Genomic DNA, 70718 nt, shown 5'->3' with positions numbered 1-70718 from the left:
TTCATGGTAGTGATGGTTGGTGGGTATCAGAAGGGAAGGGGTCAGCAGGGATTGAGTTCTGGGACTTCCTGAATGAGGCAGACCCAGGCCCATGATCTTGGGCCATAGGCCCCCTAACCCCTGCCCACACTTTGCTGGCCTTGGAGCTGAATGAAGGTCCTCTACATCATCAGACCAGCCTCTCTTTTTGGGGGAACAAGGCACCCTTATTGCAGGGCTCTCTCTTCTCCTCTCCTCATTTCCAGTCTGGTGAGCTTTCCTCTGTGTTGCTCAACAAAGCTACCTGTCACTTTCAACCGGGTGACACTCTAAGGATGATAACTAGAGTTGAGAGTGAAACACGGGTCTCCAGACCCCTGTCCTACTGTTTCTTTCATTGATTCCCAAGAACCCTCAACCTTGGTCTCCAGACCATTTTAACAGGATGAGAGACCTAGGAAGTGAATGATTCCATCTACTGGTCCAGTCTTTCTTCTCCTCTGGGGCATCTCAAAATCACTCAGATACCCCAGAAGCACTCAGCTGTTCCACCTGCCCTAGTCCTCCCTGTCTTCTTCCAGAGAGCCAGCCCCCAGGGACACAGGTGCAGGGCCGGGACTAGGAGAGGCACGCAAGGGGCCTAGAGCTCAGAATTTAAAGGGGCACCCATTCTTAAAGTTGTGGAGCGCCTCCTTGAACTCTGTGCTCTGGGTGTGTCATGGCCTCATCTAGTCCTGGCTTTGTGCAGGCAGGTGTCTCCGTAAAGGGATGGGAGGAGAACAAGAGATTACGAGGAGAGTAAAAAGAGAGTACTAAGAGGACAAGGTGGGACATCCAAAGTCAATGGCACTACTCAGGATGGCTTGAGCCCAGGAGTTGGAGGCTGTAGTGAGGTATGGTGGCCTGTGAATAGCCACTGCGCTCCAGCCTGGGAAACATAGTGAGACACTGTCTCTAAGAATAACAACAACAACAAACAAACAAACAAAGCCAATAGCAAAGTGAAGAACAATGACTGAAGACAGGTTTGGAACAAGCATCCCCACACATGCTCTCTCTGTCACACACCCTGGACCTGCCAGACAGACACCATCCAGAGAACAGTGAACAAAGGAAAGATCAAATACACTCACCACATTCTCATTAGGAGGACCTATGAGAATTAGATCCTCCTAATTAGGAGGACTCCTGGGGAGGGGGTGTAGAGATCCTAGCACTTTGGAAGACCAAGGCAGGAGGATGGCATGAACCCAGGAGTTTGAGACCAGCATGTGCAACACAGCAAGACCTTGTCTCTATAAATAATAAAAAGAATTACTTGGGAGGCTGAGGCTGGAAGATTGCTTGAGCCTGGGAGGTAAAGGCTTATAGTGAACCATGATGGTACCACTGCACTCCAGCGTGGGTGACAAAGTGAGAGTGTCTCAAACAAGATAAAAACAAACAAAAAAATTAGCCAGGTGTGGTAATGCACACATGTGGTCCTAGGTACTTGGGAGGCTGAGGTGGAAGGATAGCTTGAATCCGGGTGATTGAGGCTGCATTGAGCCGATGGTGCCATTGTACTCCAGCCTGGGTGACAGTGAGACCTAGTCTAAAAAAAAAAAAAAAAAGAAAAAATCCCACAAAAAAATAAAAAATGTGGCTTATGTTTGTGGCTTGAATTATAGTTCTATTGTACAACGGTAGTCTAGTTCAACTTCCTCCTTGAACAGATGAGAACGCTGGGGTCCAGACAGAAGCCCTGACTTAGTGGAGGGCACACGCTATAAAACACTGTCATCTGCAGTCCCACCAATCTCTCAGTGCCCACCCCAACTCTGCCAGACACACCCCTGGGAGCCCTGGGTGTGAAATGGGTGGACTCGCAGACCCCTGGGCTGCGCACCTCAAAGGAGGTGTTCCAACACTCAAGGCACTGCCTGTGTTTTTTGGGGAGTGAAATAAAAACCTAACAACGGTGGGGTCACAGTCTCCAGTAGGTCACATTTTAAAAGCACTTTAGGCTCTGGAGACTTGGGGTGTGGGGAGAAATGGGGAGAAAGCTGGGGGGTCCTGGGTCTTCCCCCGTTTATTCATATGCAGAATAATCCAGATTAGTTTGCCAAGCCCGCTGATAACCACCTTAAAAGCAGAGTCCCTCCTACCTCCCGCGAGGCATGGGGTAGAACCTGGCCTGAGCCCTGACACAGGCGGGCAGCCACTCCAGGATTGTTTGACACGTAAACAAAGCCAAGTTTCGGTTCGATTGGCTTGATCCTGAAAGAGGAGTGGGCAGTGGAGGGAGGGGAAACCGGGCGCCAAAGCAAATTTCTTCATTTCATAATTTCATCTGGCGCCGCGTTCCATCAGCCTGCAGTGTGGAGGCTTTAGGAGAGGCAGTTAGAAAAGGAGAGATACTTATCTCTCAGCCCCAGAGCAGCACTCGTGGTGCCTGTCTAGACTGACAGGTGGAGCTGCTGGGCTAACTACGGATCTGATGGGGAAGTTTTCCTTGACTTTCACGTGGCTTTGGCTGGGGAGCCCTGAGAAAGTGGCTGCCTCCTTTTTCTTAAGCCTGGCTTCCCATACGGCAGTGGCTGGGGGAGAGTGATGGAGAGAAAGGCTAAGCTAAGGGCCAAAGAAAGTGGAGGAAGGCTGGCTTGTCCCGCTGGACTTCACGGCGGAGCTGCTGCAATCTCGCAGGCTGGGCTCCTGCCCGAGGTGGACCCGAGTGCCTGCGGGGAGGCGGGTGTGGCTCCTCTGGGAGGTGACAGCTGGCGGGGCCCGTTCGGATCTGGTCTGCTCCGGCTCCCCTGTCGTAGCCGGCGCCCTGGAACCAGCGCATGAGCACGTCTCGGAGGAGTCCGATGCGCTGGGTAGGGCCGGGTGGTCACCCCCGCCCCGCTTCCAGGGGTGACTGTGCCTCTGACGTCAGATGGCTTTTGGGTCATTCCTTGGCACCAGGGCTTTATTTTCATAACAGCATGAAGTGCCGTGAAACTGGAATAGGCGTGTCCTCTGCCTCGACCCTCCCCCGCCCCTTGTCCCTCTGCTCACCCCTCGCTCCTTCCCTCCCTCCGGCGAGGGCCGCCTTTATAACAACTGCTCGGAGCGGGAGAGCGGGATAGCTGTCCGAGGGCGCCCCCAGCACTGAGGAGCTCGCCTGCTGCCCTCTTGCGCGCGGGAAGCGGCACCAAGTTCACGGCCAACGCCTGGGCGCTAGGGTAAGTGAGGCGCCGGGAGCGCAGAGTGCTCGGGCCTCTGGATTTAAATCGTCTGGGGAGAGCAGGGCCTTGGGAGGGGTGGGTTAGAAGAGGAGAGAAATCTTGGTAATGGAATACAGTTGGCTATGAGAAGAAAATTCCCTAGGAAACAGTTCCTCTAGTTTAACAACTTAAATTTTTTTTTTTTTTTTCCTTTGCGGGTTTCCCAGACTAAGATAGACGCGGAGAGCAAAGAGATGATCAGGGTAATAGTTTCTGCTCGGACACATTCTACAAACTTTGAGTAGGTGGAATCCGGCCAGGCAGGAGGTGAGCGGCTCTGGGATCACTCTGAAGGAAAAGAATAGAGGGAGAGAGATCTCAGAGGACCCAAAGGAACTGGGAGTGGAGGGGGAGTGGGAAACAAGGGGCAGGGGCAGGAGGGAGGACACGGTGACAGCTGCTACTTTACCCAGATACTGCAAAAAGCCCTTCTGAGTTTTGCGAATTAGATCTGGAAGCCCATCCCTTTTCTCTTGATGTGTGTGGCGGTCAGTTCCACTCTGGTGTCCCTTGAGTTGCTCAGGAACCTGGGACAGAAGGAAGTTGAATGCGCACTAAGAGCTCACCTTCCACCCACAACTTTATAGAAAGGACTTGGGAATAGCGTAGATGCTGTTCAATCTGGTCCCTTAAACGTCCTTGGGGAAGGCTGGCAAATAGCTTTATTTTATTTTATTTTATTTTTTGAGACCATCTTTCCCTCTTGTTGCCCAGGCTGGAGTGCAATGGCCTGATCTCAGCTCACCACCACCTCTGCCTCCTGGGTTCAAGGGATTCTCCTGCCTCAGCCTCCTGAGTAGCTGGGATTACAGGCATGTGCCACCACACCTGGTTAATTTTGTATTTTTAGTAGAGACGGGGTTTCCCCATGTTGGTCAGGTTGGTCTCGAACTCCCGACCTCAGGTGATCCGCCTGCGTCAGCCTCCCAAAGTGCTAGGATTACAGGTGTGAGCCACCACGCCCGGCCACAAATAGCTTTAAACATCCGTGGGAAAGGCTAGCACACAGCTCTAAACATCGATGGGAAAGGCTAGCCAACAGCTGAAACCTGTTCAGAATCAAGAAATTTGAAGGGCTTTCGATTCCTGACTTCTTTCCAGGCTGATTTTCTCCTCAGAGGCTTGTGTAAACAACATACCTATTGAGGGGTTCGGCCGAATCAGCCACTGCTATGGGTTCATTCCTGAAGGGGAACACTTCAGTCACTTCAGATACAATGGGCTAGGGACCACTGGAGGGGTGAGGGCAAAGGGGGCATACAACCTCCAGGTTTGAATGCCGGTGTCTGCTAGGTGAGGGAAGGAATGAGGAGAAGGAATGGCCGGGAGGGGCGCTACCCGGGAGACAAGGGGCCCCTCCAAGGGTGTGGAGAGGTGAGTGCTTCAAGGGCAGAATAGAATGAGCAGAACCCTTTTGTTTCCTGGGAAGAGCTCTCAGCCTTGAGTCAGGAAGACTGATTTCTCCTCCCACGTCCGCAGGAACAGGGAACTGTGATCAGCCAAGGGGCTGGGCCTGAGTTCCTCATAGGGATCTTGGGGAGGCCCCCAATTTCCTCTCCTGTGTTTAGATTCTAGCCCCTCTCTATCTGCACACGTCACCTTGGAAGTCCTCTTTAGAACTGGCTTTTTTTGTATTCTAGTCTTTAATGGTAATCAAAGACTACAAGGTATGAAGAACAATTTTGACGGCGTGATTTTATTCTTCTCATTCTGAGTCCGCTACTATTTAAAGTCCACAGATTAAGCTGAGGAATTCATATGGTGGTATAGTAAATAATAAATTGAATAGTATTTTTGCTTGAGGAGTCTTTGATTTCCTGAGTAGTTCAGGGTGTTAGTTTCTTTTGTTCTTATTTTTATTGCACTGTGGTCAGACTATATGGTCTGTACATTTCTTATTTTAGAATTCCAGATTTGCCTTTGTATTCTAAATCTGCTCATTTTTTGGCAAATGTTCCATTTGGCCCATGGACCATAGTTCCTATTAAGCAATCATAATAGAGTAGGGATGGCAAAATATGGTCCATGGACCAAATATGACCTATAGCCTCTTTTTGTAAATAAAGTGGTTTTTTTTTTTTTTTTAATTGTTTTTGTTTTTTTTGAGATGGAGTCTCACTCTTATCTCCAGCCCTGGCTGGAGTGCAGTGATGAGATCTCAGCTCACTGCAACCTCCGCCTCCCTGGTTCAAGCCATTCTCCTGCCTCAGGCTCCCAAGTAGCTGGGATTACAGGCGCTCGCAACCATGCCTGGGTAATTTTTGTATTTTTAGTAGAGACGGGGTTTCACCATGTTGGCTAGACTGGACTCAAACTTCTGACCTCAGGTGATCTGCCTGCCTTGGCCTCCCAAAGTGCTGGGAGCATAGGCATAAGCCACCACCTGTAATCCACCATTTTACTGAAACACAGCAATGCTCATTTGTTTATGTATCATCTTTGCTGCTTTCATGCTACAAATGTGTGGCTTGCAGAGTCTAAATTGCTTCTAATCTGGCCCTTTACAGAAAATCTACGCTGATCACTGATATAGAGGATCTGAATTATATATGATTAGTAATGGAGATCTAATAAGATATGAAGACAGAGAATATTTCTATTAAAGTATCCATAGAACATTTACACAATTTTACCATGTTCTTATTCATATTGTATATTTTATCTTCAGTGTAGAGCATCCCTAATTATTGTAAAACAAGCTTTTTGGTCAATATAATGCCTTTTTACTTTGATTACAACTTTGTATGATACGAAAACCTCAACTTCTGCTTAATTATTTTACCTTGAATAACCTATTTAACTTTGTGTCTGACACATAATACTTATTAAATAAATATTACCTGTTAGTATTTCTTCTTTTTGAATTTATTTTCATTTCTTTCTGTTCTTTTGCTTTTAACTCTTGCGTATCTTTTTGTTTTAGGTTAGGTTCTTCTAGGTATGATATAGTTTAGTCTTTTTTTTTTTTTTTTTTTTTTTGAGACAGAGTCTCGCTCTTGCCCAGGCTGGAGTGCAGTGGCGAGATCTGCAAGCTCCGCCTCCCGGGTTCACGCCATTCTCCTGCCTCAGCCTCCCGAGTAGCTGGGACTACAGGCGCCCACCACCATGCCCAGTTAATTTTTTTTGTATTTTTAGTAGAGACGGGGTTTCCCTGTATTAGCCAGGATGGTCTTGATCTCCTGACCTTGGGATCCGCCCACCTTGGCCTCCCAAAGTGCTGGGATTGCAGGCAGGAGCCACCGTGCCTGGCCTTTTTTTTTTTTTTTTTTTTTTTAAATAAAACAGTTACCATTTACATTTCTTGTAATAATAGTTTCTTGTTATTGTCATCTAATTTTAGGCCATATGGTTTGGTCATCTCCATCTCCTTCTGCATTACATAGTATATTTCACATTTTTAGATATACTAGGCAACTGAGTAGATGGTAGTGCCGTTCTCCAGGCTTGGAAAGATAAGCTTGTAAGGAGAGGTGATCAGTTTAGCTTTGAACTTGTTGGATCCAGTGAATATTACCCTTATGTATCAGAATAAGATATTTAAATGAAGGGATCTTTGAGAGCCTTAAGATAGTATACTAGTAGAGGGCTGGCGTGGTGGTTCACACCTGTAATCCCAGCACTTTGGGAGGCCAAAGCGGGCTGATCACGAGGTCAGCAGTTCAAGACCATCCTGGCTAACACAGTGAAACTCTGTCTCTACTAAAAATACAAAAAAAAAAAAAAAAAAAAAAAAAAAAAATTAGCCAGACATAGTGGCAGATGCCTGTAGTTCCAGCTACTCGGGAGGCTGAGTCAGGAGAATGGTATGAACCTGGGAGGCGGAGCTTGCAGTGAGCCAAGATCCCATTGGGCAACAGAGTGAGCCAAAAAAAAAAAAAAAAAAGTAGTATACTAGTAGAGGACTTTACTTTATTTTCCTATTTTCTGGAAATTTTATTTCTTTGAATTCTGGGCATAAGAGATTTAGAAGCTATACTCAAAATATTAAGCTTTATTTTTAAAAAATGATTTCCAGTATTTCGCTTTACATTCACATTACTCAAGTCTACATGCTTTGTTTAGGGTGACAGGAAGATGGTAATACGCCTAGGGAACTACCTGGAAGTGTAGAAATTAGAATGAACACCGTGGTTATACTTGTTTTGATCTGTCTGTGGTGCTATCATGACTTATTTTCTCTCATTATTACATAGAAACTCAATTCATGTTATTCAGATGTTATTCATAAGTTATTGCCATGATTAATCCCTTTGATGTCATCAGAATTGGGATGGCTACCCAGAATAGGGGATCCTGGAGATTTCCCTGCAGTCACTTTGCATTTATAATTAACCCTTTATCAAGGACAGAGGGATTTCTGTGGGACTTCTCCCTTAAAAGAACTCAGCCTGAGTGGAAATATGAGGATTAACATCAGCACATATTCGTCTTCAAAAAATTTTCCTCGCCATTACTCACACTTGCTAATAAATAACTTGCTTTGGGTAAATATTCAGCACTCAGTCTTAGTCCAAAGCATTTGCTCAGCACTCACTGCATAGAGTACAGAGTAAGGGGGATACCAACAAATACAAGTTTGCTCTATTTTCTTAAGAAGCTTGTTTTCTGATAGGCAGCTCAGCACTGATATTAATTTGTAATATATAACACAGATATGGAAAAACTTGAGTGCCAAGAAATATTTAATTGTAAAAACTGTGAAGAGATCAACACATTTAGAGTGCAATAGGATTTCAAGTCTAGGTGTGATGGCTCATGCCTGTAATCCTAGCACTTGGGGAGGCTGAGGCGGGTGGATCACTTGAGCCCAGGAGTTCGAGACCAGCTTGGCCAACATAGCAAAACACTGCCTCTACTAAAAATATAATAATTAGCCAGGTGTGGTGGCGCATGCTTGTAATCCAAGCTACTTAGGAGGTTGAGGCACAAGAATCACTTTAACCTGGGAGGCAGAGACTGCAGTGAGCTGAGATTGTGCCACTGCACTCCAGCCTGGGCGACAGAGCAAGACTTTGCCTTAAAAAAAAAAAAAAAAAAAAAAAAAAGCTATAGGATTAATAGTAATAATAATAATAATTCAAAAAACTCATGATAGAGGTTAAATCTTGGGCAAAGTTTTGCAGAAATATGGTAAGTGGATCATAAACAGGAGGGAGAGGATCTTTCTGGTTAGGAGAATAATTCATGTGTTGAGGCAAAGAGCACGAGAAGACCTTAAATGAACCCAAATTCCCTTCCAGACGGAAAATACAGAACTCTAGGAAGATTTGCTTGCCTGGCATAGAGGTGGAGGGTTGCTTGTTTTAGAGACTTCTCAGCAAGCCAATGCTTGAATATATGGTGGTTTACATGGAGAGAGGTTGGGGTCAGGGAGAAAAGCTCTAGAGGTGATGACAGTGATTTAGAGGTGAAAAGGAGGATTGAATTACAATGATGACTACTCACGAAGAGCTATTCTTCCTGACCATGTGACACTGGACATGTACCTTACTCTCTCTCAGTTAGGTTTCTCACCTATAAAATGGGCTGTAGGAATGTTAAATGAGATAATGGTTGTAAAAGCATATAAATGACGGAACATGTGTAAAAAACACATAACTGCTCAGCATAGTGCCTGACTCATAATAGGACTTAGGAGGTGACCGTGGTTGTCATTATTCTTACTCATAATTACATCATGACTGTTATTACTACTGCCTGAATGTAGCAATTCGAGAATACAGAGAAAATGAACATGCTAGCAAGTCACACATTTTCAGGGCTGGGCTGGTGCAAAGACACATTTTGACAGAATGGGAGAAATCCCATAGGGAGGGAGAAATCTCATAGGAGGGAAGACAAAGTCAGTTTGTCTTTGCAAGGTTCCAGGCCCTAGGTAGCTGGGATTACACCTACTTGGGAGGCTGAGGCAGATGCTCTGGGAAGGACTGCATAGAATCAGCATGGGCAACCTTCCAGGCCTAGTCATAAGCAACTCTAGACACTTCCCATCTCTCTGGTCATGAAGAGGAGTCTCAGGTTAGAAACCCAAAGTGGGAGACTCATCACATGTTCACGTTTGTCCCTGCACAGTGGTCAGTGCTGTGTGTCAGTCAAGGTCATGTCTAGAGTCAACGCTGCTCCAGGAGCCTCTGGCTTTGTCCTTCAGGCGGGCAGTCCCCTGGTGTGCCTCTTCTTCCGACCCTTCAACCTTACCTCCAGCCCTGGCTTTTAGTTTGGATAGGAGTTTGTGGCACATATTCTTTTAATGACAGGAGATGGGGCAAGAGTGAGGATGAGGGGGAGAAAGAAAGATCTGGAAGTTTTGTACATGAAGCTCCCTATGTACGATGGGTGAACGGTGGAGCTGAACATGAGCTCAGACCACGTAGTTCAGCAGCGCATCCTGCATTTTATAGATGAGAGGAGGCTTTGAGAGGTCAAGCGACTTACTTGTTCACACAGCCTGGCAGCTGAAGCTCCTTCTCCCTAAAGGGGAGGAGGAACAGAGGGCTTGGAGTTGAGCCCAAGAAGTGACTTATCCCTCATTTTCCTTTCCTCCCTCTTCCTCTTGTTCTTATTCTTCCCTTCCCTCTCCCCCACTGGTTTTTTAAAGCCTTTCTTTTGAGGCTGGGCATGGTGGCTCATGCCTGTATAATCCCAGCAATTTGGGAGGCCGAGGTGGGTAGATCATCTGATGTCGGGAGGTCGAGACCAGCCTGACCAACATGGAGAAACCCCATCTCTACTAAAAATACAAAATTAGCTGGGTATCTTGGCGCATGCCTGTAATCCCACCTAGTCGGGAGGCTGGGGCAGGAGAATCACTTGAACCTGGGAGGTGGAGGTTGCGGTGAGCTGAGATCATACCACTGTACTCCAGTCGGGGCAACAGCAGTAAAACTCTGTCTCAAAAAAAAAAAAAAAAAAAAACAACAACAACACCCCCCCCAAAAAAAAAACCCCAAAAAACACCTTTCTTTTATGCCTAATTCATTCCAAAAGGGCTTAAGACAGCAACAAGTGATTCCAGGGTCTCAGCTGTGGGCATCTTTGTGTTACTGGATGGCTGTGTGTTAACTGTTAGCAGCTGGAATAAGTGAAGAGGGTCTCGTTCTAATATTCAAAGTCCTTTGCTCATGCCCATGGCCAGAGGCTACTCATGCTGAAACATTACCATCTCCTTCCAAAGTGCAGGGTTTAGTCACTGAGTACTGGGTGGAGCACATGACTGGATCCCAGTTAATCCCTTCCTGCTTACCAGTAAAACCTCAGGATTCATGCTTTCATGGGAGCCACCTGTGGCCACTAAGATAGGAGCGGGATGCCAACATGGCCAGGCGCTCCTAATCTCAGACCCAAAGTGCAATTTTTGGCAGCCTATGTGAGAAGGAGGGTGGGAGGAAGGGTGTTTAGACCTAAGGATAGCAGCCTGAGGGTTTGAGAGGAAACCAGGCGCAGCCCATCCTATCCTATCTCACGAGCAGCCCGTCCTCCTCCTGACTCCCCTTACGCCACACACCGAGCGCCATTCTCTTGCTGCCTCATCCATTCTGGTTAGGTACTTACTGAGCATCAGGTGCTAGGCAAGTGGCTGGGGAGAGAGAACTTTTAATGACTCAGTCTCCAGTCTCCGCCTGCACAGAACCTTTGAGTCTAGAGGGAAACACAGACTTACTGACAGACTGGGTTGTGTAACAAGCGCTATGGGAGGAAAAGCTGAGAGTGTCTGAGAGTTTATGAGATGTGTGTCTCATCAGACTTGGGCATCAAAAAAACCAAAAAACAAAAAAACCATCCTGGAGGAAAGGACATCTAGTCAAGTGGAGGGGTGGGGTCCATTTGGTCTTTATAGGAGCAAGTTCTTTGTTGACTGGACTCTAGATCTCCCTTCCTTTGACTTTGGTTACAAATAATATCCAAACCACACCGCTAGTCTCATTCTCTTTTCTCCTTCCTGCTCCAACCCTTTGCTGCTCTCCCAGGCTGTTTCTCTAGCTCCAGACAGTTCATATTCCTAAATGCTGATTGCTTCTCTTTTCCCTCTCATATGCTGCTTTCTAGAAATCCTTTTCAGTTGTTCAGAAGCCTGTCCTTCTCTTCCAATCCCCTGGTGTTGTTCCCTTACGTGGGTCATTCTCTGGGCAACACGGTAACCTTTCAGTGCGGACTCGCTTATTAATAACTCCAGTGAGTTTTATTTTCCTCTGACTAAATTCAAAGTACTCAGAACATTTTAGACTTGTTAAGCAATCCCTGTCAGCTTAGGGATGGGGTGGGGGAGGCTAACAGAGGTATATTAAGAATGATAATTCCGGGTACGGTGGCTCACGCCTGTAATCCCAGCACTTTGGGAGGCTGAGACGGGCGGATCACGAGGTCAGGAGATCGAGACCATCCGGGCTAACACGGTGAAACCCTGTCTCTACTAAAAATACAAAAACTAGCCGGGCGAGGTGGCGGGCGCCTGTAGTCCCAGCTACCCGGGAGGCTGAGGCAGGAGAATGGCGTAAACCCGGGAGGCGGAGCTTGCAGTGAGCTGAGATCGCGCCACTGCTCTCCAGTCTGAGAGACACGGCAAGACTCCGTCTCAAAAAAAAAAAAAAAAAAGAATGATTTCAAACTAATTAGTTATCCAGATTAAAAATTTACTAAGAAGGTTTTTTTTTTTTTTAAAGACATTTGTGAGATAATTGGGAAATATGAATCCTAACTACATAGTTGATAATAAAGGATTCTTGTTAGTTATTAAAATATGGTTAAGAAGGAGTTTTTATATCTTTTAGAGAGACATTCTAGGCTGGACATAGGGGCTCACACCTGTAATCCCAGCACTTTGGGAGGCCGAGGGGGGAGGATCCTTTGAAGCCAGGAGTTCAAGACCAGCCTGGGGAACATAGCAAGACTCCATCTCTACAAAAAATAAAGATTAAAAACATTAGCCAGGTGTGGTGGCATGCACTTGTAGTTTCAGCTTCTTGGTGGGGTGCTGAGGTGGGAAGATACCTTGAGCCCAGGAAGTCAAGGCTCCAGTGAGCCTCAGTCACACCACTGCACTCCACCCTGGGCGACAGAATGAGAACCTATCTCAAAAAGAAAAAAAAAAGGGCCGGGCATTGTGGCTCACGCCTGCACGCCTGTAATCCCAGCACTTTGGGAGGCCGAGTGGGGCGATCACCTGTGGTCAGGAGTTTGAGACCAGCCTGATCAATATGGAGAAACCCTGTCTCTACTGAAAATACAAAATTAGCTGGGTGTGGTGGTGCATGCCTGTAATCCCAGCTACTCAGGAGGCTGAGGAAGGAGAATCGCTTGAACCTGGGAGGGGGAGGTTGCGGTGAACTGAGATCACGCCACTGCACTCCAGTCTGGCAACAAGAGTGAAACTCTGCCTCAAAAAGAAGAAAAAAATACACATACTATTTATAGATAAAATTATATGGTGTCTGGGACTTGCTTAAAAATAGTCTAGGGAGTGGGGTAGGGGATGCAGACGAAACAAAATTGGCCATATAGGAATAATTTTTGAAATGAAGTGCTGGATACATGGGACTCTATTATAAAACTTTCTATAATGAAAGCAAGTTTTTTAAAAAAATGTTTAATATTTTAAAAATAGAGACATGGTCTTATTCTATCTCCCAGGCTGAAGTGCAGTGATGTGATCATAGCTCACTGCAGCCTCAAAATCCTGGGCTCAAGCAATCCTCCTACCTCAGCCTCTTGAGTAGCTGGGACTACAAGTGTGCCCCACTGCACCTGGCTAATTTTTACATTTTTATTTTTCTAGAGACAGTGGTCTCACCATCTTGCCCAGGCTGGTCTTGAACTCCTGGGCTCAAGAGATCGGCCCGCTTTGGTCTTCCAAAGTGCTAGGATTAAAGGCATGAGCCACTGCGCCTGGCCGAAATAATGTTTTAAAGCACTTCAAGAACTGTTTCTCCATTCCCGCTTGCATGATTGGGAGGTGGGAGGTGGAGGTGAAATTTGGGGAAATTGTTTACTTCTTCTCTTTACACCCACTGCCATTGCTCTTGTTGGATCCTGGTCTGTGGGTGCTGTAAGACCCTGAGACACAGCACCCTCTTCCGCAACTGCACAGGAAGAGGAGCCTGTAGCTTCTAGATGGGGGCTCTGCCTTACCGTCTGTCTGTCCAGTACCAGAACTGTTCTTGAGGCAAACACCACATCAATCTCTGTCAAGATTTAGAGTCATCAGGTTCAAAGTCCCTCATAACGACCAGGTAATTATGATTAACAGCTACTTGTCCACCAACAGTAATACCTGATGGGTGGGGAAGGAGCAGTTGGTAGGGAGGGGCAGGGAGAGGGAGAGATCAAAGGGAAGAGGGAAATACCTTTCCTGCTAGACATCACCCTGGTGATTAATCTGCCGGGGTGTGGAGAGACTACAGTGAAGTGCACAGGGCCTGAGTTCCTTCCCCACGCAGCCCTTGAGTGAGGCAGTGTCTTCCTCTTCCACATTCACGGTGTAGCCTGGGAGAGCCCTCATACCTCCCCTTTCCCATGTCAAAGAGGGGATCAAAGAGGGGACATTTGTAGGCAAGGCGGATCAGAGTTGGGCGCTTGGATTGCAGGGGCTGCCGATATCTGAACCTCATTTGCCTTTTTCTCCTGTTTCTCGTTCTGCACTGCCCTGTAGAGGTATAGCCCATTCTTTGTGCTCTGCTGGTGGTAGCGATGGCTGTGGTGTAGATTCCAGGAGGCCAGACTGTGCAGGTGACAGACCCACTGTGAGGGAAGGTGGGGGGAGGCCCACGGCCATAGTGACAGGTGCCATCCGTCTCTCTCTTCTACTGTGGTAGGGAACGTGTCTGTTTCCCCCTTTACCACTGAGTGCTTAGAGCAGTGATCAGCACAGAGTGGTGCTCGGTAAATATCTGTTGAATGAATGACTACATACAATAAAGTTAAGCTTGGAGAGCCAAATTTATTAAAATTCAGGAAGATTGATTTAAGCTATATCTGGTGTCACTTTAACACACTATACATAATATTGTGATAATATATATTCATATGATATTCTTATGTGTATCATACATATTTATGCATATGCATATATTTTATATATGCATATATTATATATACATATGTGTATATTTTATATATACATATACATATGTGTATATTTTATATATACATATACATATGTATATTTTGCATGTATACATATACATATGTACAATCTTTTCCTACTTGCTATGTGAATTAAATAATTTTGGTAAGATGACTATCTCTTCTAACGGAAAAGATAATTTCGTGGGTTTTTTTTGTTTTTTTTTTTGAGACGGAGTTTCATTCTGTCGCCCAGGCTGGAGTGCAGTGGCATGATCCCTGCTTACTGTACCTCCGTCTCCTGGGTTCAAGCGATTCTTCTACCTCAGCCTTCCGAGTAGCTGGGATTACAGGTGCGTGCCACTATGCCCGGCTGATTTTTGTATTTTTAGTAGAGACAGGATTTCACCATGTTGGCCAGGCTGGTCTCAAACTCCCGACCTCAGGTGATCTGCCTGCCTCAGCCTCCCAAAGTGCTGGAATAATAGGCATGAGCCACTGTGCCCGGCCAAGAAGGTTGTTTTTTCTGCTCTAAGGAAAGAGGCAGGATTCAGTGGATGCTTCGTATCTTTTCCTGCTTCCCAACCCAGTTCTTCCTCTTGTTTTGGATTTCTTGCTGCATCATCTCTATCCCTCTTTAGGGCTGGAGGTGACCTCTGCGAGCCTTCTCTTCCTCTAACTCTGGCCTCTTTCCTGCCACACCATAGTTCTCTTCTAGTCCATTCAAAACTTTTTAATGCCACGTGAACAATCTCATTGGGAAACAAAAAAACTCAAGAAAAAATATTCCATGCCCAAAAAGCATGGAACACAACAGAAAGAATAGTGTAGAAGACACTTAAAGAAGCAATAAAATAATTTGAATGACATTGTTGAGAAACTGGACCTAGAGCTATGTCTAGCCTTGTTGAAGCTCAACATCTTATTCGACATTGACTTTGGAATTTGCGAGCCACCTGTTTTGAGGAAATGGGGTCACTCCTTTCTCTTTTCCAATTTCCCAATTTATCTTCCCACTTGTGCCCTGAATCCTGAGGATTTAGATTTCCTAGGGGTATGCTCAAGGAGCTGGGTCTACAATTCACACGAAGGTTGTAGGGGCAGAGAAAGAAGCCTTTCACCTGACAGATTAAGGACAGATATATGGGAAGTAAACTGTTACACGGCCAGTGGATTCCTGATGATCCGAGTAAGTAGATTTCTCGCTTTGTAGATGGTCTATTACTGGGATTTCCTATCCTCCTGGGCTGAACTAGGAGGATGGAACCAGGGTCATAATGAGGCATCTGATGAGGGCAGGGATAGGGAGAGAGAGAAAGAGAGGTAGAGAGGAGAGAGAGAAGGATATCTCAGATCTCATTTTAAGGCTAATTTGAGAGGAGATACCTAGAGTACTTGAGAGCTTGGGTCCTGGCACTAGACGACCTGGATTCAGATCCTGGCTCTGCCATTTCCTGGTTGTATGATGTAGGGCATGTAACTTGACTTCTCTGCCTCAGTTTCCTCATCTGTAAAATAGGGATAATAGTTTTGCCTCATAGGGTTGCTATGAAATGAAGTAAGTAATGTATACATAGAGTGATTAGAAGTCAAAATTCGAGGCCGGGTGGGGTGACTCAACACCTGTAATCCCAGCACTTTGGGAGGCCGAGGCAGGAGGATGGCTTGAGCCCAGGAATTTGAGACCAGCCTGGGTAACATGGTGAAACCCCATCTCTACAAAAAAAATACAAAAATTAGCTGGGTGTGGTGGCGCATGCCTGTAGTCCCAGCTACTCAGGAGGCTGAGGTCAGGGGAGGATGGCTTGAGCCCAGGAGGTGGAGGTTGCAGTGAGTTGAGATCGCGCCACTGCACTCCAGCCTGGGTGACAGAGCGCGAGGCTCTGTTCCCCCCACCTCCCAAAAAAAGGAGTAAACATTGGAGCCATACTAAAAATTAGCATGTTAGCTATGAAGATTATTTTTTGTTTGATTACCTGCTGTTTATGTGCCATCCAGGACTTTCATCTTTACAGGTAGCCAATTTAGAGCTGGTTATGACAGACGAGACCCCTTTCATAATTTTTTGGAATTAATGGAGCCATCTTTATACATCTTAAGGAGGAGGCCGGGCACGGTGGCTCACACCTGTAATCCCAGCACTTTGGGAGGCTGAGGCGGGCGGATCACCTGAGGTCGGGAGTTTAAGACCAGCCTGGCCTACATGCAGAAACCCCATCTCTACTAAAAATACAAAATCAGCCGGACGTCGTGGTGCATGCCTGTAATCCCAGCTGCTCAGGAGGCTGAGGCAGGAGAATTGCTTGAACCCAGGAGATGGAGGTTGCGGTGAGCCAAGATTGTGCCATTGCACTCCAGCCTGGGCAAAAAGAGCGAAACTCCGTCTCCAAAAAAAAAAAAAAAAAAAACACCAAATCTTAAGGAGGAGGGGCAGAATCATTCTGAGACCACAGAGCCTAAGAAGAGGACGCAGCCACTGGCTCAGAAGGGAATGCTTGGCCTTCTTTTTTTTTTGAGACGGAGTCTCGCTCTGTCGCCCAGGCTGGAGTGCAGTGGCCGGATCTCGGCTCACTGCAAGCTCCGCCTCCCGGGTTCATGCCATTCTCCTGCCTCAGCCTCCCGAGTAGCTGGGACTACAGGCGCCTGCCACCTCGCCCGGCTAGTTTTTTGTATTTTTTAGTAGAGATGGGGTTTCACCGTGTCAGCCAGGATGGTCTCGATCTCCTGACCTCGTGATCCACCCGTCTCGGCCTCCCAAAGTGCTGGGATTACAGGCTTGAGCCACCACGCCCGGCCATGCTTGGCCTTCTGTAGAAAAATCTACCATTCAGAGACCATCCTGGCGAACACGGTGAAACCCCATCTCTACTAAAAATACAAAAAAAAAAAAGTTAGCCAGGCGTGGTGGTGGCGTGGTACCAGCTCCTCGGGAGGCTGAGGCAGGAGAATCACTTGAACCCGGGAGGCGGAGCTTGCAGTGAGCCGAGATTGTGCCACTGCACTCCAGCCTGGGTGACAGAGCAAGACTCCATCTCAAAAAAAAAAAAAAAAAAAAAAAAAGAAAAATCTGCCATCCAGATGACTCCTCTTAACCATGAGAGACTAGGATGCTTACAAATAACTGGATCAGGGCCAAAGGTAGAGGCTGCGAAATTATGATTAAAGTGTTAACTTCAAGCTTAGATAGTTCCATGTTCACTAATTCCTAAGAAAACACTAGCAAAAAAAATATCAGGATCCCTGGCAGGTTATTTGTAACATACATAAATATATATATATATATATATATATATATATATATATATATATATTTCAAGAGACAGGGTCTTGCTCTGTTGCCCAGGCTGGGGTGCGGTGATGTGATCATTGCTCACTGCATCCTTGAACTCCTGGGCTCAAGTGATCTTCCCACCTCAGCCTTTTGAGTAGCTGGGACTACAGGTGCGTGCCACCATGCCCAGCTAATTTTTCTTTTCTTTTTTTTTTTTTTTTTTTGAGATGGAGTCTTGCTCTGTCGCCCAGGCTGGAGTGCAGTGGCCAGATCTCGGCTCACTGCAAGCTCCGCCTCCTGGGTTCACGCCATTCTCCTGCCTCAGCCTCCCGAGTAGCTGGGACTACAGGCGCCTGCCACCTCGCCCGGCTAGTTTTTTGTATTTTTTAGTAGAGACAGGGTTTCACCGTGTTAGCCAGGATGGTCTCGATCTCCTGACCTCGTGATCCGCCCGTCTTGGCCTCCCAAAGTGCTGGGATTACAGGCTTGAGCCACCGCGCCCGGCCCTAATTTTTCATATAAAGATGGAGTCTTGTTACATTGCCCAGTCTGGTCTCAAACTTCTGAGAGCAAATGATCCCATTGCCTCAGCCTCCCGAGGTGCTGGGATTATAGTAGCATGAGCCAACACCTCCAGCCCTGTGAAGTTTTTTGAAATTAAGCTTCAAAATACCTCTTCAGAGTGTTCAGGTTCTCTGGCTTTAAGGTAACTATTAAGATAGTTCAACTGGGGGAAGGGACACACGAGATTTCTTCCTGTTCTTCAACAGGTTTTAGAATTTACTACAGGAGATAGGGGAAAGTTAGTAGCTTTACTTAATGTAGTAAGCTCAAAGTCAAAACCCTGGCTAAACAGGCAAAATTCGTTTCCTAATCCTTTTTTAGTCTTCTATGTCTGAGGACTGTGTTAGGAGACTCACCACCTTCTCCCCACACCAACATTCCTTTTCTGCAGGTCCAGAATGGCTACAACAGTCCCTGATGGTTGTCGCAGTGGCCTGATATCCAGGTACCACAGACTTTGTGATAAGGCTGAAGCTTGGGGCATCGTCCTAGAAACGCTGGCCGCAGCGGGGGTTGTGACCTCGGTGGCCTTCATGCTTGCTCTCCCACTCCTCGTCTGCAAGGTGCAGGACTCCAACAGGCGAAAAATGCTCCCGACTCAGTTTCTCTTCCTCCTGGGTGTGCTGGGCATCTTTGGCCTCACCTTCGCCTTCATCATCAGACTGGACGGGAGCACGGGGCCCACACGCTTCTTCCTCTTTGGGATCCTCTTCTCCATCTGCTTCTCCTGCCTGCTGGCTCATGCTCTCAATCTGACCCAGCTCGTCCGGGGGAGGAAGCCCCTCTCCCTGTTGGTGATTCTGGGTCTCGCCGTGGGCTTCAGCCTCGTCCAGGATGTCATCGCTATTGAATATATTGTCCTGACCATGAATAGGACCAACGTCAATGTCTTTTCTGAGCTTTCCGCTCCTCGTCGCAACGAAGACTTTGTCCTCCTGCTCATCTATGTCCTCTTCTTGATGGCGCTGACCTTCCTCATGTCCTCCTTCACCTTCTGTGGTTCCTTCACGGGCTGGAAGAGACATGGGGCCCACATCTACCTCACGATGCTCCTCTCCATTGCCATCTGGGTGGCCTGGATCACCCTGCTCATGCTTCCTGACTTTGACCGCAGGTGGGATGACACCATCCTCAGCTCTGCCTTGGCTGCCAATGGCTGGGTCTTCCTGTTGGCTTATGTTAGTCCTGAGTTTTGGCTGCTCACAAAGCAACGAAACCCCATGGATTATCCTGTTGAGGATTCTTTCTGTAAACCTCAACTCATGAAGAAGAGCTATGGTGTGGAGAACAGAGCCTACTCTCAAGAGGAAATCACTCAAGGTACAGACACAGCCTGGCTAGGCAGAGAATCCCTTGTAGAAAGGTGGGGGAGAATCATAGGATGTTATAACTGTAAGGAACATGCAAGATTTTCCAGATTATACTCTTGATAGACTAGGTAAGTTCCTTAAGGCTCAGATCTTTCTTAAAATCATCCAGCCTGTTAGAGACAAGTAGAACAAGAAGCTGGCCTCTGGATCTTTACTGAGTACTTTGTACAATTGGTGTAGACAGGGGAGAGCCCTCCTCACTTCCCCTTTCTTGTGGTGTAATTTCCTGTGGGGCAGAACACCTCAGAGCTTTCTGTGCATCAAAATAAGATGCAGCAAAGAAATAGAAAAGGGATAACGAGACAAATTCCCAGCAATAAGTAGGTGAGATTGTGTTTTTTGTAAAAGATAGCGAGGCATTCCTTCCAGAAATGTAGAGCCTTTGTAGATTTTAGTGCATGAAACCAAGCCATGATTTCCTGCAGTGATCACAGAGCAGAGAAGGGAGAAAGCCCTTTTATCACAAACCAGCAGGAAGTCTCCTTAAAATTGGTAAGGATTCTGGTTTAGTGCAAAGAACCACATTTTTTTGTGTGTGCTTCTGGGCCCATGGGAAGGAACAGATCATAGCTGACATACAAGAATCAAATGATTCAGGCCAGGCATGGTGGCTCACGCCTGTAATCCTAGCACCCTGGGAGGCTGAGGTGGGAGGATTGCTTGAGCCCAGAAGTTTGAGACCAACTTGGGCAAAATAGCAAGACCTCATCTCTATTTAAAAAAAAAAAAAAAAAAAATCAAATGATTTTGCTCTTGTCTGGAGTTGTGAGAAGCCAGATATTCTCATGTTGTTTTCATAAGCAAAAGAGGCTAAACTGATGGCCAGAAAGTGCCCCTGCTCATAGGGACCTAATCATTGGTCTCCAGGGTTACCCTGACCTTTATGTCTAATCACAGGGAGTGGGTGGTTTTGGGATAGGAATGAGGAACCTCCAAGGCCACGTTCTTAGCGCCAGCTAAAAATAGGTCTTTCCTTTGCTCTTAAGCCTGAGGTGTGGAACTTCCTGGCGCTACTCACTGCAACTGTGGTCCCTTTCTAGGGCACTTGGAAGTCTGAAGGGAGGTTATTGAACCACCCAGCCCCTCCTGTCCGTTCCGTGGCTTCACTCCATCACCTCACTCCTGGACTTCCTGTTCTCATTCACTGACGAGTCTTCCTTCCTTCATTCATTTTATGGACCACTGTCAGCTTTCTCCCTTAAAATGCTGCTCTGGCCTCCATGTTTTGCTGCTCACTTTCCTCCCTGGGTCCCATGATCCACCCCATCCCATCAAATCCTTCCTGAGCCCTTCCACAGTTGGAACCAACAACCTCTGAAGCTTTGCTCTCAGTCCAGATAAACCAAGTCACCGCGCTTTCCTGCCTGTGCCCGTGCTCCAGGTGTGTCTGTCCTCTGCCTGGCGTAGCTGTCTCCCTCTTCTGCCCTTCTCCAGGATCAGGCATTCCCTAGTTACCCCTGGTACTCATTCCACCCTGTGCATCTGTAGGACTTTGAAATGCTCTTATCAGTGTCTGTCTCATTGCATTGTTATTTATGGGCCTGTCATATGTTCCTCACTCTCCAGCGTCAGCTGCAAGGAGGGATCATTCTGGTTAATCCTTATGTGCTTCACGATCTCTTACATAAAGGTGTTTAAGTGTTTATTCAGCAAATTGGGCAGGTAAATTTGGTGGGAAATAAACGAATTGCTTTGAATTGCATTCATGATGATTGCATGTGTTTATCCTTCTTTCCCAAGCCTCTGATTTTCCCCAAATACACAGAAAACAGTTGCTCATCAATCCTGCTCTTCCCAAAGAAAATGATACAAATATGTACATATTTTCCTTGTCAGGCAGTTAAGGAAATAGGTAAATCCCCAGTGAGATTCACTGTAGGTACACCCCTGGCCAGATTTATATCTGAAATGACTGGTTTTTATGACTTTTCTTTTCTTTTCTTTTTTTTTTTTTTGAGACGGAGTCTTGTTGTGTCGCCCAGGCTGGAGTGCAGTGGTGCGATCTCTACTCACTGCAAGCTCCGACTCCTGGGTTCATGCAATTCTCCTACCTCAGCCTCCCAAGTAGCTGGGACTACAGTCTCCCACCACCACGCCCGGATAATTTTTTGTATTTTTAGTAGAGATGGGGTTTCACCATGTTGGCCAGGATGGTCTTGATCTCCTGACCTCGCGATCCGTCTGCCTCGGCCTCCGAAAGTGCTGGGATTACAGGCATGAGCCACCACGCCCGGCTTAATTTTTTGTATTTTTAGTAGAGACAGAGTTTCACCGCGTTAGCCAGGATGTTCTCGATCTCCTGACCTTGTGATCTGCCTGCTTCGGCCTCCCAAAGTGCTGGGATTACAGGCATGAGAGCCACCGTGCCCGGTTCATTTTCAAATGTGCTTTTGAAGTGGTCCTAGGATGAGGTGGGGCTCTGGTGAAGTTCTGAAAAAGGGTGTCCCTAGTCATTATAGTTATTCATTCATTCAACCACTATTGTGTTTGCTTTGTGCCTGGTCCTAGGCTTGGGGACCTAGTCTCTCTCCCTGCAAGAAACTTAAGGTCTGCTGGAGAGACAGGCAGTTAAATGGGCAAGATGTCACATTGTGATCAGTGATACAACGGGGTGAACACAGGTGGGGGCCCCAGTGCTTTTATTTCTCCTCTCCCTCTGTTTCAGGTTTTGAAGAGACAGGGGACACGCTCTATGCCCCCTATTCCACACATTTCCAGCTGCAGGTATGTGATTTTTTTTTCTCCCTCTTCGTCAAAGGCATTAGCCCCTCAGGAACACTGATCCTTTGGAAACAGGCGATATTGCCATTCTGATGGCCCCTAGATGGCCACTTGAAGGAATGATGGGTCTTCTTTCCTCTAATTGGCCTCATGGGGTTAGTGGGGAAGAAGGAGAGCTTGGCATAGAGAGGACTTGGGGGTGGGAGGCCTGGGAGAAGGGGAAGGAATTGAGACTCCTGCCCAGACTGGAGACCTGTTGAGATGGCAGGAACTGGAGTGGGTTTCACGATATGATTGTTTCTTTTTCATAACCAGCCTCCCCAAAAGGAATTCTCCATCCCACGAGCCCACGCTTGGCCGAGCCCTTACAATGACTACGGAGGAAAGAAAGAGGGCAGCTAACTCTGTCCTGAAGACTGGGACAAACACAGCTGGGCGGCAGATCCAGCGGGAGCTCAAAGGGATGTGGGCGAAATCTTGAGTCTTCTGAGAAAACTGTACAAGACGCTACGGGAAGAGCTTGCCTCCCTCCCACGTCAACCACAATTCTTCCATGCTGGGGCTGATGTGGACTAACACGACTCCAGTTCTTAGCGGCCTGTGGTGTTTTTTTTTTTTTTTTTCTCATCCTTAGGATACTTCTTTTAAGTGGGAGTCTCAGGCAACTCAAGTTTAGACCCTTACTCTTTTTGTTTGTTTTTTGAAACAGGATCTTGCTCTGTCACCCAGGCTTGAGTGCAGTGGTGTGATCACAGCCCACTGCAGCCTCAACCTCCCGTGCTCGAGCAGTCCTCCCATCTCCGCCTCCCAAAGTGCTGGGACTACAGGCATGAGCCACAGCTCCCGGCCTAGACCCTTACTCTTGCTGTTACTTTCCATGGACTAAAGGTCTGGTCATCTGAGCGCACGTTGGCTCACACAGCTCTAGGGGCCTGCTCCTCTAAGTCACAGTGGCTTTTGTGAGGATTGCTTGGCCCAGAGCAGACCTGCACATCTGAACAAAAACAGCACAGGCCTGTCTCTCAACCCACTGGCCTGAATCTACACTGGAACCAACTTGCTGGCACCCCCGCTCCCCAACCCTTCTTGCCTGGGTAGGCAAGGCTAAAAGATCACCCTACATTTACTCATCTCTCTGGTGCTGCCCCACATTGGGCCTCAGCAGCTCCCCAGCACCAATTCGCAGGTCACCTCTCTCTTCTTGCACCGTCCCCAGACTTGCTGTCAATTCCCAGATCTAATCTCCCCCTACGCTCTGCCAGGGATTGTTTCAGACCTCACTGGCCCAGGCCCAGTTGCTCCTTGTCAGGAGAATTTGCAGATCATTCTTACTCTAAATTCCTGGGGCTGATACTTCTCTGTCTTGCACCCCAGCCTCTGTAAATAGATTTACCGCATTCACGGCTGCATTCTGTAAGTGGGCGTGGTCTCCTAACAGAGGAGTGTTCATTGTGTAATAAGTTATTCACCTGAGTATGCAATAAAGATGTGGTGGCCACTCTTTCACGGTGGTGGCAGCAGTTACCAGTAGTGAGCATTAGACGCTGGGGGAGAGAACACGGGCTGCCCTGCGAGCTTCATGTTGGAGCTGAAGTTCAAGTTCACTTCCTTTGGCTTTGTACTTGACCCTTCTTCATGTGTCTGTCCTGTTGCCTCTAAAACAAGTGTGTTTCCCCTAATTTTCGAGGTTGTCATTGGTGAGAGAGCCAGGATCGTCACGGGGCCTGAGGTTTTACTCCAGCAAGGCAGAGGAGTGGCAACCTTGGCTTGGGGTTTGGCAGCCCAGGAAAGGCAGGGAGGGGAGCTCAAGCCGGTTTCATGTTTCACCCAAGGTCTAATTGTGGGAGAGGACAAATCCAGATCCCCTATTTGACAGAATTAGTTCACAAATGTCTCTCGGCAAAGACATGATACTTAACCATGATAATTGACTTAATCCGAGAAATAGCTCGGTAGGGCAGAGCAATAGGAAATCTCTCTTTGGTTATGGAAAAAACATAATCCCTCTACACAGAAACTGAGTGACGTGTAAAAATGTGTAGCTAAGTCAGGGAGTTACTTCCTAAGAGCCTGACGCTCTGCTTTTCATCAAAAGGAAAAACCAGAGTGAGGCAGAGGCGAGGGAGGTGGAGGTGAACGGATGATGTGCTGAGTTAGGGATGTTTATATGCCACAAAGGTTTGGTTGGTAGGTTTGCACTAAGATTAGCCTAGCTTTGTACTGAAAAGGGGGAAGGCCACATAGTGACACAGATCCGTCTGGTCTTTCCCAGGAGGTGTGACCTAATGAGGTTTGTTGTGAGAAGTAAGCAATGTGGTTTCACATATATTATCTATCATAGGCTAGCTAGGGACTCAAGAAATGCATATTCCCTCCCCACTTTCTTTCTTTCTTTTTTTTTTTTTTTTTTAAGATAGAGTCTCACTCTGTCGCCCAGGCTGGAGTGCAGTGGCATGATCTCGGCTCACTGTAGCCTCCGCCTCCCAGGTTCAAGCGATTTTCGTGCCTCAGCCTTCTGAGTAGCTGGGATTACAGGAGTGCGCCACCACGCCTGGCTAAATTTTGTATTTTAGTAGAGATGAGGTTTCACCGTGTTGGCCAGGCTGGTCTTGAACTCCTGATCTTAAGTGATCCTCCCACCTCGGCCTCCCAAAGTGCTGGAATTACAGGCGGGAATCACCGTGCCCAGCTTCCCTTTCATCTTTTCTTTCCTTCTCTGGTCTTCATACTACCAACAAAGCAAGGGAGGAGTAAAAGGTAAAATCACAAAATACTCTGGATTGGCATTTTTTTGAGACAGGGTCTAGCTCTATGGCCCAGGTTGGAGTGCGGTGGCACAGTCATAGCTCACTGCAGCCTCAACCTCCTGTGCTCCAGTGATTCTCCTGCCTCAGTCTCCTGAGCAGCTGGGACCACAGACATGCACCATCACACTCGGCTAATTTTATTTTTTCAGAGATCACATGTGGTTTGAGGGAGGATAGGGAGGACAGGGTGTCAAGAACAGCATTTTTACCAAGTTGGTATAAAAATGAAACAGGATCCAGGCATGGGTCTTTACACTGATAGTTACAGTAAGTTTTAAAATCTGAGCAGCAATTTGAATCACTTCTTGAAAACCAAACACAAAAAATATATTTTTTGTAGAGTTGGGGGTCTTGCTGTGTCGCCCAGGTTGGTCTTGAACTCAAGAGATTCTCCTGCTTTGGCCTTCCACAAGTGCTGGGATTACAGGTGTGAGCTACTGCACCCGGCCTGCTTTCTTTTTAGGGAAAAGGATCTGTGGGAGCTTTTATCCCCATGACTGCCTTCCTCAAGTCAACCTCTTTCCCCAGAAATGGTATCATCTCTGGACTGTTGTTTCTCCTTGTTCCTTCTTCCTTTCTCCTCCCCCTCTCCTCCTCCTCCTTATTCTCCTTCTCCCCGCCCCGCCCCGCCCCACCCTCCTCCTCCTCCACCTCCTCCTCCACCTCCTCCTCCACCTCCTCCTCCACCATGCTCGGCTAATTTTTGTATTTTTAGAGACAGGGTTTCACTATATGGGCCAGGCTGGTCTCGAGCTCCAAACCTCGTAATCCACCTCCCTTGGCTTCTGAAAGTGCTGGGATTACGGGCATGAGCCACCGTGCCCTGCCCCATTGTTTCCCTTCTAAGAAACACAGTGGTCTCTGGAGCCCGCACAAGCAGGCCAGCCCTGCACTGAATGCCTGTTCTTGCCAGGTGGCCGAAGGTTGCTGCTCATTTGAGCAGTACCTGTCACCCCTCCTCCCCCTGCTGTGGCTGTTAACTCATCTTCAGGTCTCACACCTTCTGCACATAAATAAGCTCTTTATAAAAATTATTTTTTTTTACTCTTTCTTTTCTTTGGAGAGGGTACCGAAGGATTGCTATTCTGTTTAAGTAGGGACCGCTCATGGCCTGGAGGCTTTGGCATCTGAGAATCAAACTGGAGAAGAAGATTCCGAAGCCGTTATTGTCTCCATCCCTACCTGGGCTGAAATGGAATGTGCAAATGGAGTCCAGCCTGGTCCTTGGTTATTACCAGTTGATTGATGGCTGGGAGCCAAAGTGGCATCTCTTTGACCTAAACGGGCGATGATGAAATAAAACTCAACAGCCTTTCTCTCATCTTTCATAGTGAGATGCGAAATAGACCGTTTGTCTCTGCCTCTCATTTTAGACTGAGGCTGTCCAAAGCGACCATACCCCATGTTTCCACTAGATGGCGCTGACACTCCAGGCATCAACCTTCGGGGCCTCGGAGCCTTGCAAAGGCAGCCTCTTAAAGCCGCTTTCCTGTGTGGGGCACCAAGCTGAGCTGCAGACACCCCGTAGGCGCGAGGTAAATGCGTCCCATTTTAAGAGGCTTGTATTTATGAGCTCTTTGCTTCCTCCCTCCTACTATCTTTAAAGAATTGCTCTCCATCTCCTTTGGCAGAGTTCCTTTGCCCTTTGTCTTATTTTTGTGAAACCCTCCAAGGTATTTCCAGTCCATTTGCATGCAATCTGGCATCTTTATGGAGAACGGTCTCATATGCTGTTGTTAACGTCGACTAGTATTTATGTGTAGAGAACACTGGCTGTTTGTCAGGAACAGTGTGCCAAAACAAAGAGTACGGCCCGGCCCTGGAAATGCATCAGCAAAACCCATTTCCCCCGTGCATTCATTCTGAGCTTCCTTCCTTCATTTCTAGACCTGTCATTACTGCTGAGAACTGGCCTGTGCCCAGCTGACCTTTCCCTTCCTTGCCCTGCTGTTGCCGCCAGGGTCTGCAGGTTTGCCACCGTTCCGGCCCCAATCTGAAACATGGGATTATTTCAGAATTGGAGGTGGCAGCTCCAGAAAAAAAAAAAAAAAAAAACCTTCTGGAGTGTTGACTGCTAAGATCCAGGAACCGGGAAATCAACCCCCAGTTTGTAGATTGCCCTCTTTGGAAATTCTGTGACCCAACCTCGTGGCTGTTTTCTGGAATTCCTTCTATCCGGGGCAGACAGTGCTATGCCTTTCTTAACTTCAGGATGTTCCAAGGATGCTGCTGGATTGCGTGTGTGTGTGCCTGACCCTGATTTCTGCAACCTCCAGATTTCTTTCTTGACCCTTCAAAGTGGAACAGTCCAGTGACAAAAATTTTAGAGTTTGAGAAGGTCACAGAAATCCTCCAGTTGGTGCCTCCACAGTCTTCATTTTACAGAGGAACTCAGGCCTAATGGAGTTAATGCAACTAGATCAGGGTTTTGGTTCTGTGTTGTTTCTACCATCAGCACCTGTGTGCTCAGTTCGGACACTTTTCCCAGAGAAGTCTTGGAGTAGAGAATCCTACTCAAATGTCACTGTATATTTTAAGTGTTCCTCTCTTTTCCCTCTGCCTCCCCCATTGCCTTTTCTTCCCCTGATTTCTCCTCTGGTCATCTCCTCTCCCTTCGGCGTGTAAGCCATGGGAAGGGGATCGAGGGGAGGACAGCTTCTGGTTAAACACAGGTCCCTCTTCCACATCAAATGAACATTGGCTTCCTGGGACAGAAGGCCTTCAAAGGAGGGATTGCAAAGCAAGGCAAAGAGTTCTGTCTTCATTTTCCCCACCACCATGAGATAGGACTGACGGAGAGGGTGGTGGGGCAACACTGCTTAATGGATGCATTTTCACATCATTTCAAGTTTTAGCCCTCATGACTGTATTTTCTAATCAGAGACAATAACATTTTAAATAAAACAACGATAAAGAAGTCTGAGTCAGGTGGTAATATTTGTTGTTTTCAAGCACTATCTTTTGATATACTTGGTTTCACATCATAATGTATTCAAGGTTTCATCCAGTTCTTACATGCTCCCCTTTACTGAGATTTTCTTTAAAAACATTAAAAAATTTTTAAATGTAATTCTTTTTTCTTTTGAGATAGGATCTGGCTCTGTCACCCAGCCTGGAGTGCACTGGTACGATCACGGCTCTCTGCAGCCTCGACCTCCTGGGCTCAGGTGGTCTTCCTCCTTCGGCCTTTCGAGTACTGACTGGGACCAGAGGTGCACGCCACCACACAATGCTAGTTAAAAAAAATTGTAGAGACAGGTTCTCCTTATGTTGCGCAGGCTGGTCTTGAACTGCTGGGCTCAAGCTATCCTCCTGCCTCCGCCTCCCAAAGTGCTGGGACTGCAAGCATGAGCCACCATGCCCAGCCTGATAGTTTATTTTCCATTCATCTTTTTTTTTTTTTTTTTTTTTTTTTTGAGACGGAGTCTCGCTCTGTCGCCCAGGCTGGAGTGCAGTGGCGCGATCTCGGCTCACTGCAAGCTCCGCCTCCCGGGTTCACGCCATTCTCCTGCCTCAGCCTCCCGAGTAGCTGGGACTACAGGCGCCCACAACCGCGCCCGGCTAATTTTTTTTTTTTTGTATTTTTAGTAGAGACGGGGTTTCACCGTGGTCTCGATCTCCTGACCTTGTGATCCGCCCGCCTCGGCCTCCCAAAGTGCCGGGATTACAGGCGTGAGCCACCGCGCCCGGCCTCCATTCATCTTTTAACTTATTTCACAGTTGACCAGATTCAGCCAGTCTTTTCAGGATCCAGTAAACAGTTAATTCTTCATTTTAATTATTTTTAAGACAGGGTCTCGCTCTGTCGCCTAGGCTGGAGTGTAGTGGTGTGATCTCAGCTCACTGCAGCCTCCATTTTCTGAGCTCAAGCGATCCTCCCACTCAGCCTCCTGAGTTGCTGGGACTAGAGGCATGCGCCATCATGCTTGACTAATTTTTGAATTTTTTTTTTTTGTAGAGACGGGGTCTCACTATATTGCACAGGCTGGTCTTGAACTCCTGGGCCCAAGCAATCCTCCCACTGTGGCCTCTTAAAGTGTTGGGATTGCAGGTGTGAGCCACCATGGCCCCCAACCAACAGTGAATTCCTATTCACTTGTTTGTGTTATTGATTCCTTCAACTTCCCTGAGGCCCATAATGAGCCCCAAACCCACACCCATACCCCTTCTTTCTCTTTGCATGGAATTCTGGCTCCCTTCAGGGAGCAAATGCCACACCTGGGAGAGCCCTGTCTCCCCGTGCAGCTTCTGGGAGCAGGTGCCGAGGTAGTCCTTGGAGAGCCCTGCAGATAACTTGTGTTTGTAATGACTCAGCCAAGATGTTTGCCCTGAGCCCAGTGATTCAATCCAAGTCCAATCCAATTGTGGTCTTCAGCAGACAAGAAGATGACATGTTAGTGAAATTTCGTTGCCGCATGTGCCACACCAAATTGCCTGGTTCCAGTTGCTTCTAGTGCAAGCCCCTTCCATATGATGATCTGTCAATCCTGCTGGGTTTATATCAACTCAATTCAGAAAACTCCTCTGGCAAGCCCATGTAGCCATGCTGTGAGCTCTGGGACATGATTGTAGGGGCTTAGCACCGTGTTTCCTGATTATGTAAAGCTACTACCTTTCTCTAAGAAGAAATGCTTCCAGGCCAGCTCTTTTTTTTTTTTTTTTTTCCGCCAGGAATTGAAAGAGAAAAAGCACGTGTCAATTTTTAGCATATCTTTATGAACAATGGAAAAAAGCAGAGATCATGATAATAGAGTTAGGTGGAGTCATAACTCAAACATTCAAGAAGAGATCCTTTACTAGAGGGAAGTCTCTAGTGATGCACCGCAGGGCTCTGTCTTTGCATCTGTTGGGATAACGTTTACATCAATCACTTGCATAAAGATAGAGCACATTTATCAAGTTTCGCACATGACACAAAATTAGGAAAGACTGAATAATAAAACCAGAATACAAATATGTTGCAATAAGCTGGAATAAAGATCCCAAACCAAGAATTTACCTTAATAGATGTAAATGTATTCATGCCATAAAGTACATTACATAAATACAAATTGGAAAGACTTGGTTTGACAGTAGTTTTTATGCAAAAGACCTGGTAGTTTGAGGTGTCTAGAAAACTGAGAAGGACCAGTGATGAGACAACAGCCAGAAAGTCAAAGCAATCGTAGGCAGCACTGACACAATTGTGAAGTCCAAGTCAAGGCATGTGCTGTTCCCATGAGGTACTACATCAGAGCATAAAATCCACATCTGTGCAGCTCACTCTGATGGAGGAGCTTCTAACGGAGGAGATATTTTTAGTATTTCATGACATGTAGAATGGCTGATGGGACTGGAGCTAGTTAACCCGGAGTGGAGGAGATGTTGCAGGGACATGATCATCACCATCACTAACATTTACTGGGCGCTCACTCCGTGCCAGGCTCTGTTTGAAGTGCTTCATTTATTTTTGAGACGGAGTTGTGCTCTCCACCCAGGCTGGAGCACAATGGCACAATCTTGGCTCACTGCAACCTCTGCCTCCCGGGTTCAAGCGATTCTCCTGCCTCAGCCTCTTGAGTAGCTGGGATTACAGGTGCCTGCCACCACGCCTGGCTAATTCTTGTATTTTAGTAGAGATGGGGTTTCACCATGTTGGCCAGGCTGGTCTCAAACTCCTGACCTCAGGTGATCCACCCACCTCGGCCTCCTAAAGTGCTGGGATTACAGGCGTGAACCACTATGCCCGGCCTAAGCGCTTTAGATACATAATATAATTTAATATGTATAAAAACCTCATGGGTTATTACTATTGTCACCCTTTTGTATTTAACACCTGCAGACACCAAAGCACCCAGGGGCTAAGTAACACCCAAGGCTACACAGCTGTCAAATGATGGGCTGGGAGCCAGGGCGGGGTGGGCTGCCTCCAGATTTCTTATCCGTAACTCCCTGCTGCCTCCCCATCATTTTCAATAACGACCGCCCAACGGGTGGCTCTGTGGTTAGAAATTTTAGGGAAGCAGATTCCAGAAGAGCTTCCTGCAAAATAGCGGGTCCTTTCTTGGCTGGTGATGTTCAAGCTCAATGTTATTCAAATAGCATGCGCTCCATTCCTAAGGCAACTTAAATTCTAAAGCAAAGTTACGAAGGAGAGAATTTGTCTTGTAACACACAACTACCAGTGACATCCAATAATAATACTTATTAAAAGGGGAGGGCACATCCTCCAGCTCTGCTGGGGACAACGTAGGGAATTTTGTCTGGAGCAAGGCGTTAGATAAGCTTGGAGCAGCTTGTAACTCTTAGGGTTTGGACTTTTATTGGCTGAGTTGTTATTCCTCATATTTGAATCTAAGAGCCATAGAGGGTTCCTAGGTTGTTAGTTTTACTGGATAGTTTTCTTTCCGTAAGCCTCCAATCCAAACGCTTCCTTTGCCCTTTAGGTGAAAATGGAAATGCTCTTCACTCTTGGGATGGGCCTTCACCTTTTAGTGTTATGATTGGATGTCGATTAAAATTAAGGGAGCTGTGTGTTGCACGACAACTCCCTCGTTCAGAGCCTTGCTTTAGAATGGGAGCTGCCATGGGAATAGAGCTCATGCTGTGTGTTTTTTTTTTTTTGAAACAAGAGTCTCACTCTGTCGCCCATGCTGGAGTGCAGTGGCGTGCTCTTGGCTCACTGCAAGCTCCGCCTCCTGGGTTCATGCCATTCTCCTGCCTCAGCCTCCCAAGTAGCTGGACTACAGGCGCCCACCACCATGCCCGGCTAATTTTTGTATTTTTAGAAGAGATGGGGTTTCATCGTGTTAGCCAGGCTGGTCTTGATCTCCTGACCTCATGATCCCCCGCCTCGGCCTCCCAAAGTGCTGGGATTATAGGCGTGAGCCACTGCGCCCAGCCAGCTCATGCTATGTTAACATGACTTTATTGTGGACACGGTGATGATCTAAAATGCTTTGCAAAGGCACTTGAATTTTGTAAACACCACTGTGTTCTCCCACCTCAGATACATGTAGTCAATGTCCGAACTATTGCTTGATTTTGTTCTTTAGACAAAAACTACTGTCTTTTTAAGAAAAAAAAAAACAAAACTAGTCCATGATGTCTTTGAGGGTGATTAATTGCATAAGAAAGAACCCCATGATTCGTGTTACTCAGCAAAATAAAAAAGACGTGTGCGTTGTACTTGGGTAGCACGAGTTTAGTCATCTGAGTCACAAGCCCATGACCCCTGGATACTTGGGAGCCAGAATGAGGGTCCAAGGGAGCATCTGACTGTACTGAACTAGAGGGAGGGAGAGGAAGGGGTGGGGTGCCAGGGATTCCTTGGGAAGAAAGCATCAGAGTGAGGGTGAGGGGATGGGGAGTGAGAGCTTATAAGTAGGAGGAAGAGTTGTAAAATCAGATGCCTGGCAAAGTAATGAAGATAAAAGAATGTTAATTTACCTAAAGTTAAAATTAAGGACTTAAGAATCAGGAATTTGGCCAGGTGCAGTGGCTCATACCTGTAATCCCAGCACTTTGGGAGGCCGAGGCGGGCAGATCACGAGGTCAGGAGTTCAAGACCAACCTGACCAACATGATGAAACCTCGTCTCTACTAAAAATACAAAAAATTAGTCAGGCGTGGTAGTGTGCACCTGTAATCCCAACTACTCAGGAGGCTGAGGCAGGAGAATCACTTGAACCCGGGAAGCGAAGGTTGCAGTCAGATGAGATCATGCCATTGCACTCCAGCCTGGGCGACAGAGCAAGACTCCGTCTCAAAAAAAAAAAAAAAAAAAAAAAAAAAAAAAAAAAGAGAATCAAGAATTCAGGAAAATATTAAGTTACGATTCCCAAAAGGTCACGACCTGTGTGTGAAATTGGGCATATGGGTTTGCCCTCATCATAGAGCGTCCTTCCAGTTTTTCCTCTACATTTCCAGAATGCCCGGCTTCATGAAAGATGGGTGACAAGGTGAGAAGGAGTGGCCTCCTAAAAGCACAGAACCTGGCATGCTCAGAGGTGGTTCTTTTGATTATGTTGGCCGTCCCCTCCCCGCCCCCAAGGCCCTGGCTAGGTCCTCTGTACTTTCCTTTCTTTGACAAACCTGGTGGCAGTGCCAGAAACAATGAATTGGTACCTGTGTATTTTTCCCTGGTCATCAGGGCTAGAGTCTACATGCTTGTGTATTGCATTTAACTTTAAAAGAAAACTAGAGTTTAGAAAGAAAAATGGCTGTTTATATATTCTGTATAATGGAGAGGTTTCTTTCTTTCTTTCTTTCTTTCTTTCTTTCTTTCTTTCTTCTTTCTTTCTTTCTTTTCTTTCTTTCTTTTTCTTTCCCCTTCCTTCCTTCCTTCCTTCCTTCCTTCCTTCCTTCCTTCCTCTCCTTCTCTTCTTTCTCTCTCTTTTCTGTCTGTCTTTCTTTCCTTCCTTCCTTCCTTCCTTCCTTCCTTCCTTCCTTCCTTCCTTCCTTCCTTCCTTCCTTCCTCTCCTTCTCTTCTTTCTCTTTCTTTCTTTTCTTTCTTTCTTTCTCTCTTTCTCTCTCTCTTTCTTTTGTCTTGCCCTGTCACCTAGGCTGGGCAATAGCCTTCTGAGTAACTTGGACTACAGGTGTTTACCATCACACCTAGCTTTTTTTGATTTTTTGTAGAGATGGGGGTGGTCTCTCTATGTTGCCCAGGCTGGTCTTGAACTCCCAAGCTCAAGCAATCCTCCCGCCTTGGCCTCCCAAAGTGCTGAGATTACAGGTGTGAGCCACCATGCCTGGCTGTAGAGAAGCTTTCATGCTCCCCAGACATCTTCTTCAGTGGTCTGTGAGAATCTCAGAAATTCCTGGTATGTGTGGGGTATCTGCTGGTGGCTGTGTGTACAGACACACCCACACATCCACCCACACCCACGTCCACTGCTGTATACACAAATTGGCTGTAAGCGTAAGGTATGGAGAGTCATTTCTACAGGTGAGATGAAACCAGTGCCCTTGTATCCTATCACTGTATGTGTATGTGCACATTGTCATACCAAATAAAACTTTGCTACTGATTTCCATTCAAATCAGTAGCAAAACAAGGTTGTCGATTGTGTAGCTGAAAAGCAGTGCATGTCACCAACTGTCCCAGCTCACAGTGAGTGATCCATCCCTGTGACCTTGATTTTCATGATCTTTCATTTTTATTTACCTTTTATCTTTTGTACAGACGGGTTCTCACTATGTTGCCCAGGCTGATCTTGAACTCCTGGGCTCAAACAGTCATCCCGCCTTGCCTCCCGAGTAGCTGGGACTACAAGCTGGCTCGGATATAAGCAAGTAGTTTTTAATTTATTATTATTATTATTTATTGAGACCAAGTCTCTTTCTATTGCTCAGGCTGAAGTGCAGTGGTGTGATCTCAGCTCACTGCAACCTCCACCTCCCAGGTTCAAGAGATTCTCTTGCCTCAGCCTCCTGAGTAGCTGGGATTACAGGCGCGAGCCACCATGCCCGGCTAATTTTGTATTTTTAGTAGAGACGGGGTTTCACTATGTTGGCCAGGCTGGTCTCCAACTCTTGACCTCAAATGATCTGCTCACCTCAGTGTCCCAAAGTGCTGGGATTACAGGTGCGAGCCACCGCGCCCGGCCGGAGCAGGCAGTTTAATGCTGGGCTGCTCTGGCCGGGTAAGTCTTCAAGGTACTGAAATTTTAAATTTAGATTTGTTGGTTTGTGTGTTTTTCTCTCACTATTATATAGTCTTAGAAGGACAGAAACTTGTTCTGTTTTTCCCAGTATTCCCTGAGCTTAGGACAGTGCCTGTATACATGGCTAAAATGAATAAACTTTTTGGGAGAAGGGCGTTTTTTTTTTTTTTGTTTTTTTTTTTTGTCACAGGCTAATTAGAATGATGGTCTTTCCCTCACAGAACACAGCTCTCAGGTTCCTCTCTTGTCTATTCTGGTGTCTTGAATGACAATTTGTCTTCAAATAATTTTGATGAATTCCAGCTGATCAACCATCAGATTTTTGTGTGTGTTTGTTTCCATATAAGAACACTTAAATCCAGTGTGATAAAAGCAACTTACAAGCCTCAGGCTTGGAAGAAAGGAAAGGAATTTTTTACTTCTTGGGCTGAATACATTTCATCATATCCCCGTTTATTTCCCTGAGGCTTTTCTTTGTCAAGCCTGGGAAAGTGCTGTTTCCTAGGAGAACCACACAAGAACAAACTGTAAATATGAGAAAAGAGAAAAGCATACCCCAAAGCTAAACAAAACAAAACAAAAAAACCCCAAAAACAATAAGAGAAGCATTTTAGATGGATTTTCCCCAAAGATCGATTGCATTGTTTTCCAAATGCATTTCTCTTCTTTCTTTAGAAAAAATTTTTTTTGAGATGAAGTTTCACTCTGTTACCCAAGCTGAGTGCAGTGGTGTGATCTTGGCTCACGGCAACCTCCACCTTCTGGGTTCAAGTGATTCTCCTGCCTCAGCCTTTCAGGTAGCTTCAGGTGCCCCCCACCATGCCTGGCTAATTTCGTATTTTTAGTAGAGATGGGGTTTCACCATGTTGGCCAGGCTGGTCTCAAACTCCTGACCTCAAGTGATCCACCTGCCTCGGCCTCCCAAAGTGCTGGGATTACAGGCATGAGTCACTGTGCCCAGCGTAAAGTGCATTTTTTTTCCTAAACTGACTTGAACCAAAATGGATGAACAAGGACCCTTCAGATGATATACACCAAACTGGAAACAGATGAGAATGCCAGGAAATAGGCTCAGGGAGAATTTGTCTTCTTGAATTTTCAGGCATAAGCTGCTTTTGGCAATGTTTTCTCTTACACAAACAGGGTGAGTGTGTCCTGGATGAAGGCTGGGTGGGAACCCCAGGTCAGAGCAGACGTGGAACCGCGGCATGGGGGACATTATACCCCAAAGAGGTGGGGGTGGGGAAGAAGATGAAAAGTGAAAGACGAAAGTTCCCAGGGGCAGAAATAATTCACAAACTCTTTCCATTGATTCTGCCTTCTCAAGCCAATCACTTTCTCCCTTTTTGCACCAAATTGGGAAAGCCTGGACAGTCTGCTACAAATCAGACCAGAGCCTTTCGCTGTCAACAGAGCAGCGCTTCCTAAACTTATACCGTGTTAAAAATCACATGAGAATTTGTTAAAAATGCAGTGTTTTGAGGCCTCCTGGAGGTTCTGATTTAGTCGATCTGAGTCAGGGCCCAAGAATTTGTATCTGGAGCAAGTATCCTGGCGATTCTTCTGCTTGGACGGGGTCGGGACGAGGCGTCGGCCAGTCACCCACATTGTGTTTTTGCAGATCCACTAATCTTCCACGCAGGCTCCAACAGCTCCTTCCCGGCCTGGGAATCCAAATCCGCAGGAAGAATCAGGGTGTTCTCTTGGCTTATTCATTCAGAGCTGTCGTGTGTGGTTCTGCAAACAGTACTCAGATTAGTTCCCCCTCCCCGTAGGGATCTTGCTGGAGATGCCCAGGGTTAACAGCGGAACTCCATATGGAGACAGAGGCGTAGGGGGAGCCTGGTTGGAGATGGGACAGCCTGCTCCACCACGAAGCCTGCTGAGGCTCTCTTCTTACGTACCCAGTGCAATCTCATCTCCCTGCACAACTTCCACCTCCACCTTTCAGCTCATCCCCTAATGTCTGCCTCTGTTGGAACTCCACACTCTCATCTTCATCTGCCTAGGGATGTTACAGTAGGTCGCTGTCAGGTATGAGCGGGGCGGAAGAGGGTCTGGTCCAATACCAGGAACCTCAGGTGACCATCAGGTGATGGTCAGGCGGCTGTTAGTCTGTTGCTCTAAAATAATAATTGGTCACAGCCGGCGCCAGGGAAAGACAAGCTCCCAGTAGATAGAAAACACCTGAAACGGGTGATAAGCAGCTTCCCGGTAAGATCTTAGGAGTTGGGGGAGTGGGCTCAAGCATGACCACTAAGAGGCAAAATGGCAGAGTTTAACTGGTATATGACCTTCTAGGGACATTCGACTGATAAGGGAAGAACGCCTCACGTGAGCATGTGTACAACTCCTGCATGCGTACAAACACACTGCGCATGCTCCCCTCCCAGGTGCTGGCAGGCCACGCACTGCGCATGCTCCCTCCCAGGTGCTGGCAGGCCACACACTGCGCATGCTCCCTTCCCAGGTGCTGGCGGCCACTGCGCATGTGGACAGGCCACACCAAGGGAAGAGTCAGAGGAGAAGGAACACAAGACTCCGGAAGCATGTCTTGTGCTTCATGACTTATAAAACCCTAAGTCAATGGTCAGACTGTCCGCTTGATCTCTCAAGTCGCCCGCGTGGCCTCTTCCAAGTGTACTTCACTTCCTTTCATTCCTGCTCTAAAGCCTTTTAATAAACTTTCATTCCTGCTCTGATACTTGCCTCAGTCTCTCCTGCCTTACCGCAATATTTTTAAAAACAAAATCAATACCAAAAAGCCCATGATAAACAGCATATCAAAATCTTATAACACCAGGCGGTTTGGTTTGTTTTACGACCCTGCGTTATTGCAAGAGAGGAGCCGTTTCCAATCAGGCTTCGGATCCTGGGCTTTCGTGGGTGCCCTGTCCCTGCCATGGATCTGCGAGGGTTGACAATGGGGTACAAACAGATTTGGCAATGAAAGGCTATACACACACACACACACACACACACACACACACACACACACACATCTATCTATCTATCTATCTATCTATCTATCTATCTATCTATAGATATAGTTTGTATTTTGAGAGGGAAGAAAGGGAGATGAAAGAAAGGGAGGGCTTAAAATTTTTTTTTTGAGACAGCATCTTGCTCTGCTGCCCAGCCTAAAGTGCAGTGGCACCATCATGGCTCACTGTTGCCTCAACCTCTCAAGCCACATCAATTCTCCCACCTCAGCCTCCTAAGTAGTTGGAACTACGGGTGTGTACCACCATTCTTTGGTACTTTCTAAAAAATTTATTAAAAAAATATTTGAGACAGGGTCTTGCTTTTTTGCCAGGCTGGAGTGCAGCGGTGTGATCACAGCTCACTGCAGTCTTGACCACCTGGGCTCAAGCAATCCTCCTGCCTTAGCTGTCTGAGTAGCTGAGTTCACAGGTACGTGCTACCACGCCCAGCTAATTTTTTTGATGTTTAGTAGAGATGGGGGTCTTGCTATGTTGCCTAGGCTGATCTTGAACTTTGGATTCAAGCAATCCTTCTGTCTTAACCTCCTAAAGTGCTGGGATTACAGGCATGAGCCAGCACGCCCAGCCTCTTGGATATTTTTATTAGATAATTTTTTTTTTTTGGTAGAGATGGGTCTTGCTGTGTTGCCCAGGCTGGTCTTGAACTCCTGGGCTCAAGTCATCCTGCCTTGGCCTCCAAAAGTGTTGGGATTACAAGTGTGAACCACTGTACCTGGCCTTTTTATTTTTGTTTTTGTTTTAAAAGAGAGAAGAAAGGGAGATGGGGGAAGGAGGCTTTATATATATATATAAATTTTTAATTTTTATTGTTTTCAGGTGGAGTCTTACTCTGTTGCCCAGGCTTGAATGCAATGGTGAGATCTTGGCTCACTGCAACCTCTGCCTCCCAGGTTTAAGCGGTTCTCCTGCCTCAGCCTCCCAAGTGTCTGGGATTACAGGCGCATGCCACAACGCCTGGCTAGTTTTTTTGTATTTTTAGTAGAGATGGGGTTTACCCACATTGACCCGAGGTCTCAAACTTCTGACCTCAAGTTATCCACCTGCCTCTGCCTCCCAAATTGCTGGGATTATAGGCGTGAGACATTGCACCCGGCTGAGGCTTAATATTTTTTGATTGGAGACTTTTAAATGAGCTTTTTCCACTTGGTTCAAAGCATGGGAGGATCTTTTGGTAAGCGCACATAGGGACACACATGTTTGCTTCTGCTTTGCGCTCCAAGAGGGCCTGGTACAGCAGTGCTCACTGATGATCAGGCCTCTCCTTCCAGTGCTCTTCACACACAGACCACGTCTAGATTCCTCCTTTTGGGATGGAAGCCCTGTGGGTCAGAGCCAGCCTCTCCCATTGCTTCTCTCTTTGTCTATCTCTGCTCCAGCATAAGGAGGTCTTGCAGCTCACTGAATGAGCCTTGGTTTTCCTTGCAACCTCACCTTCAGACAGACTTTTCTGACCTGCCTACCTGGTCCAATGCAGTCAGTTGACTAGTTTGGGTTTTTTACACTGCACAAAGGTACCCAGCTGAGATGGTTGGGGTGGGGTTGGAATCCAGCCTCACTGCTGGCCAAGCCCTGGACCGTGGCCTGAGGTTGCATCCTTTGGGGTGGGGGCACATTTTGAAATTCATCCACTCAGAGGGGGCACATGTTTCTAACTCACACAGAGACTCCCTGTGTGTGGCTGTTCTGAGTACCATTCCGGACATCATCTGCTCAGTGAATTTCTACCCCCCACCAACCCCGTGTAAGACAGAGTTTGAGCTTTTGACCTCCTTTGTGAAGTCTATTTTGCTCTCAGTCTCTTAGACAGAATTGCTTTTTGTCTGGGAGACAGAAGATTCTAAGTGCTTACTCTTGAGTTCTGTACTTACTTTGTGGCAGACTAGTGACAAACCATCAGCCGACCAGGCCAGGTCCGGAGGCCACACTTCGAGGGCTCCACCTTAGACCAGCCCTCTGCTGCATGTGGGGTGACCTTCTACATGCTTTTATGATGGAAGCAAACTATCTCTGTGAATTGTAATTATGTGGACAAGCGTGGAGCCACATGGCTGGCAGAGCAGTCTGGCATGCATCAGTCAAGAGCAGGGCAGTTCTTCTTTGATCTAAGAATGTCTTTGAAGAACACTAGAATAACAGATGGTAAAGTAAAGTGTTCAGACAAGTAACTCCTTGCTTTACCTCAGGATACCAAAGGACTGGTTTAGTGGCTATGTCAGTCAGGATGGGCTGGGTTAGCTGATGTAACAAACAGTCCCAAGTGTCAGTGGCATAAAACAACAAAGCTTTATTTCTTGCACATCCATCAGGGAACCCAGATGAATGCGGCAGTTGCCATGTGGAATATTGCTTACCACCATGGGAGGAAGGAAAAAGCCCACAAGGGTCTTGCATCAACAATTAACTGCTTGGGACTTGGAAGTGACATCATTTCTACTCACAACTTTTAGGGCAGAATTAGCGTTATCATCCCCCACAACCTCAAAAGGGGCAAAAGTGCAAACTGGCAGTGTACCCGGAAGACAAGAGAGTTTGGAAATATTTGGAAAACAGCACTTATGACTACCACAGTGACACGTTCCATAAAGTTGACAGATTTTCCTAATTTTCTAAATAACCACCCCTACTAGTTGTTTTGGTGTCTAGAAAAATGAGTTGTCAACAGCAGGACACGGCAGCAACAACTGCAGCTAAAAACCAAAAGCACAGTCTTTTTTGAAAATCATGCAGTGACATCTCTGCCAGTAAATAAAGATTCTCATGGGGTATGTGTCTATTTTATGTTATAGAGGTGGCTCAGATTACGCTGTAAAAAACAGCAGAGCAATAGTGGCCCAAATGCAGTTTATTAGGTGAGAGTCTTAGCATCTTAGTAAAATATATATTATAATATACATGTATGTCTCTATGTGTGTGTGTGTGTGTGTGTGTGTATTTCATAATTGAAAAGCATTGGGTAATCCATCCAATGGATCAAATGGGATAGTGGATGTGAAAATTATTTGTAAATTGTAAAGTGCTATAAAGTAGAAAGCACTATTTAAAAAAATTGTTGTTACCGTAAAAGATCAGGCATCTCATCACAGGGTCATCATCGGACCCTTATGATCTAAGATCTTATTCTGCTTTAGGTGTATACTCATTTCTTTTCATTTGCTTTTAAAACAAAACTCTAATTATAGCAGTGCCACAGTGAAGATTTTTTTTTTTTTTTGAATCGACCTTGCTTTTTTGCCCAGGCTGGAGTATAGTGGCGTGATCTCAGCTCACTGCAACCTCTGTCCCTGGGTTCAGGCTATTCTTCTGCCTCAGCCTCCCAAGTAGCTGGGATTACAGGCTCCTGCCACCATGCCTAACTGATGTTTGTATTTTTAGTAGAGATGGGGTTTTGCCATGTTGGCCAGGCTGGTCTTGAACTCCTGACCTCTGGCGATCCACCCTCCTCGACCTCCCAAAGTGCTAGGATTACAGGCTGAGCCACCACGCCTGGTCAGCAAACATTCTTTTAATCTGACCAGCTATATATACTCAAACCAAAATTGAAAAACTCAGTTTTTCTAGAGATAAATTGCCCTGTGATTAATGCCACTGAATTAAACGTTGATAATTTTTTTTTTTTTTTTTGAGATGGAGTCTCACTCTGCTGCCCAGGCTGGAGTGCAGTGGTGTGATCTCGGCTCACTACAACCTCCGCCACACTGAGTTCAAGCAATTCTCCTGCCTCAGCCTCCCAAGTAGTTGGGATTACAGTCACCTGCCACTGCGCCTGGCTAACTTTGTATTTTTAGTAGAGACGGGGTTTCACCATCTTGGACAGGCTGGTTTTGAACTCCTGATCTCGTGATCCACCCACCTCGGCCTCCCAAAGTGCTGGGATTATAGGTGTGAGCCACCACGTCTGGCCAAACATTGAGAAATTTAAAAATTAGTTGCAGATAAAGTCTATACAAGTTTCTTCTACATACAAATAAAGCCTAGGTGGAAACTACAAAAAAAAATGTTCCATTTGTAGCATATACTTTAAAAAGTTCAGCCCCCTCAATACATGTAGGTGGGTCTTGTTTTAGGAAGATGTGCACATTTTCAAACTCTTAAAACAGAATAGTTAAGGGGTGACTTGCACATTAAAAAGTTATTTTAGGCTAGGCGTGGCACCTCATGCCTCTAATCCCAGCACTTTTGGAGGCTGAGGTGGGAGGATTGCTTGAGGCCAAGAATTCAAGACCAGCCCGGGCAACATAGCAAGACCCTGTCTCTTAAAAAAAATTGCCAGGTGTGGTTGTGTGCACCTGTATGTAGTCCCAGCTATTTAAGAGGCTGAGGTGGGAGGATGCTTGAGCCCAGGAGTCTGAGGCTGCAGTGAGCTATGACTGCATCACTGTACTCTATCCTGTGTGACATAGTGAGACCCTGTCTCTGAGAAATGCATAAATAAAATAGAAAGTAGTTAAAAAAGCATAATGTGCTCCCTCAGTGCATTTATATCATATAAAGAACATGTGAGTGAGTGAAAAATTATGTCAGTTCTGCAAGTTGGAATATCTGTACAATTCTATGGATAGCTTCCTCTGTATGTATGTTGTAGCATATTTGCCATCATCTCACAATTAGTGGGCAATAATAGATGCAACTGAAATTCCTGCAGTTTAGTTGATCTTGAATCCTATGATGACACAGTTACCTCAAGAACCGTATCATTTGCCAAACCTAGACTTGATTTAAGTAGATACTAAATGCGATTCAAGTTCTCATAGCACTTGCGCCTGTAATCCCACCACTTCGGGAGGCCAAGGCGAGCGGATCACTTGAAGTCAGGAGATCGAGACCATCCTGGCTAACAAGGTGAAACCCTGTCTCTACTAAAAATACAAAAAAATTAGCTGGGTGTGGTGGTGGGCACCTGTAGTCCCAGCTACTCAGGAGGCTGAGGCAGAAGAATGGCGTGAACCCGGGAGGCGCAGCTTGCAATAAGTCTCAAAAAACAAACAAACAAAAACAAAAACAAAAACAAAACAAAGCAACAACAACAAAAAAGAAAAACCCAGAAAAGATATTCAATGGCACTTCCAAAGTGCACTTGGAAGCTCTTTTAGTGACGATTCAGGTGAATATTAGAAATTGTCATTGTGCTTGCCTCTCTGATCCAACAGTTTGGTTATTGCTGACCACCACGATGGCTAAAAGGTAGAAAGAAGACCTTTACTGGCGATATTGCTTTGCAAGCTGGAAAGAGAAAGTGTCCAGTGTGTATCAAAGGTGCTTTCTGTTCAAAGAGGGAAAGGATGGTTGGGTTTTACGCCTCACAGGGTCTGTGTTACACACTAGAGTCATACATATTCAGCAGGTTTGGGGGCAAAGCTGTACATATATATATATATATTTTAGATGGAGTCTTGCTCTGTCGCCCAGGCTGGAGTGCAGTGGCACAATCTCGGCTCACTGCAAGCTCTGGTTCCCGGGTTCACACCATTCTCCTGCCTCAGCCTCCCAAGAAGCTGGGACTATAGGCGCCCGCCACCACACTTACCTAATTTTTTTGTATTTTTAGTAGAGACGGGGTTTCACCGTGTTAGCCAGGATGGTCTCAATCTCCTGACCTCGTGATCCGCCCGCCTCGGCCTCCCAAAGTGCTGGCGTTACAGGCGTGAGCCTTTAAGTTTATATGTATAGCCTAGCTATACATATTTATGGAGGATGCCTAGTGCTTGAGCAATGGGTAAATATATATGTAACATACATCCCCTGTGCACTTTGGGGTGGGGTTTTAACATTAAAATGAGGTAGAATTTGGCTCTTTATGTCAAAAGGTGAACTTTATGACACAAAGACAGTTTATGCGCGGCCTCTACAAGCCGGCTGAAATTGGCTTAAGGTTTGCAGTTGTTTGTCAGAAAAGAGACTGTTTGTAAGTTTGATCCTCTGTCCAACAGAGTTGGAGTGGTCTGGGTTGTAAACCAGAGTTCAGATAATCTGCCTGATAGCTTCCATTGTTAGGGAGTTTGGTGAAAGTGCGGTTTTGCTTGTAGAAATTTAGAAATTTGCCATGCCACCTGAGCCCCGAATCCTCGACCTCTAGGTAACACTTTGGTTTCTTTACCCTCAGGGTCTGTCTGAGTTGATAAAGGGGTGTCTGTTTTGGTCTCTCAGGTCACATCATCACAGTAATCCAGTGGCACGGATTTTCTTGAGACATTCCTGAAGGCAGCCCCAAGAAAGGCATTTTAATCATACTTTAACAATGGTTGCAATTTTGTGCCTCCTGATGTAAACACTTTGAAATCCTTTAAATAAATAAGTTCTGATATATGTTACTCGACAAACTTAATGTCACAGGTAGTGACTATCTGGGGCCAATGGCGTGGGTAGTAAACAAATTTATCAAGGCAGTTGTAAATAAACGAAGGCAGATTTATTGAGAAGGAATGAAAATACTTTGCAAGGCTGCAACGGGCAGCACAGCAGAAAAGGATCTGTCTGCAGAGAGGGAGGGGCTGGAGGGAAGTTTTATAGGGTCTTGCTGGAGGGGACTATGGGCAGAAGGAGGTCCCCCAGCAGGTCCTTGTGCCCGCGGGTTGTTTGTGATTAGCTATCTCTCACAACAATCATTCATTCATTGATATTCCCCACCTGCCCCCCACCCCAACCCAGGGCCCCTTTCTTGTCATTGTTTACCTATCAGGACTCCACACTTAATTCTAAATAAGCTATCTTTGATGAAGAGTGGCAGATATGATCTCTTAAAGGCCTGAGCCATTAAGACATTTTTAACAGCTCCAGGAAAAGTCTGCCTTTATTCAGACGTCAGGTGCATTTTCTCAGAGGTCCAGGTCTCCATACGGCCACTGTTTAGCGTTCATTGAGAAGCACCTCCCCCAAGTGCAAAATATTAGGCTTTGGGCCAAGGAAACTGGAAAGCTCTTTTCTAGTTTAATTCTCACTAATTGTGTTCTTTTAAAATAGGTGATTATGCTTAATCTGAGGAGGATGCCACAGTCACAGAAGTATCTGGTTTATATCATTCTGCCATAACTTAGGTTGGGCTTAGTTTATGACAGCCGTGTCTCCTAGATCATCAGAGAAAGTTTCCAGCAAAAGATAGATCTTGAATTGATTGTGGAGGAAGAAAACAAAGAAGAAGAAGGCACGAAGTTGGCGGATATAAAATAGATATTACTCTAAGCCCTTTAAGTTTATGGGATGATCGTGAAATTTAATATGGAGGGAAATAAATCTCTGATGTTCTTTGGATCAGGAAAATATTGATATCATCAAGACGAAGGATATATTAACTCTACCCAGGCAAGTATTTTGTTAGCAGTATGCTCTAACCAGCTGAGCTAACTGGCTACATTATACCAGGCAGGCGTTTTAAAATAAAAATTTTAATTGATACCTTTTCTTTTGGATAAAGTAAATAAACTCAGAGAGATACTATCTAAAATATTTAAGATGCAAGATGAAATGAGCCACCCAGAAGAAAAATTAAAAACAAAATATTTTGGCCGGGCGCGGTGGCTCAAGCCTGTAATCCCAGCACTTTGGGAGGCCGAGACGGGCGGATCACTAGGTCAGGAGATCGAGACCATCCTGGCTAACACGGTGAAACCCCATCTCTACTAAAAAAATACAAAAAACTAGCTGGGCGAGGTGGCAGGCGCCTGTAGTCCCAGCTACTCGGGAGGCTGAGGCAGGAGAATGGCGTAAACCCGGGAGGTGGAGCTTGCAGTGAGCTGAGATCCGGCCACTGCACTCCAGCCTGGGTGATAGAGCGAGACTCCGTCTCAAAAAAAAAAAAAAAAAAAAACCCAAAATATTTTAGAGAATATGTACCTATCAAATTATGTAACCTATTACATATAAGTAAATGAGCTTAGATGGTTGGGCATGGTGGCTCACGTCTATAATCCCAGCACTTTGGGAAGCTGAGGCAGGAGGATTGTTTGAGCCCAGGAGTTCAAGACCAGCCTGGGCAACATGGTGAAATCTCATCTCTATCTTTTTTTTTTTTTGAGACAGAGTCTCGCTTTATTGTTCAGGCTGGAGTGCAGTGGTGTTATCGTGGCTCACTGCAACCTCCACCTTCTGGGTTCAGGCAATTCTCCTGTCTCAGCCTCCTGAGTAGCTGGGATTATGGCACCCACCAACACACCCGGCTATTTTTTTTGTATTTTTAGCACAGACACGGTTTCACCATCTTGGCCAGGCTGCTCCTGAACTCCTGACTTCAAGTGATCCACCTGCCTTGGCCTCCCAAAGTGCGGGATTTCAGGTGTGAGCCACCATGCCCGGCCATCTTATCTCCATTAATAGCAACAACAAAAAAATTAATGAGTTTAGATCTTCAAATAATACTTGTCAAATTGAGTAATTGAGTACAATATGTTAACCATACATAGTTTTATGTTTTATTTTATTATTTATTTATTTATTTAGATAGGGTCTCACTGTCATCCAGGCTAGAGTGCAGTGGCATGATCCTAGCTCACTGCAGCCTTGAACTCCTGGGCTCAGGGGATCCTCCTGCCTCCTGAGTACCTGGGAAAATCTATTTTTAAAAGCAGGTTCCTCATGGATCTCTACTTAGAGAGTTCACAGTTTTTAGCTTTATGTGAATTGCTGCATAAACGTGAAATAAATTCAATTGTATTTTCACAAAAGTATTCCATAGCCTGGGTGCGGTGGCTCATTCCTATCATCCCAGCACCTTGGGAGGCGAGGCCAAAGCGGGTGGATTGCTTGAGCCCAGAAGTTTAAGACCAGCCTGGGCAACATAGCAAAACCCTGTCTCTACAAAAATACAAAATTAGCTGGGCATAGTGGGGTGCACCTGTGGTCCCAGCTACTTGGGAGGCTGAGGTGGGAGGATAGCGTAAGCCACTGCACTCTAGCCTGGGTGATGGAGTGAGACCTTGTCTCAAAAAAAAGTATTCTCTAATTTTATAAAATTATGTTTTTATATTTTTCAGGATTAATTTTTCCTGTATTGGTTTCTTATGGTGCATGTTATGGCTTCCCCTGCTCCCCAGAGAACATCTCTTTGTCCACAGCTTCCCACAGAGGAAGCAGGCAGATGTGACCAAGTCTGTCCCACATAACCAAGCCAGGCACAGCTGAGAGGACCAGTGGTGTGTGCTGGACCCAAGGGTAACCAATCCACAGGCTGATTCAACCTAAGAGAAGGGCTGAATTATGGCATGGGAGAGAATCAGTCAGCTGGTGGTGGGTGGATAAGTGAAAATATCCACAAAAAGAAGCAGAGAAAGTGTAGAAGTGACCGCGGGAGACAGCAAGCCTCTCCCAGTTCCTGACTGTTTACTCTTCATCAGGCCAGCCGAGAGGCTGTACTGTGTATCCTGAGGAAGTTTTGTTTCCCTGTCATATGTAACTTTAAAGTAAAACTCCAGGCTGGGCGTGGTGGCTCATGCCTGTAATCCCAGCACTTTGGGATGCTGAGGTGGGCGGATCATGAAGTCAAGAGATCAAGACCATCCTGGCCAACATGGTAAAACTCTGTCTTTACTAAAAATACAAAAATTAGCTGGGTGTGGTGGCATGCACCTGTAGTCCCAGCTACTCAGGAGGCTGAGGCAGGAGAATCGCTTGAACCCGGGAGATGGAGGTTGCAGTGAGATGAGATCATGCCACTGCACTCCAGCCTGGCTGACAGAGTGAGACTCCGTCTCAAAAAAACAAAATAAAACAAACTTCATTCCTGAAACAGCTTGAATGAGACACTTGCAACCTATAACCCCCCAAATCTAACTAATATGGAGTCTAAAGTTAGATAAAATTGTGGTGTAAATTTCAGAGGCAGTTTGCTAAAAAGAGGTTCAATGTTAACCTTCATCAATTTTAGAAAAAAACATTTTGGGAGACAACATTAGGCCCTTGTATGTGGCTTCAGTGGGTTTTTAAAAATTTGTTGACCTACTCTACAGAAACATCTCCTGCTTGCAAAACAAAACAAAATTATGTTGAAGGTATCATTTTTACGATTATTAGGATAAACACCAGGAGGATCTGTTATAATAGTGTTCTTTCAGAACAGGTGGAAGTTTGCTGACTTGTTTCTACCCCTCAAATTAGGGTCTTCATGTGGATGCCACCTAATCTATAGACCAAAGCATTCCTTAATGCTTAAACATTTTTTCTCCGTTTTTCATTATCAATAAGGGCAGTAGGTCAAACGTTTTGGTCATTTACCTAGGTCCTGGGTTGTCCTGATGATATTGCTTATGGCACAGATTTTGAAAAAGAGCAGCTAATTTTAGTGCAGCAGAAAAATATATGAAAGTGTTGGAACCGGTTGGGCATGGTGGCTCATGCCTGTAATCCTAGGACTTTGGGATGCTGAGGTGGGTGGATCACTTGAGGTCAGGGGTTCAAGACCAGCCTGGCCAACGTGGTGAAACCCCATCTCTACTGGAAAAAAAAAAAAAGTTAGCTGGGTGTGGTGGTGGGCGCATGTAGTCCCAGCTACTCAGGAGGCTGAGGCAGGAAAATCACTTGAACCCAGGAGGCAGGAGGCGGAGGTTGCAGTGAGCCGAGATCACACCACTGAACTCCATCCTGGGTGACAGAGCAAGACTCCTCTCAGGAAAAAAAAAAAAAAAAAAAAAAAAGAAAACGTTGGAACATTGTGTAGAGATGAGCACTAGGTAGGGGTTTGGAAACCTGGATTCTGGTCTTGATTCTAGTGCTTAACAAGCCATGTTATATGGGGCAAGTCCCTTCTCTCTATACGTAAAAACAAAGGAACTGTGTTCCTGAAATTCTCTGCATTGTGTGATCTTCCACAACAAAAATACAAGCTCTGCTAAAGCAGTGTTGTATGCCTTGTCTGGGACTGAGTCCTAGAATGGTTCCTGGTACCTTGCAGATCTCAGGAAATATTTATTGCTATTGAACAACTCATGCTGTCCATTGGCCATAAAAAAGGCTCTCTTGCATGTATAAAGCCATAGTTATTTTTCAAAAGGCTTTCAGTTAGCAGGCACTCAACACTTATGGGTCTGAAATATTTCATTGGTTCTCAAGGGGAACACACCTTACTTGCTCATACAGAAATATGGGCATGGAGGAGCCTAGTGGATGGGGAAGAAGACAGGCCTAGGAGTCAGAAAATCTGGCTCACCACTAATGACTGTGTGGCTTTGGGTAAGTCATTCTGTTCTCCGAAGTTCTGTTCTCTCATCTGCAAGGTGGGAGGGCTGACTCAGACCCCAGGACCCTTCTGGAGGCACACCTCTGACTCTGGTCCTCTTATTCTTGTAATAGATAACAAACGAGTATTAAAGGCAGATGAAAGGATTGAGAAGAATGTGGGGCTGATGAGGAACAAAGGCAAGACAATTAGTGCAGAGGCACCAGCTCATTAGAGACATCAAGACAGGCAGACTATGCTTTTTATGTTCACCACGTAAAATCCTTTATGAGCATCTGCTAGGGTGGCTCTTCCTTTGCTGTTACTGGCTCAGCAAACAGTTCGTGCCCTCAGCCATGTCTGCTGCCCAAGTAGCTGTCACAGGGAGGTAGCACCAGGACAGGAAGCCTGCCAGCTTGCAAGTCCATGGCAATGTCTGTGTTCATTAAACAGCCCAATAGTGGTGACCCTGAGGATTCGGCTTTAACTTTTGTAGACAATTCTGGGCCTGTCGTATTTTGAGTTCCTTTACAAAAAAATTACTGGATACCTCACACTCGTTAGGATGACCACTGTAAACCAGAAACAGAAACACTCCAGGAAATAACAAATGTTGGTGAGGATGTGGAGAACGTGGAACTCTGTGCATTGTTGATGAGAGTGTAAAATGCTGTAGCCACTGTGGAAACAGTGTGGAAGTTCCTCAAAAAATTAAAAATAGAATTATCATATGATCCAGCAATCCCTCTTCTGGATATACACCAAAATAACTGAAAGCAGGATTTCAAAGAGATTTTTGCACATCTATGTTCATTGCAGCACTATTCACAATAGCCAAGAGGTGAAAGCAATCCCAAATGTCCACTGACAGATAAATAGATAAAGAAAAGGTGGTATAGACATACAATGGAATATTGTTCAACCCTAGAAAAGGAGATCCTGTGACATGTTACAACACGTGACATGGACCTTGAGGACATTATGCTAGGAAAGACAAGCCAGTCACAAAAAGACAAATACTGTATGATTCTATGACATAAGGTATCTAAGTAGTCAAACTCACAGAAACCAGAAGTAGAATGGTGGCTGCCAGGGGCTGGAGGGAGCTGTTCGATGGATTGAGAATCTCAGTTTTGCAAGATGAAAAAGCTCTAGAGAATTCACAACAGTGTGAATATGATTAACACTACTGAACTGTACACTTAAACATGGCTGAGATGGTGAAGTTTATGTTCTGTGTTTTTTAGCACAATTTAAAAATTGACCAGACACGTAACCCAGTAGTAAGCTGCTACTAACCTCCTTGTCACATTAGAATACCCTTAATTTCTCCAGACAGGGTCTTTTAGTTCTGTGAATAAGAGGCACCAATTCTTTCTAGTGTTGCTAAGAAAGGGAATTTTGCAGTTGCACGAATGAAGAAAGAGACACAGTCAAGGTAGGGTGGCCAGCAAGATTGTAATTATGCTCAAAAGGGTGGTCTTCTGGTGGAGGGTCCATGTGGATGGAGGGGTTAGGAAACAGAAGAGGGGATGTTCTGACTCTTCATTGGCAGCGTGACTCTGTGGGCCCTGGTGGCCTATCAGGGCTATACTACCCAGGATGGTCGGCTGGGTTTTCTCTACTCGTGTTTCCTGTAGATTTATACTCCTGCATCTTGCTGGGGGCTTAGTTTGGCCCGTGGGATGAAACACTCTTGTGTGGGATCAACAGTCTGGAAAGGAAGAAATGCCATCATCAACTTCCTGACCAACAAAAGAAAAGATACTCTCCAAAGTTATATTTTTGTTTTTGGAGACAGAGTCTCGCTCTGTCACCCAGGCTGGAGTGCAGTAGTGCGATCTGGGCTCACTTCAATCTCTGCCTCACAGGTTCAAGCAGTTCTCCTGCTTCAGCCTTCTGAGTAACTGGAATTACAGGCATGCACCACCATGCCCAGATAATTTTGTATTTTTAGTAGAGATGGGGTTTCACCATGTTGGCCAGGCTGGTCTTGAACACCTGACCTCAAGTGATCCACCCACTTCAGCCTCCCGAAGTGCTGGGATTACAGGCATGAACCACTGTGCCCAGCCCTAAAGTCATGTTTAAAGTATTATTATCTCACCTTCATTTAATTGTTTGTCAACAACAAAAGAAGAAACATACTGAGCCTACCTGTACCAGGCTATCCCTCAGCCACGAACAAGAATCTTTTTGCAAGCAAGGTTCTTGAATAGCTGATCACTGGACATTGAAATGAATCAAGAAACTCTTGGAGGGATAATAAAGATGTTTTCATTATGTAAATACCCTCCTGAGGGTTGATTAAAGCGCATGATACAGCTATGGCCTGGTCCATGTGCCATTCTAGGAAAAGACAAATTCTCAGATAACATACCAGAGGGATTAGCTTAGTTAGTGGCCTCGTAAATTAATTGAAAAAAATGATTTTATTTACTTTTGATCCCTGTAATGTAAGAATTGTGTCCCAGTGTGATATTTCTGGCTGTTTAGGTTTGTATGTCTTCAAGTCTTCACAGCCCCAATGTGAATTACCCCCACACTACTCAGCAGTGCTCCCTCTGTTTTTGCCTGAAAGGATTAAAATTTGTTCATCCATCTGGGCATCCAGATGATGGTGACAGACCCTGCCCAGTTCTTAGGGCAGCCTGGGCTGCTGGAGCTAGACAGGGACTCAGAGAGGCAGTCAGTGGGGATCAGGTGATAGGTTCAGACAACTGCTACTAAAAGCAGACCCCGCACTCAGACATATTTACAATCCTGTATTGTCCCCGAGGCAAAATTCGGTGAGCCTGCTGCTCTTCACCTTCACACAAAAACTTCAAGCTGCCCTTTCTTTCCAGACACACGCACTTGCATCAGAATGCTATATTGTTGCTGGTGATGAAGACTGGGAAGGTTCGGGTGAAGGCTGTCTTGTGCCACCTGGTCTGGCTTAAATCTGGGTGGCTCAAGCTCCACATGCCTTTAGGGATGCTCCTGCCCTGCCTCTCCTCTCTCAGGTCAGTAAAGCCATTAGAAATGAAGCCTGAGGCTGTCCTAAGGAAGGAGTGCTTGCTAGGTCCCTCCTGGGTGAATGTAGGCGAGTCCATTTACCTGCGGCTGAATGGGAGTACCAAATGAAGTTAATGCTACATCCTCCTCAGCTCCATCACTGTCTCGGGCTGAAAGCCAAAGGAGGGAAGGGCTGCGTTAGTGTCCAAGAGTCAATCAGAAACAGCACATGAGGACTACAGGAAAACCCCACGGCTTGCAAACAGGCTCCTCACTCTTTAAAAAGGAATTCTGAGGCCGGGTACGGCGGCTCACACCTGTAATCCCAGCAATTTGGGAGGCCAAGACGGGCAGATCACTTGAGGTCAGGAGTTCGAGACTAACCTGGCCAATGTGGTGAAACCCTATCTCTACTAAAAATACAAAAATTAGCCCAGCGTGGTGGTGGGCGCCTGTAATCCCAGCAACTTGGGAGGCTGAGGCCAGAGAATTGCTTGAACCCGGGAGGTGGAGGTTGTAGTGAGCTGAGATCGCACTGCTGCACTCCAGCCTGGGCAACACAGCGAGACTAAATAAATAAATAAGAGGAATTCTCAGTGGTGGCCGTTATTGAAAAAGTTTATGATTTAAAGGAGTGTATTTAAAGTTGATGTGGAAAGCATGGGTAGCGTGTGGGTGTTTAGGAGAAGCACACTGGTGTCAGAAGCTCACTAGCTCCGAGTCAGTTTCTGCTCTTTCAGTATTACCTGTGTGACCTTGGGCAGCTCACTCCTTTCAACAGTCCCTTTAGGCTTGATTCTCTACAAACTTGAATTCAATATTTCAAAAAAATTTTTATTTTGCCCAGGCTGGTCTTAAATACCTGGCCTCAAACCTCCCACCTGGGCCTCCCAAAGTGCTGGGATTACAGGTCTGAGCCACCACATCTGGCCTGAATTCAATTTTTAAAATTGGACATAATAAAAGAGATCACTTGAGACAACTTTATATTGTTGTAGGATCATCACAGACATAGGTATTTGTTTAATGGCTGTCTCCTCAACCAGCCTGTAAGCTCTGTGAAGACAGGAGCTGTGCCTGTCTCTAAGAGCAGGCACTTGCTGGATACCTAGTTGTTTTTTGATGACCACAGACATAACTGTGTTAGGAGGGTTCACACTTAGGGGTTTCATGTTGAGTGGATGGACCCTGGAGAAGGACTGCTTGGCTCTCTCACTCGTGTTCTTTAACCTTTTTTGCCTTTTTTTGGCTTTGTTTCCTGATGGAACTAAAGAAGAATAATGACAGTCATAACAGTAAGTCTATCTCACAGGATTGTTTTGAAGATTCTATAAAAATGTTATATAAAGTCCTTGGAACAGGGTATGCTACATAGAAAACACTCATGAGCTATCCTTTGTATATGATTATTGGTGGTGGTGCTGGTGCTGCAGTTATAACAGATGCTCTGACATCCTCTTCCTAGTGGCTTTTTATTTATTTTTTCAAGGGGCTGATGCTGTGATACATGAAATGCTTATCTTTCCTTCATGGCAGAATTAACTGAATCCTTGGCTCGACTTCATTCCTTGTGTCCTAACACAAGGCTCCTTCACACTCAGTCTCTTGGGAACCAACTTTCATCCAACATTCTCATCAAACCGGATCATCAGTTAGAAAAGCCTAATTCGGCCGGGCGCGGTGGCTCAAGCCTGTAATCTCAGCACTTTGGGAGGCCGAGGCAGGTGGATCACGAGGTCAGGAGATCGAGACCATCCTGGCTAACACGGTGAAACCCCGTCTCTACTAAAAATACAAAAAAACTAGCCGAGCGAGGTGGCGGGCGCCTGTAGTCCCAGCTACTCGGGAGGCTGAGGCAGGAGAATGGCGTGAACCCGGGAGGCGGAGCTTGCAGTGAGCTGAGATCCGGCCACTGCACTCCAGCCTGGGTGACAGAGCGAGACTCCGTCTCAAAAAAAAAAAAAGAAAAAAAAAAAAGAAAAAAAAAAAGAAAAGCCTAATTCTTCCAGCTCTAGCTATAGTTCATGAGTTTACCAAAAGGCCAAGTGTTTTTTTTATACCAAACCTGCACCACTGTGTGATAGGAAGTCTGAAGTGAGTAAGACCTTCCATTTATCTGAGGAGGAGGCAGGGAGGGACGTGATGAGCAGCATTTAAAGATGAGGAAATGGAGGCTCCTAGGGCTTGAGGACCTTGGTTTAGTCTCAAGGTTGGTAAGAAGCAGAGTCTCAGAGCCTGGGCACATGAGGCCCGGTTCTGCACTCTTTCCACTGCCCTTTGCTGCCCAATGATGCTCCCGCTCCCTGAATTTGTTTTTTTAAATTTAAATTTAATTTTTTTTAAGAGTGTGTAGTGGTGCAATCATAGCTTACTGCAACCTTGAACTCCTGGACTCAAGTGACCCTCCCATCTCACAGTCTCCTGAGTACCTAGGACCACAGGTGTGTGCCACTATATCCAGCTAAGCTCTCTGAATCTTTATGAATGTCATCATCCTTGACTTATCTGTCCTCAGACCAAACAAATCCTGCCTATGACCCCACTGCCTTCTTCCCTGCTTTAAGCTAGTTCTCTCTCTGTGGCCTGTAACTTGAGGGTGACAAAAAAGAACTTCCCATGAAAGAACAAATAAAAATGACACCACCTGGGACCATTTAAGTTGGATTTCCCCTGGTAAGGTGAGTGGGCCTTGAAGAAAAAAATGTTGAGAATTGTCAAAAAGGGCTATATTCAGCAGAAGTTGGAGTTTGCTAGGGAAACAACCAGAAGGGCTTATGTTTGCAGGAACAGTGTTCTCTTGGCTCATCTCGTTTTATACTCGTTGACCCATTTTTACATTATGCACACTCACTGATTATCTAATGCCTTCAAAAAGAATCATATGAGGTTTGTCTGTAAGCATCCAAACACTGGATGGAAAAATGCCCACATTAATGTGACTCCTTCCTTCTTTCCTTCTTTCTTTCCTTCCTTCCTTCCTTCTTTTCTTTTCTTTTTTTCTTTTCTTTTCTTTCTTTTTTTTAGATGGAGTTTTGTTCTCATTGCCCAGGCTGGAGTGCAATGCATGATCTCAACTCACTGCAACCACCACCTCCTGGGTTCAAGTGATTCTCCTGCCTCAGCCTCCCAAGTAGCTGGAATTACAGGTGCCCAAGACCATGCCCAGCTAATTTTTTGTATTTTTAGTAGAGACAGGGTTTCACCATGTTGGCTAGGCCGATCTTGAACTCCTGACCTCAGGTGATCCACCCTCCTCGGCCTCCCAAAATGTTGGGATCACAGGCGTGAGCCACCGCGCCTGGCTAACACTTTGAAATACAGATGGGTCTTAGTGTTAGCAAATATGATATAACGATATTCTAGTTAGTCTAAAACAGATAAGGCAGGCAATAATTAGAAGTTTTCCACTCATAAAACAATTCATAGCTGATATTCTACTCTATTTAAGATTTCTGCTCTTTATATCACATTTAAGATTCCTCATTTAAAAGACCTAGTGATTTTATTCTAATTATTTATTTTGGAGGTTACTTATCATTTATTCAGGAAGAGAAATATTCCAAAATTTACCAACTCCAAATTAAATATAAAACAAGTATTATATTCATCAACTAATTAATGAAGAATATGTTAAAAAATAACATAATCCCAGGAGCATGTAAATGGAAAGTAGTTAAACATAAAAATAATTTCAGAATTATGTCTCTATTTTATTTTGCATTTTAATTGCTTCATTTCTTATACACAAATTCTTTACCCTAATCTTTTTGTTGCAGTTTCCTGTACCTAACAAGATGCTGAGCATGTTAAATTTCAATCAAATGCTGTGAGAAGATGTATCTATATTTTTGGCTTAAGATTTTAGTTGAGGCCAACTGATTTTTAAAAGTCCAATCAGTATTCAGCTTCTCAGGGACACCCTTATAACACAGAGCAAATAATATTTATACCCATTTTTCTGGTGTCCTACAGTAATACGCCTGATTGCATTTTCATTCTCTATCCAGATGTTTTTATATCTTAAAATTAAGTCCATAATCCACTTCAGAGGAATAAAGCCTAATCTTCTTTAGAAAGACTTCCAGGGAAATGAAATTCTTAATCCCCTTTGCTGATCTGTTTCTGTCTACCGACTCTTATTTTCGTATTTAATCTAAATCTCTCATGCCTCCGCATCCATTTCCACCCACTATCTTTAGTTGGAGATGGAAAACAATAAGACAACTGCCTCTTGGGGAGAGGTCTTCACACTTGTGAAATTTTCTTTCTTTCTTTCTTTCTTTCTTTCTTTTTTTTTTTTTTGAGACAGAGCCTTGCTCTGTTGCCCACGCTGGAGAGCAGTGGTGCGATCTCGGCTCACTGCAACCTCCGCCTCCCAGGTTCAAGCAATTCTCGTGCCTCAGCCTCTTGAGTAGCTGGGATTACAGGCATGTGCCACCATGCCCAACTAATTCTGGTATTTTTAAAAGAGATGGGGTTTTACCACGTTGGACAGGCTAGTCTCTAACTCCTGACCTCAGGGGATCCGTCTGCATTGGCCTCCCAAAATGCTGGGATTGCAGGTGTGAGCCACTGAGCCTGGCCATACTTGTGAAATTTCCAGCTAGGGACCTCTTGTCCTACTCTTCTTTTAGCTGAATAATTCTGGTCTCATAACCCAGTGGTAAATTAAATAATTATGTGACTGGAATCACAGCTACAAACAGCATTAGTCAGAAGCGTCACATCACAAATGCATGCCTCATGGACTTGAACAAAATGTGTTTTGGGACAGAATTTTGAGAGAGAGCTTGTATAGTCTGGTAAAGCACATAAAGCTTAAGAATGACCATCTCATTCTCACTGTCTTCACCTGTCCACACAGGTCTGATGTTATAACCCTTTAATCATCTTTGTGGGGTTCTGCCGAGCCTCCCCAAGCTTCCCACACTTCTCATTAGTGGATCAGTGGGTATCCTTGCTAGAGACTGACTGATGCCGGGTACAATGGCACAGTTGTTCTTGCTGACCACACATCTGTTTATACAGTACCGTGATTGTTTCCTGAGCAAACAAAAGCAAAGACAGTGGTAAGTTGTTTCCCTACTATCAGCTTATGACCCACCGTAACACTTCAGACGTTTCAAGTTATTGTTATTATACTTCTCTAGCTCTTACCTATTTTATATCTATTTGTGTGTTTTTCCTAGCTAGGTGGAATCCTGCACTTTTAATTGAGTTTTAATCGTTCCTTGAAATTTTGATATTTGTACTTCTTCTGGGTGACCTAAATTCTGATTTTACTTTCTGAGTTTAAGCTTCTGGTTATTTTGCCCAATCTTGGAGAGCAATTCCTTCCTTCCTTCCTTCCTTCCTTCCTTCCTTCCTTCCTTCCTTCCTTCCTTCCTTCCTTCCTTCCTTCCTTCCTTCCTTCCTTCTTTCCTTCCTTCCTTGTCTTTCCTTTCTTCCTTCCTTCTTTTTCTTTCCTTTCTTCCCTCCTTCCCTCCCTCTCCCCCTCTCCCTCCCTCCCTCTCCCCTTCTCCCTCCCTCTCCCCCTCCCTCCCTTCCTTCCTTCTTTCTTTCTTTTTCTTTTAAATTGAGACAGGCTCTCACTCTGTCACCCAGGCTGTAGTGCAGTGCTGCAATCATGGCTCCCTGCAGCCTCATCCTCCCAGGCTCAAGTGATCTTCCCACCTCAGCCTCTTGAGTAGCTGGGACCACAGGCCTATGCCACCATGCCCAGCTAATTTTTTGTAGAGACGGGGTTTCACCATGTTGCCCAGGCTGGTCTTAAACTCCTGAGCTGAACCGATCCACCCGCCTCCCAAAGTGCTGGGATTACAGGTGCGAGCCACAGAGCCCAGCCAATCAATATGTTCTTTACACACTATTGATTTTTTTTCCCACAAAATTTCAAATTACATTGATGATGACTATCATTGGCAGACTATTTCCTGCTCAGAAATAGATTTTCTAACCTTGCTTGAGTAATAGGATACTCTTAGCCAAACCAGGAACCATCGTATTTTAGCAAGCCCTTGCTCTTCAACTGAGATATTCCTTTGAACCCTTTCAACACTTGCCTGGTATTTTGTGGGGTATGGAATATTGATCATTACAAAGCTCAGTGTATTTGGGTTTATTGTGAAACTCTAGGAATTTTTTTTGCTCTGACTTTTGTTTCCTGGAAACACACAGCAGCAACAAAAACAAACACAGAAAGTTTTATCTTCTAGTAAGAACTATGAGAAGTATTTTCAGGAAAGATTGACTCTGCAATTCTGCCACAAAACTCAGTGATGTGATTATGCATCACCAACAAGCAATGAAAAACTTTTATGGGAAAAAAATGTGTAGTGTCAATTTCCAACTTTTGGTCAACTGAGCTGAAAAGAATTAATGGATGTATTTATCTGAACAGGATTTAATTTGAATGCGCAATTAGCCATAGATTACAGCTCAAAAAAAGTGTGTGTACTTAAAAGGAAGCTTATGTGAATTTTTTTTGAGCCTAGTGAACATTATGTGTGCTGTACAATATATAAAATAACATCATCGTTACACATTAGAAATAAAATGTGAGAAACCAGATGCCTATTAAGACACAAAAATTGATGTAAAACTATGATGTTGGGTTTTGGATAATAGCCCAGATGTTTCAGAAAAGGAATTAATGAATTTTGACATATTTCCAGATAATTGAAATTAGCCACTATTTCCCCCAGGTTGTTGGGATCCATGCATCCTTGTTGCCATGGATAATATATTTTATTCCTTAACAAAGTGTAGTCAGGTGGCTTGAATAAAAATATGACTCAGAAATTATTATGAAAATGTCACATAAGCAAGTTACTTTCTTTCTCCTAATGATCACACATCTGAGTCTTTACTCAGAATTAGGATATAATGACTCTTCCTCTCGTTTTTTGTAAGCTTTGAAGGATTTTAAACAATAAATAGTTTGAAAAGCTGAAATCCAGAAGTGTTTGGGTTTTATGACTTTAATGAAGTAGTGAGTCCTATGAATCAGTTTAAGATTATGTTTGGGCAAATTAGCTTTGAGACAAATTTTTAAAATGTCCATCACTGCTGCCAGGATTGGCTTTTGCACTTGAAGGCCAACACATCTGGACTTAACATTAGATGTCATGCAAAATCGCGTGGTTCAGTCCTAAATTAAGGCTGGTGAACTGATTTTTTTTTTTTTTTTTTAGACGGAGTCTCGCTCTGTCACCCAGGCTGGAGTGCAGTGGCCGGATCTCAGCTCACTGCAAGCTCCGCCTCCCGGGTTTACGCCATTCTCCTGCCTCAGCCTCCCGAGTAGCTGGGACTACAGGCGCCCGCCACCTCGCCCGGCTAGTTTTTTGTATTTTTTAGTAGAGACGGGGTTTCACCGTGTTAGCCAGGATGGTCTCGATCTCCTGACCTCGTGATCCGCCCGTCTCGGCCTCCCAAAGTGCTGGGATTACAGGCATGAGCCACCGCGCCCGGCCTGGTTAACTCATTTTATAGTGGATGCCTTTCTTTAGCCAGTGTGAACGTTCAGAGTCATGCCCTCTTTCTTTGGGGCCTTTGATTCATGTATGTCTTGGTCTCTCCCCATAAAGCTCTATGCTTTGGAAGAACTCATTTTTCATAAAAATTTAACCTTGATACTGGGAGTTTGCATTTCCATGCTTGAACTATGAAGCCACCCACCCCATATCTGACCATTTTCTTTCAGTTTCCTCTTGGCTCATCCTACTGCATGATTTCTCTCCTGCTTCTCCTGTAGGAGCACCTCCCTGCTCCCTGAATCCCCCAGAAAAGTACCTCTGGAGAGCTCCTGGTTCTCCACTTGAAAGCTGCGTTGGTAGGCTGTGACGGGGCAGGCATGGCCTTGTGAAGGGCACTCCTGCCTACACGATCTGTAGAGAATGCAGAGCTCAGGGACAATGTACAGCAGCAGGAAAACCCATGCGTTGGTGACCAGGGCAATGCAGACGACCGGGTCGTCCCACTGGGGCTGTCGCTGGAACTGCGGGTTGCCTCTCAGGAGCATGGAGATCCACACCACCCAGATGATGATGGAGAAGAGTACAGTGATAAAGATGAGTCTTCCATGCTGCTTCCAGTTCTCACACGGGCCACAGAAGGTGGCTTTGGAGACGAAGAATGTGAGGGCCATCAGGAAGAGGACATAGACTAGGAGTACAACAAAGTCCACATTGAGCTGGTAGGGTGTCATGTGCACAAACATCATACCTCTGGTCATGATGAGAGTCACATACTCAATGGCAATAATCACCTGCAACAGACTGCAACCAATAGCAATGCACAGAATTGTCGTCCAGGAGAAGGAGACGCGACCCCGAACCAGCTTCACTAGGTTGGAGGCATGGGCTAAGAGGCACGAGAAACAGAGAGCAAAGAGAACCCCAAAGAGAAAGTAGCGTACGGGGGCAGTTTGCTGATTGAGCTGGATGATGAAGGCAAAAGCGAGTCCAAAGAGCCCCAGCACACTCAAGAGGAAGAGGAGCTGGGTGGGGAGGACGTTCCACTGGCTGCAGTCTTGGATCTTTCGCATGAGGAAGAGAAATGCTAAGAGTAGCAGAATTGTGACCACGATGCCAAGTATTGCCAGGGACTCCAGAACGATGCCCCATGGCCCCTCAGAGTCACAGGGAAGAAAATAGTCTCCAGTGGACTCGATGCAGTCCTTGTACATGGTGACTTATGGGTGTAGGCCTCACCAGAATGTTTTTCTGATGTCCTGCAGAAAAAGGATGAGACAAAAATGACAACTCTGCATCTCTTAGGTCGGTGCAAAAGTAATTGCAGTTTTTGCTATTAAAAGTAATGGCAAGAAGGCTGGGCGCAGTGGCTCACTCCTGTTATCCCAGCACTTTGGAAGGCTGAGGTGGGTGGATCACGAGGTCAGCAGTTCGAGACCAGCCTAGCCAACATGGTGAAACCCCGTCTCTACTAAAAATACAAAAATTAGCCAGGTGTGGTGATGCACACTTGTAATCTCAGCTACTCAGGAAGCTGAGGCAGGAGAATCGCTTGAACCCAGGACAGAGATCGCCCCACTGCACTCCAGCCTGGGTGACAGAGTGAGACACTGTCTCAAAAAACGAAAAACAAGGCAGGGTATAGTGGCTCATGCTTGTAATCTTAGCACTTTAGGAGGTCGAGATGGGTGGATCACTTGAAGTCAGGAGTTTAAGACCAGCCTGGCCAACGTGGTGAAACCCCATCTCTACTAAAAATACAAAAAAAATTAGCCGGGCATGATGGCATGCGCCTTGTAGTCCCAGTTACTTGGGAGGCTGAGGCAGGAGAATCGCTTGAACCCGGGAGGCAGAGGTTGCAGTGAGCCAAGATCGCACCACTGCACTCCAGCCTGGGCGACAGAGTCTGAAAACAAAAACCAAAAACCAAAAAACACATAAAAAAAGTAATGGCAAGAACCGCAAGTACTTTTGCACCAACCTAATACCTACAAGAATGCCTATAGGGTGGTCCATGAGGGCACTCTAACATCTGTCATTCTGAAATGAAGACACCTGGGCATACGAAATAAATGTCTTTACCAAAATTGTTCCTAGGACACTGTCGAGAGCCTGAGTTACATTTTGTTTGATTCCTGATACTTATCTAAATGCTAAGTTTCCCCAGGGGAAGAAAATTCAAAGATATATGCAAACATAGTCTAAGGGGATGGGAAATGCCATCACACATATTACCCCAAATGTATAACAGTTTTATATAGGATGTCAGTAAAGGAAATGAGAAAGGCAACCTAAACCCCTCAAAACGATCTTGGCTTCATCCTGCTGGGAAAAGCTGAACAGACTTCACTTGATAATATGTCTATTTGTATATACTAATTTACAAGGCTTTTTGAAAGCTAACACAAAATCTTTTTCATAAAAGGAGGTGTATGAGAATGTTTGCATGATTGACGGAATTCAGTTATATCAGGCTCCAGAACAAGGACTGCCAACGTCAGTGGATCATTGGATCGTTCTAGACACTGATGCACTGCTTGAAGGAGACAGGCAGATGAATTACTGGGAATAAAATTTCCCAGTAATTTTAATGACCGTTCCTTCTTTCAGTTCAAGTCAAGTCAATCCAATGCAACAGGTTGTATTTAAACACCTATTATTTGTTCATCAAAGAATTGTACAAAATGGTCCCTTTCTTTAAATACCTTTTTGAAGTTTAGTGGGAAAGTCCATGTCTTGACTGAGGACTGAGGTGGCCCAGGAAAAAGATCCCACATATTCATTTGGAAAAAAAAAAAATCTATTGCAATTGAATACCCCTTAGCTCTATGTCCCTTCAGTTATCCCCACACCAGATGGCTGGAGTGACCCAGGTTTACAGCCCTTGCATGGCCCCCCGATTCCAACTTACCTTCTCCGTGTCCACTCTGGAAGCTTAGGCTGTAGTGTTGGTGAGGTTGTAACTGCCAATGAGTAAGAAAGAGCCAACCTGAGCTTCTTTAATCTCTTCCCAAATGGGCGGAAGGACCGTAGGCTCTCACTGAGGTTCCTGCAGTATCTATAAAAAGAACCGGAAGGACAGAAAGACACACCTATTCCAGTTTCACAGCAACTTTTCTACAGAGATTTCCTTGGTGAGAACAATTCTTTTTCATTCTACTTCTGACCAGAGGCACCTTGGCCTTAGGGAGCGGGTGTAAATCTGAAAGTGGGTATAAATCTAGGAAATATGGCTTCCTCCCAGTGTATTGCAACATATTCAGGGAAGCTACACAAGGCCCTCAGGTGACTTACACCAGGATACCTCGTCCTTCTTCTGATGTATTTCCTAAAAAGCTATCTGGAGACTTTCCCACATCTTGATTTTGTTTGTTTGTTTGTTTTGAGATGGAGTCTTGCTCTGTCACCCAAGCTGGAGTGCAATGGCGCGATCTCGGTTCACTGCAACCTCTGGCCTCTCGGATTCAAGTAATTCTGCCTCAGCCTCCCGAGTAGCTGGGACGGGTTTCACTATGTTGGCCAGGCTGGTCTCAGACTCCTGACCTTGTGATCCGCCCGCCTCAGCCTCCCAAAGTGTTGGGATTACAGGCATGAGCCACCTTGCCTGGCCCCTACATCTTGATTTTAATTCAAAAGAGCATCCATTCAACGAAGTACAGGTAATGAGGGTTTCACTGGGCCATAAGGAAGGGTGGTTTTGCCTACTACTGGCATTAAAACGGCCAGTGGCAGGCAAAACTGTGAATCAGTCTGTGAATTTATCCCAAGATAAAGAACTGACAATTAAAGGTCACTGGCTGATACTGGAGTACATATTCCTTTTCTCCTATGGTGACACAAAATACAGCACAGCATAGTGTCCAGCCTACACCCACCAACCACGCCCCTGCCACCTCCAATTTACTCCTTGATTCTCTTCCTGAATATATTTTTTTGTTTGTTTGTTTGTTTGTTTGTTTTTTTGAGATGGAGTCTCCCTCTGTCGCCCAGGCTGGAGTGCAGTGGCGCGAACTCGGCTCACTCCGTCTCCTGGGTTCAAGCGATTCTCCTGCCTCAGCCTCCTGAGTAGCTGAGATTACAGGTGCATGCCACCACTCCCAGCTAGTTTTTCGTATTTTTGGTAGAAACGGGGCTTTCTATCCCGTTGGCCAGGCTGGTCTCAAACTCCTGACCTCAAGTGATCTGCCTGCCTCTGCCTCCCAAAGGGCTGGGATTACAGGTGTGAGCCACCGCACCTGGCTCCTGAATATATGTATTTCGATAGAGGACTGCTGAACACCCCAAACCAGTGTCTGGTTTCAAGGTGCTTGTGATCTGGCTGTACCTTTCTTACCCACCTGTACTTCCTTCACGTCTCCAGGCTCTATGACTTAGCCCGCTTGGTTTTTCCACTGGCTCACAAAAAAAATAAGTTCTCATCTGCTCACCTCTTAGGTGCTGTCGTTGTCTGAAACTGCCTTTTGCTCGATTCACATTTATCCTATTTTTGACCCAAATTCTTTCCCTCCCTGTAGGATTTTGTTCATCTTATCTCCTCTATGACTCTTCCTGCCTTCCCTCATCATTCTAGCCCTCGCTGATCACCTTCCGCCAGGAACTCTACAAGACTTGGGGTCTGTTCTGTTCAAAATTACAGAAACCCTATTTTCTGCCTATTAGTTAACTTATGAATACATATTAGATAATAATGAATTGAAATAAATGAATAATAAATAAGAAGTGTCTTGATTCATGTTATTTGAATTAATCTCATCTCCTGATTGGATTTATAGCTGCCTGGGGGTCAGGTTCCACATTTTATGTCCCCATATTACCTGCTCCCATGTGGAGAACCTCCTGGGTGATGGATAATTCAACTAATGGAATAATTCTAAAGATAAAATCCAGATCTTTCAGAAGTTCCTTTTTAGCTGTGTGGTTTTTCAACAGATGTGCATTAATGGAAAACATCTGCAAATAAGTCAGAGACTTAACAAACCCTTGACAAAATCATTCTGAAGTGGTGCTCTTTTTTGTTTTGTTGTTTTGTTTTGTTTTGTTTTTTGAGACGGAGTCTTGCTTTCTTGCCCAGGCTGGAGTACAGTAGCCCAACCTGGGCTCACCGCAAGCTCTGCCTCCCGGGTTCACGCCATTCTCCTCCCTCAGCCTCCCAAGTAGCTGAGACTACAGGCGCCCGCCACCACGCCCGGCTAATTTTTTGTATTTTTAGTAGAGATGGGGTTTCACCGTATTAGCCAGAATGGTCTCGATCTCCTGACCTCGTGATCTGCCCGCCTTGGCCTCCCAAAGTGCTGGGATTATGGATGTGAGCCACTGCGCCTGGCTGGTGTTCTATCTTTAGAGATTCCTTAACTTCAAAAAGCCATTTTCTCCTATGAGAGAAGAAAATTCTAGGGATGATAGAATTTTCTTGCATCCAATTACACCTTAAGTTCCCCTTTACCTGCTTTGGGTGTAACAGCAGTCTTTCCAAAGTTGTGAAGGCTAATGCTTACATTAAGGGTAAAGGGATTTTTCTGATGATGAAATATGACTCGAAGAGCATAGTGAGTGGTGAAACTGCTGTCAGCAGAACCGCAGGAGGATTTTCCATTTACTTCTTCCAGGAGCACTATTTTGTTGATCCTGCACCTCCCACCCCCTTCCTGCTGTTAGTCATGGTTGTCATTCCTCCTCCTGGTGATGTTTTAGTTTTTGGTCTGCTTGTCTTCTAAGGAGATTCCTCTTGAGTTCCTGATGGCTTGAGGCCAGTGGATTTATGGGTTAATGACCACAAAGCCCTTTAAGCATCTTAGATAAAAGGATGTGTCCCAGGTATTAATTATTGTTATTTTAAAATCTAGCGTTATAGAATTAACCCATCTGCAGCTAGGCCTGAAGGATACGAGGGGCCTTTTTGCCTACACACATCCAAATTACTCACAGCTCATTTCTTTTGGCTTCTATGCTACAAAAACATCAGAACAAACAGCTCGGATATGGCTTTGATTAATCAAAATACACTGATTACAATGAGTCCAATAAAAATGGAAATAAAACAGTCAGGACATGAAATACCTTATGTCAAACACGTATTTATGTTGTTTCCTTCTCACATAAACAGAGCTGGAGGGAATGTTAAAGGTTACCTCGCCTAACCCCTATTAATGATTAATAATAAGCAAGCCAATGGTACATGAGGAATTTAATAATAAGAAAGCAGAGGCCCAGAGATGAAGGGATGTGCTTACCATATGCAATGTTGAAGATGACAGCCAAGGTTTGTTGTCTCCTGGCCATATTCTTGCTGTTGTACCAGGCAGCCTTTCCTGACTCTTCCCACCTTATAAGGACTGGCTTTTAGGGAGACCTGAGCCCTTAAGCATGGTTTGATCAGAACAATAACAACAACAAAAAGAATATGAAAGTGCATCACATATTCTTCATCCTGCAGCTATCATGACTGGTCATGTGAGGACAGGCTGTGTGGGACAGAATGCATCGGTCAGGAGTGGCCCATTTGTTCTTTTGCTCACTGGCATCTCCAGAGATGGCTTCACGAGGGTGTAACCAGTGCAGTTGTATGGTGAACCCCATTCAGAAGGGCCCTGGGCTTGGAATTTGATACTCCGTGGTTGCCATATTGAAATTGTTAATACTTGCATCTTTTTTTTTTTTTTTTTCAGACGGAGTCTCCCTCTGTCGCCCAGGCTGGAGTGCAGTGGCCGGATCTCAGCTCACTGCAAGCTCCGCCTCCCGGGTTCACGTCATTCTCCTGCCTCAGCCTCCCGAGTAGCTGGGACTACAGGTGCCTGCCACCTCGCCCAGCTAATTTTTTTTTTGTATTTTTAGTAGAGACGGGGTTTCACCATGTTAGCCAGGATGGTCTCGATCTCCTGACCTTGTGATCCGCCCGTCTCGGCCTCCCAATACTTGCATCTTTGAATTTGTGTTTGGTAAGTGAAGTGGGGCAGGACACAGAAGCATGCGCTGAGGCTTGAGTCTTGACTCACAACCCACCCTGCCTTCCATGGCCTCCCCTCCTTCCTGAGACAGGTTCTTGGCCACCCACTCTATGCCACCATGTGGTGTCCTGGGTTGCCCGGCTAGCCTCCCCATTTCTGTGTCTGCTCTGTGACTACTGCCGCCCCTCACCTGGGCTCACCTGTCTGCCATGGGTTGGGACGGTGGGCCCTTAGAAAGGGGGAATTGACTTGTTCATTTCCAAGCAGGGCTGCATATTTTTTCTTTCTTTCTTTCTCTCTTTCTTTTCTTTCTTTCTCTTTCTCTTTCTTTCTTTGTTTCTTTCTTTCTTCTTTCTTTTTTCTCTTTCTTTCTCCTTTCCCTTCTTTCTTTCTTTTTCTTTCTTTCTTTTTCTTTTTCTTTCTTTCTTTTCTTCTTTCTTTTTGCTTTCTTTTTTCTTTCTCCTTCCTTCCTCCCTTCCTTCCTTCTTTCCTTCCTTCCTTCCTTCCTTCCTTCCTTCCTTCCTTCCTTCCTTCCTTCCTTCCTTCCTTCCTTCCTTCCTTTCTTCCTTCCTTCCTTCCTTCTTTCTTCCTTTCTTCCTTTCTCTTTCTTTTTTCTTTCCTTTCTTTTTTTCTTGAGATGGAGTCTAGTTCTGTTTCCCAGGCTGGAATGCAGTGGCATGATCTCAGCTCACTGCAACCTCTGTCTCCTGAGTTCAAGTGATTCTCATACCTCAGTCTCCTGAGTAGCTGGGATTACGGGCATGAGCCACCACACCCAGCTAATTTTTGTATTTTTAGTAGAGATGGCGTTTCACCATGTTGGCTAGGCTGGTCTTGAACTCCTGACCTCAAGTACTCCACCCACCTTGGCCTCCCAAAGTGCTGGGATTACAGGTGTGAACCATGGACCCAGCCTGGGCCGCATATTTTTGTTTTGCATTTGGCTCCAGAAACTATATAGCTGACCCTGGGCATCTTATTTGGTTTTCTGTTATTTGATGCCTAGTTTGATCAATTTTATATTAGGACGTGAACATTGTACAGTTTAATTTTATATTGATATAATGTTGAATTAGTTGTGAAGTGCCATAGCAATTGATCAGCAAATTGTTAAGACTCTCAACTGAGTATCACTTAAGAATGTCAGGATATCTTTTGGAATGGAAGTTATTCTACTTTTTTTTTTTTCAGTTTGTAGCTATTATAACACTTTAGTTGAACTAGTATACATTCTCTTATACAGAGCTGCTTTAAAGAAGAAAGCAGATGATATAAAAATATAGAGGTACATTCAAGTTCAGCTTATTGACACCTTCACTATTACAGAATAATAAGAGGCAATGTTTTTTATGTAATTACAGTCTGATACAGATTCTGTGATTCAATTAAATCAGAACACTGATGCTGCAAATTGCCAACACTTTTAGTCAGACCAGATGTGACTGACAAGACAATTTTTATGAAGAATTTGTTGTGCATCTGGAGGTATAAATCTGACAATACTGAGAAAAATGTTGACTCTAATAACAGTTTTTGGGCCAGGTGTGGTGGCTGGCTCCTGTAATCCCAGCACTTTGGGAGGCTGAGGCTGGCAGATTGCTTGAGCCCAGGAATTCAAGACCAGACTGGGCAACATGGCAAAACCCATCTCTACAAAAAATACAAATATTAGTCAGGCATGGTGGTGCACACCTGTAGTCCTAGCTACTCAGGAGGCTGAGGTGGGAGGATCAGTTGAGCACAAGAGGTTGAAGCTGCAGTGAGCCGAGATGGTGCCACTGCACTCCAGCCTGGGTGACAGAGTGAGACCCTGTCTCAAACTGCCTCTGCCAAAACCCAAAAGAGAACACTATTTTTTATTTTATTTGAGTTGCATTCTAAAAAGGAAAAAGGACACAGAAGACCTGATAGTGAAGATTATTTAAATGCGATTTTATAAAATATGCAAGGCTTAACAAAAATGACAGACTTAACATACTATTTATAAAAAAAAATTTATAATTGAAAGCTTAGGACCTTTGAAAGAAAAAAAATACCTGGAAATACAACATAATATCTTGTCAATAAGTCAAAGAAATGTTTCCAAAGGAAAAATACATATAATTGTTAAAAATGTATAAGTTGTCAAGTACTTTTAATGAAAGAGCCATATAATCACCTATTTAGTAGTGTATTAGGGGTGAAAAAGAAAATGGGTCATACAGCTGTCAAAAATTACTCTTCCAGGACGGATGAGATGGTATGTAGGATTTTTTATGATAAAATGATAAATCAGCTGAAAAATTAAAAATTATACCTTTTAGTATCCTATAATATCTCATCCAATCTATACTATTACAGAACAATAAGATGCAATGTTTTTGAATGCAGTGACAGTCTGGTACAGATTTTGTGATTCAACTTAATGAAAGCACTGATATTGCAAGTTGCCAACACTTTTAGTCAGATCAGATATGACTGACAAGACAATTTTTATGAAGAATTCATTGTATTATTTAAATTTTATTTTATTTTATTTTACTTTATTTTATTTTAAGATGGAGTTTCACTCTTGTTGCCCAGGCTGGAGTGCAGTGGTGCAATCTCGGCTCACTGCAACCTCCGCCTCCTAGGTTCAAGCGATTCTTGTGCCTCAGCCTCCCGAGTAGGTGGGATTACAGGTATGCACCACCATGCCTGGCTAATTTTTTTTCTGTATTTTTAGTAGAGACGAAGTTTCACCATGTTGGCCAGGCTGGTCGCGAACTCCTGACCTCAGGTGATCTGCCCGCCTCGGCCTCTGAAAGTGCTGGGGTTACAGGCGTGAGCCACCGTACCCAGCCTTAAATTTTATTTTACCCTCAACTGGATTAGATATAATCTCCTAGTTGGAAAAGTATATTGTTTATTGAACATTTTTTTTTTAATTTTTAACTTTTATTTTAGGTTTGTGGGTACATGTGAAGGTTTGTTACATAGGTAAACATGTGTCATGGGGTTTGTTGTACATAATATTTCATCATCCAGGTATGAAGCCCAATGCCCAATAGTTATATTTTCTGCTCCTCTCCCACCTCCCACCCTCTCCCCTCAAGTAGACCCCAGTGTCTGTTGTTTCCTTCTTTGTGTTCATAAGCTCTCATCATTTAGCTCCCCATTATAAGTGAGAATATGTGGTATTTGGCTTTCTGTTCCTGTGTTAATTTCCTAAGAATAATGGCCTCCAGCTCCATCTATGTTCCGGCAAAAGGCATGATCTCATTTTATTTTATAGCTGCATAGTCTTCCATGGCGTATATGTCCCACATTTTCTTTATCTAATCTGTCATGGACGCACATTTAAGTTGATTCCATGTGTTTGCTATTGTGAAGAGTGCTGCAATGAACATTTGTGTGCATGTCTCTTTATGGTAGAATGATTTGCATTCATTTGGGTATATAGCCAGTAATGGGATTGCTGGGTCCAATGGTCATTCTGTTTTTAGATCTTTGAGGAATTGCCATACATTGAATATTATTTAAACTGAAAAAAATGTAAAGGAATTATGAGTGTGGACAACAAATACAACCAGAAAATCTGGCAGAATTAATAAATATTGTTTAAAAAACTACTAACAGCCTTGGTTTATTCATCATAAGGCTTTGGCACCTGAAGAAATTTTACTGAACGTCACGGATTTATTGAAATCAAATGAGATGCCAGTGGGCAAAACCTGTAGAAATATTTTGTTCAGATATTGGAGCTGACATATTCACTTACCACACATAGTCAAAGTCCTGGTTTCCATGAGGGAAAAATAGTCAAAAATAAGCTTTAGATTTTGTTAAACTGAAAAACTATCTCATCTGACAAATATTTTTGGACATGGTATTTGGATAGTAAAAGTGCACATTTAGCTGATTTGGGGGCATTATTTTCCCCTTTTTTTAAAGACAGAGTCTTGCTCTGTCACCTGGGCTGGAGTTCAGTGGTGCGATCAAAGCTCACTGCAGCCTCAAACTCCTGGGCTCGGCATAACTGGAAATACAGGTGCACACCACCATGCTCAGATAATATATTTTTTTAATTAAAAAAAATTTTGGCCCAGCGCAGTGGTTCATGCCTGTAATCCCAGCACTTTGGGAGGCCAAGGTGGGTGAATCATGAGGTCAGGAGTTTGAGACCAGCCTGGCCAACATGGTGAAACTCATCTCTACTAAAAATACAAAAATTTGCCAGGCGTGGTGGCAGGTGCCTGTAATCCCAGCTGCTTGGGAGCCGAGATCACACCACTGCACTTCAGCCTGGGACAGAGCAAGACCCCGTCTCAAAAAAAAAAAAAAAAATTTAGACCGGGTGTGGTGGCTCATGCCTGTAATCCCAGCGCTTTGGAAGGCCGAGGTGGGTGGATCTCTTGAGGCCAGGATTTCGAGACCAGCCTGGCCAACATGGCAAAACCATCTCTACTAAAAATACAAAAATTAGCTGGGTGTGGTGGTGCACACCTGTAATCCCAGCTGCTCAGGAGGCTGAGACACA

At 45.2% G+C, this 70718-nt stretch overlaps 2 protein-coding genes across 4 annotated transcripts; one reads left to right on the top strand and one right to left on the bottom strand.

The window, feature by feature from the left end:
• Nucleotides 1-3054: 3054 nt before the first annotated feature.
• LOC105482090 (G protein-coupled receptor class C group 5 member A) lies at nt 3055-23728 on the top strand. Of its 2 annotated transcripts, XM_011742015.2 has the most exons (6): nt 3055-3185; nt 3395-3494; nt 13272-13450; nt 18509-19437; nt 22153-22211; nt 22524-23728. In XM_011742015.2, exons 4-6 carry the CDS (start codon nt 18516-18518, stop codon nt 22608-22610), a joined length of 1068 nt encoding a protein of 355 aa, XP_011740317.1. In that variant the 5' UTR covers nt 3055-3185; nt 3395-3494; nt 13272-13450; nt 18509-18515; the 3' UTR covers nt 22611-23728. The 2 variants fall into 2 exon arrangements, with proteins under 2 accessions (XP_011740317.1, XP_011740306.1); XM_011742004.2 differs by lacking the exons at nt 3395-3494; nt 13272-13450.
• Nucleotides 23729-50263: 26535 nt separating this feature from the next.
• LOC105482081 (G protein-coupled receptor class C group 5 member D) lies at nt 50264-63010 on the bottom strand. 2 transcript variants are annotated; one of them, XM_011741983.2, is made up of 4 exons: nt 62188-63010; nt 59596-60535; nt 51907-51974; nt 50264-50521 (listed from the first exon to the last, which is right to left on the bottom strand). In XM_011741983.2, the coding sequence occupies exons 2-4, from the start codon at nt 60488-60490 to the stop codon at nt 50450-50452; spliced, it is 1035 nt and encodes a 344-aa protein (XP_011740285.1). In that variant the 5' UTR covers nt 60491-60535; nt 62188-63010; the 3' UTR covers nt 50264-50449. The 2 variants fall into 2 exon arrangements, with proteins under 2 accessions (XP_011740285.1, XP_011740293.1); XM_011741991.2 differs by lacking the exon at nt 51907-51974.
• Nucleotides 63011-70718: the final 7708 nt, after the last annotated feature.

This window comes from Macaca nemestrina, chromosome 10 (genome assembly GCF_043159975.1).
Source record: "Macaca nemestrina isolate mMacNem1 chromosome 10, mMacNem.hap1, whole genome shotgun sequence".
NCBI classification, from domain to species: domain Eukaryota; kingdom Metazoa; phylum Chordata; class Mammalia; order Primates; family Cercopithecidae; genus Macaca; species Macaca nemestrina.
This window is presented reverse-complemented; position numbering and strand designations above follow the sequence as displayed.

Excerpts from the sequence above, each read along its gene's own strand:
- LOC105482090 (XM_011742004.2), top strand. The coding sequence starts at position 18,516 with ATGGCTACAACAGTCCCTGATGGTTGTCGCAGTGGCCTGATATCCAGG. Across the intron at positions 19,438-22,152 it reads TCAAGAGGAAATCACTCAAG|GTTTTGAAGAGACAGGGGAC; the intron begins GTACAGACACAG and ends CCTCTGTTTCAG. Across the intron at positions 22,212-22,523 it reads CCACACATTTCCAGCTGCAG|CCTCCCCAAAAGGAATTCTC; the intron begins GTATGTGATTTT and ends TTTCATAACCAG.
- LOC105482081 (XM_011741983.2), bottom strand. The coding sequence starts at position 60,490 with ATGTACAAGGACTGCATCGAGTCCACTGGAGACTATTTTCTTCCCTGT. Across the intron at positions 51,975-59,595 it reads GAACCAGGAGCTCTCCAGAG|CCCGAGACAGTGATGGAGCT; the intron begins GTACTTTTCTGG and ends TTTGGCTTTCAG. Across the intron at positions 50,522-51,906 it reads GTACTCCCATTCAGCCGCAG|ACTGTTGATCCCACACAAGA; the intron begins GTAAATGGACTC and ends CTTCCTTTCCAG.